General features: G+C 38.4%; 1 long non-coding RNA gene across 1 annotated transcript; it reads left to right on the top strand.

Moving 5' to 3' along the window:
• The first annotated feature begins 38011 nt into the window (after window positions 1–38011).
• Window positions 38012–62797, top strand: LOC129012492 (uncharacterized). Its single transcript, XR_008493618.2, has 5 exons — window positions 38012–38184; window positions 40670–40846; window positions 44428–44585; window positions 60515–60749; window positions 62626–62797. It is a non-coding gene; the product is annotated as an uncharacterized LOC129012492 (long non-coding RNA).
• Window positions 62798–72089: the final 9292 nt, after the last annotated feature.

Raw genomic sequence — 72089 nt, 5'->3', positions numbered from 1 at the left:
GCATTTCTATGTGTCCCTTGTTTCCTGAAGTTTTTTGGGGTTTTTTGTTTGTTTGTTTGTTTGTTTGAGACGGAGTCTCATTCTGTTGCCCAGGCTGGAGTGCAATGGCACGATTTCAGCTCACTGCAACCTCTGCCTTCTGGGTTCAAGTGATCTCCTGCCTCAGCCTCCCAAGTAGTTGGGACTGCAACTGCATGCCACCACACCTGGCTAATTTTTCGTGTTTTTAGTAGGATGGGGTTTCACTGTGTTAGCCAAGCTGGTCTCAATCTCCTGACCTCGTGATCCACCCATTCTGGCCTCCGAAAGTGCTGGGATTACAGGCATGAGCCACTGCGCCTGGCCTGTTTCCTGAAGATTTTATTGTTGTTTATTTATGCTGTGTATTTCCTTGAATATTTCTCTCTTCACTTCCTGTATCATTTTTTGGATTTTCTTAAATTGGGCTTCACCTTTCTCTGGTGCCTCCCTGATTAGCTTAATAACTAACCTCCTGAATTCCTTTTCAGGTAAACCTGGGATTTCTTCTTGGTTTGGGTCCATTGCTGGTGAGCTAGTGTGATTTTTTTGGGGGATGTTAAAGAACCTTGTTTCATCATATTACCAGAGTTGGTTTTCTGGTTCCTTCTCATTTGGGTAGGCTCTGTCTGAGGGAAGGTCTAGGGCTGAAGGTTGTTGTTTACATTCTTTTGTCCCATGAGCTGTTCCCTTGATGTAGTACTCTCCCCTTTTTTCCTATGGATGTGGCTTCCTGGGAGCCAAGCTGTCGTGATTGTTATCTCTCTTTTGGATCTAGCCACCCAGCAAGTCTACCAGGCTCCAGGCCAGTATTGGGGATTGTCTGCACAGAGTCTTGTGATGTGAACTGTCTTTGGGTCTCTCAGCCATGGATGCCAGCACCTGCTCCGGTGGAGATGGCAGGGAAGTGAAATGGACGCTGTGAGGGTTCTTAGCTTTGGTAGTTGAATGTACTATTTTTGTGCTGGTTGGCCTCCTGCCAGGAGGTGGTGCTTTCCAGAAAACATCGGCTGTGGTAAGGGGAAGAACAGGTGTTGGGCGGGGCCCAAGAACTCCCGAGAGTATATGCCCTTTGTATTCAGTTATCAGGGTGAGTAGAAAAGGACCATTGCGTGGGGGCAGGGTTAGGCACGTCTGAGCTCAGACTCTCCTTGGGTGGGTCTTGCTGTGGCTGCTGTGGGGGATGGGAGTGAGGTTCCCAGGTCAATGGAGTTATGTTCCTAGGTGGATTATGGTTGCCTCTGCTGTGTCATGCAGGTTTTCAGGGAAGTTGGGGAAAGCCAGCAGTCAAGGCCTCACCCAGCTCCCACACAATCTGAAGCGCTGGTCTCACTCCCACTGTGCCCCCACCAACCCAAAAGCACCAAGTCTGTTTCCAGGCAGTGGGTGAGAAGGGCTGAGAACTTGCTCCAGGCCACCCATCTCACAGCTACAAAAGCAAATATGGCTTTCCTTCTTCCCCAGCTTGTGGAGTCTGCACACTGGGTTCACAGCCTCCCTGGAGTTCTGGCCAGGAGGCTTCCCAATCAGTTTAAATTGTTACAAAATTCAGCTGGAGATTTCCTTCTCCCTGCGGCCTTTTGTCCAGCACGTCTGGCTGCCCTCCTGGAGGACCCCTGTGAGGCCAGACAGAAATGGGTTGCTAGGGGACCCAGCGAGGTCCCAAGGTTTTCCCGCTGCTTCCTCTACCCCTGTATTTTGCTCAGCTCTCTGAATTGACTCAGTTCCAAGTAAGGTTAAAATCTTCTCCCATAATCTATGCCCTCAGTTTCCCCAGTGGGAGTGTGTTTTTGAGGGTGGATGATCTCCCTTTCCTACTTCCACAGTTTGGGCACTCACAGTATTTGAGGTGTCTCCCGGGTCCTGCAGGAGCAATCTGCTTCCTTCATGGGGTCTGTGGGTCCTGTCAGGTTTCTTGATTTATTCCTGCCATTGTTCTGGAGCAAAAATTCATGATGCGAGCCTCCACACGCTGCTCTGTCCATCTGAGTCAGAGCTGCAATCTAGTTCTGCCTCCCATCTGCCATGATCCCTCCAATCCAATACAACTTCATGATGTCTTAGTTCCTTGACACTATCATCTCCAATGACCTTATTCACTGCTCCTCAGCCACCCTCTCCTAAGGTCATGCACTTGCTTACAAGAGTCTACTTGGATGAATTAGTTTTTGACTACCTCTTTGTATATGGCAGCTCTTTCCCCTTCATTGTCTTTGCTCCAGTCTTATTGAACACTTTTCACTTCCTATAAGCCATGTTATTCCCCAGCTCAAGGCAAGATTTGAGAGAACACATATGTTATCTTTGCTTCAAACAATTCCTCCTCCCAACACCAATATTCCAGCTATTTTTCTAGCTTCTGCTTACTCATTAAGTTTGAGCTTAAGCAGTGCTCTCTTAGGAAAGCCTTCACTGACTCAAATGACCAGGTGAGGTCTCTCTGTTTTATGTTATCAAAACATTGGACATTCATCTCACAACTTTGATGAATTACTTATAAAATTACCTAATTTTGTCCTGTCCCATCCATGCTACACTGTAAGCTCTAAAAGGGCTGGAACCGTACTCTCAACAAGTAGAACTTGTTCACTGTTGCACACTTAGCTCATGGCATAGTGGCTGGTATACAATATACTCAGCAAATATTTGTTAAGTAGACAAATGAATCAGTGAATGAATGGTGAGTCTGAAGTTACAGGAGAAAGAAGGAATTTATTATTAATTTTAACATGAATATGTTCTATCAGTTTTATTCACATTGTCACTAATTTTACATGTGCTTATTCTTGTGTGTGTTTGTGTGTTGTAGTTCTATGAAAATTTACCATATATATAGATTTGTGTGACCATTGCCACAGTCACGATACACAGTTCCATTGCAAGGATTCCTCATGCTGGCCTTTCATAGCCATAGTCATCTCTCTCCTTCCCTTCCTCTTCTCTAATCGTTGGTAATCACTAATCTGTTCTCCATCTCCATTTTTAAAAACCCAGCTTATTGAGGTATAATTGACATACAAATAACTGCACATATTTAATGTGTGTAATTTGACTGGTTTGGACATATGTGAACACCCATGGTAACATCACAATCAAGGTAACAGACATATCTAACACCTCCCAAAATTTCCTTGTGTCCCTCTGTTTTTTATTTTTATTTTTTGTGGTTAGAACACTTAACACAAAGAAGTGTACAATACTATATTGTTAACCACAGGCACTATGTTGCTCTCTAAAACTTATTAACACAGCATAACTGAAACTGTATACCCATTAAACAAGTCCCCGTTTTCTCCTCCCCTCAACTTCTGGCGACCGCTATCGTATTCTTTGCTTCTATGAGTTTGACTATTATCAAATAGTAAAACTATCAAATAATCCGTCATATAAGTGGAATCATGCAGTACTTGTCCTTCTGTGACTGTCTTATTTAATGTCTTCAAGTTTCATCCATATTGTCCCACATGACAGGATTTCCTTCTTTTTTTTAAGGCTAATATTCTATTATATATGTACCATATATTCTTAATCCATTCCTTTGTCAATGGACACTTGAGTTGTTTCCATATCTTGCCTATTGTGCATAATGCCACAATGAACATGAGAGTACAGATATCTGTTTGAAATTCTGATTTCAATTCTTTTGGATATATACCCAGAAGTATATTGCTGGATCATATGGTAATTTTGTTTGTAATCTTTTGTGAAACCTCTGTACTGTTTTTCATAGCTGTTACACCATTTCCACCAGTGATGCACAAAGTTTTCAATTTCTCTAATCTTTGCCAACATTTGTTATCTTTTTTTAATAGTAGCCATCTAACAGATGTGAGGTGATATTTCATTGTAGTTTTGATTTGCATTTCTTTGATAATGATGTTGATTATCATTTCATATACTTGTTGGCCATTTGTATGTCTTCGTTGGAGAAATGTCGGTTCAAATCTTTCATACATTTTAAAAATCAGGTTACTTATTTTATTTTTTGCTATTAAGTTGTAGAAGTTCCTTATGTATTTGGGAAATTAACTCCTTTATCAGACGATGGTTTGCAAATATTTTCTCCCGTTCTGTAAGTTTCCTTTTCATTCTGTTATTTCCTTTGCTATGTAAAATCTTTTTAGTTTGATGTCATTCCATTTATCTCTTTTTACTTTTGTTGCTTATGCTTTTGATATCATATCCAAAAAATCATTGCTAAGATTAACGTCAAGAAATTTCCCCCATGTTTTCTTCTACAAATTTTACAGTTTCAGACTTATATTTAAGTCTTTAATCCATTTTGAGTTGACTCTTAGGTATGGTTTAGGGAAGGGGTCCAATTCCTGTTTTTGTTTTTGTTTTTTTGTATGTAGATATCCAGTTTTCTTAATACCATTTGTTGAAGAGATCATCTTTTTCTCCCATTGTGCATTCTTGTCAAAGATCAGTTGGCTGTATATTCATGAGTTTATTCTATGCTCTCTAATCTGTTCCATTAGTCTACATGTCTGTCTTTATGCCAGTTCTAATCTGTTTTCATTATTGTCACTTTGTAATGTATCTTGAAATCACGAAGTGTAAGACGTCCAACTATGTCCTTTTTCAAGATTGTTTTGGCTATTCAGCATTCCTTGAGATATCATATTAATTTTAAGATGGATTTTTCTTTCACAAAAAAATGCCTTTGGGATTTTGACAGAGATTGCATTAAATCTGTGCATCACTTTGGGTCATATTGACATCTTAACAATATTAAACTTTCCAATCCATGAATACAGCGTGTATTTCCCTTTATTTATATCTTTAATTTATTTCAGCAACATTTTATGGTCTTCAATGTGTCACCCAGGCTGGAGTGCAATGGCATAATCTCTGCTCACTGCAACCTCCGCCTCCTGGGTCCAAGTGATTCTCTTGCCTCAGACTCCCGAGTAGCTGGGATTACAGGTGTCTGCCACCACACCTGGCTAATTTTTGTATTTTTAGTAGAGATGGGGTTTCACCGTGTTAGTCAGGCTAGTCTCAAACTCCTGACCTCAGGTGATCCACCCACCCCGGTCTCCCAAAGTGCTGAGGATTACAGGTGTGAGCCACCATGCCTAGCCAAAAGGTATCATTTAAAAAACATTTTTCCTTGATAAATACTGCAGATCACAGCATCTGATTTCAAATGAAGCTAGCAAAATATTCAAGCATTTCTTAAATCTTTATAGGAAGTACTTCTGGTTTCTTCTACTTTAGAGATGAGCAATAGTCTATTGTGAGAATGTGACACAAGAAGTATTAGAAGGAGCATGTGGCTAGGTTTTTCTCATCTGGATTTGGGTCTAGGCATTTGTTACTTTGGAAAAAAAGAGGAATAATTAAGAAGAACACTGTTCACTTAGTTACTTTTACTTGACAGAAAGCAGAGAAACTTCTATTACTAGTGCATATAAAATGTTCTATTAGTAATAACCAAAACATGTTAACCACAACATCAAATGGTCTTGAAGTCCTGGGACAGAGTCTTTCCCTCCCTCTTTTGTTCTCTGCTATTTTGTTATAATTTTCTTCATCTTAGTACTTTTATATTTTTACTTCGCTAAGATTTGGAAGGGACAGAAGGCGAAAGAAAGCTTGTGTCTAATTTGCCATCTTAAACCAGAAGTTTATCTTTTTTTGTCTTAAATAATGTATTTATGCCTTTATTTTTAGTCCCATTAGTTTAGTCAGTATTTCATTTCTTCTCTATATAAGATGGAATATCAGCTACCTGACCCTCTCTCAACCATTCCCCCTTAGTTCCCAGTCTTACCTTCTATTAATAATACCTTTATGTTTATAACATATAGCAGTGGTCCCCAACTATTTTGGCACCAGGGACTGGTTTTGTGAAAGACAGTTTTTCCACAGATGACAGTGGGGGTGTGGTTCAGGATGAAACTGTACCACCTCAGAGCATCAGGCATTAGTTAGATTCTCATAAGGAGTATGCAGCCTAGGTCCCTCACATGCACAGTTCATAACAGGGCTTGTGCTCCTATGAGAATCTAATGATGCACTGATCTGACAGGAGGCAGATCTCAGGTGGTAAAGCTTGCTCACCGGCCATTTACCTCCTGCTGTGTGGCCTGGTTCCTAACAGGTTACCGACTGGTACTGGCCCGTGGTCAGGTGATTGGGGACCCCTGATATGTAGGTCTTACAAATTTACATTCTAATTTTCCACAGATGTTTATATTATTTGGAAGGGAAAAAAATAAAGAGGCAAATGACTGGTGAAGGTGAAAAGGGATTAGATTGTCAGTGGCCTTGGGCTGTGTCACTTGCTGTTTCTTCTACTTGCTATTACTTGCTGGTTCTTTCTATTCACCTTTCACATCTGAGCTGAATGTATTTCTTCAGTATGGCCATTTCAAACACCAAATCTTAATTTCAATCCCTGTTATTGTCTCTCCTAGTAACCTCCTTTCCCATAGAGCATCTATCACACATTGCAATTACATGTCTGCCTGTGTTATCTTTGTCCCTTCCACTAAACTGTAAACTCCAAAAGAGCAGGGATCCTGTCTCTTTGGTTCACCATTGCAAACCTATTGCTTCACTTAGTGTCTGGCATCCAAGAAATATGTATTGAATCAACTAGTAATTTTAAAGTGTGATATGAAGAATTAATGGGACCTAACTTGGCAGAGGGTTGATGTTGAGAATATTATGCTGGAAGCATAATATTTTCAACATTTATTACAGCCCCTTAGCCATTGTGTCACAGCAATACAGTTTGGGGAGTTGGCCTCTGCTTTCGGGATACATGAATATTGGTCTAAGTCACATTAGTAATTCCATGCCTCTTATCACATATGGCATACTTCTGGTGACAGTTATTTGTTCAGCAACAGAGACCCCATGACTTAAATTGGCCCAAATTGAGGGGAAGAAATGTCGTTTCATGGTTGGGGAAAAGACACCAACTGTCTCTTCAACCAGACATGAACAAGGAAGCATGTTGCCACATCCTGCCAGCAGCCATCTCATGCCTGTGAGAAGAAACTAGTTTAGGATGAAACAGAGGCTGTGGATGGCACAACAGAGAACGTAAAGAGCCGGGTCTTGGATGATGTTTATGAGGCATTGCATCTGCAAGTTCTGATGCCTGACCTGTCTCAGAGAAGCAGAGAGAGGAAGAATGTTCCAGACAGAGAGAACTAGTGAGGAAGGGCCACATGTTTGAGGAACATGAGACTAGTGTGTCTGGATTATTAACTTGGGGAAGAGTTTCCTGAGATAAAGATGAAGAGGTGAGGAGAAACCAAATCATACAGGGGCTTACAGGTCATATTGAGTATCAATTATGAATTCAATCTCTGGAATCAAGCAAACCTGGGCTCAAGTCCCAGCTCTACTATTTCCAGCTGGGTGACTCTGGAATGCTACTTAATCTTCTGTCTAAAGCTCAGTTTCCTCTCATGTAAGAGGATGCTAGGTAGTATCTTTTTCATGGTATTGTTGGGAAGATTAAATGAAGTTTTGTAACTTAGCACCACAGGAACTCAACAAATGAACCAAATAAATGAAACAAAAAGCTATGACTATTACAGTTGCTACCATCATTATTTTGGAGCAGAATTAATGTGAGATGATGATATTAACTATAATGATTCTGGACTTTCTGAAAGGTTAAACAGAGAGGCATCATGGTCAGATTTCCATTTTACAAAGTTCCTTCAGGCTGCAAAGTGAATAATGCATTAGAGGGGGCAATTAAAGAGGCAGGGAGATTGGATAGAATGAGCTATTGAATATTTCAGGCAAAGATGTTGGAGGTTTGGACTAAGGTAGAGATGATAAAGATGCAGGGAAATAGATGGATTAGAGTTACTTAGGAGGTAGAATTGACAGAATTTGGTAATTGAATACGGGTGGGGGGGGTGAGATAGAGGGAAGAGACAAAGATGACTCTTAAATTTCAGTCTTGGTGCATTTATTAAGCCAGGGAACCTGGTAGGAGAATCAGGCTGTGTGTGAGTACCTGGGGAGATTGGTGGGGGGAGTAAATAACTTTCATTTTAAACATGATAATTTTGAGTTACCTGTGAGCCATCTAGGGCAGGGGTCCACAATCCCTGGGCCATGGACCAGTACCAGATTGTAGACTGTTAGGAACGAGGCTTCACAGCAGGAGGCGAACAGCAGGTGAGCGAGTGAAGCTTTATCTGTATTTAAGCTGCTCCCCATCACTTGCATTATCACCTGAGCTCCGCCTCCTGTCAGCTCAGTGGCAGCATTAGATTCTCACAGGAGCGCGAACCCTGTTGTGAACTGTGTATGCTAGGGATCTAGGTTGCATGCTCCTTATGAGAATCTCATGCCTGATGATCTGTCACTGTGTCCCATCACCTCCAGATAGATCCTCCTAGTTGCAGGAAAACAAACTGAGGGCTCCTGTGGATTCTATCTTATGGTGAGTTGTATAATTATTTCATTATATATTACAATGTAATAATAATAGAAATAAAGTGCACAATAAATGTGCTTGAATCATCCCCAAACCATCTCCCCCAGACCCAGTCTGTGGAAAAACTGTCTTCCACAAAACCAGTCCCTGGTGCCATAAAGGTGAGGACTGCTGATCTAGGGGAAATGCTGAGTCAGCAGTCGCATATATATGTCGAGACTTTAGAGGCGAGGTCTGGTCTAGAGATATAATTTTGGCTGTCAATACATAAATGATCAACACTGGAGACGGGGGAGTGGATGAAAAATGGGAGGAGAAAAATGGCCAGGACTGACCCTAGAAGAAGTATAAAGGCCAGTCAGTGAATCAGAAACAGTGAATTTGGATGCAGATAATCAGACTAATTCAGACTGGCTTGAATAGTAAAAGGTTATGTAATGAAGAAGCCCAGTGGCAACATGGGCTTCAGGGTTGATTCGATTCAGCAGTTTAATGATGCCATAAATTTTCCAATCTCTTCCCATTTCTGGGCTCTGCCTTATGTGGTATTAGCTTCCTCCTAAGGCTGATTCTTTTACCTAGTTGTGAGATGGCGGCTGTCTACAATTTCCAAGGCTAATATTCTCTTTTCCACCCTGAGAAAGGAGTCTGACTGTTGATGTCTCAGAGGAAGGAGAAGGCTTTTCTCTCTTGGAAGCCCCTAGTAAAGCCTTTGTTTTTGTTGACCAGAATTGGGTCACATGCTCCACCCTGAAACAAAATTTGCTAAGCCTCAGAATGGGATTATGCTGATGAATGTGAAGCACAGACAACTTTCACAAATATCAAGAACGGAGTCAAGTTCCCCACTGTTCGTTGACCATGACAGTGAAGCCCACGACCCCAATACCTGGACAATACTGGTGTGTGATTTTCTTCAGGCAACTTTAGCTGTCCATGTTAAGGAATGAGGAAGTTGAATAGTCAGATTTGTTAGGATCTAATGAAAGGAGAGAAGGTCAATAGGATTTGAGGAATAATTAAGAAGAATGACTTACATGAAAGGCCCTGCAATCTAGCCCTGCTTGGCTTCTGAAGAGGTAATCACAATGCCCACTAGAATCAAGCAGTAGAGCAGACTGGGAGATGGCTTGTGACTCAAGAAGAAAATGAGGACAGTGCAATGCTTTGTGTTTCAGGGTGGAAGGACTGGTCTGCTGGGACACACACTACTGAGAGACCAAGCAAGATGAAAAGAGAAAGGGAACATCAGCTGGTGAGCTTAGTAGGGTGAAAAGCCTCGTAGGGAGCAAAGCGAGGTAGCATAATGGAGTCAGAGAGTGTAACAACTTTTTGAGAAGCTACGGTAATAAGGAATAACGTGTGGTGGTGGGAGCCTTTTGTTTGCTTGTTTATATGCTTGTTTTGAAGATGGTATAAACTTTAGCATACCCAAAATCTTATTGAAATAATCTATTATAGAGGGAGAGGCTTTATATGAGTGGGACAACATGCTTTTGAATATTACAATGTACCACATTGCTGGATCAGTATCCCTTGACATTCTGTCTGACAGATTCCATCATGACAGTAAGTTTTTAGTTTTGAACATGGTAAGTTTGAGTTACCTGTCAGCCATCTAGGGGGAAATGCTTAGTCTGCAGTTGCATATATATGTCTAGACTTTAGAGACAAGGTCTGGTCTAAAAACATAATTTTGATGGTCAACACATAAAGGGTCAACACTGGAGACATGGGGATGGATAAATATTAGGAAGAGAAAAATAATCAGGACTGACCCTAGAGGAAGTCTAAAGATTCTGACGTAGAGGGAAGAGACAAATTGTCTTGACATTCTGTCTGACCGATTCCATTTTATCAGTGTCTTCCATCATAGCAAAGATATTTGTCTGAGAGATGTGTGAAGAGTTCAAGAATCTGATGTGTGCTGTGAGAGGGATGGGCTCCTGGACGTGGAGGAAGGGATTGCCTTTGGGTAGCAGGCCTGCCTCCTCCATTGTGATGAGACAAGAAGAGAATGAGTTTGACCATGCACAGTTGAGGAGCTCTCACCAGTGATTCATATTTTATCTAAACAAGGAGGTGTCTGCTGCTGAGTGATGAGAGAGAAAGGAATTCAGAGGTTTGACGAACATGGAGCAGTTTTGCCATTATCATGGCAGAGGATATGGGAATAAGATGGCAAGAGAAATACAATAGGATTCTTAGGCAGTGCTGCCATCACAGAAGAAGTTGAAGACCTTGAATTATAGAGGTATTGATTTGCCTGGCTGTGTAATTTTCTTCAGGCATATTTAGCTGCCCATTTTAAGGAATGAGGAAGTTGAATAGTCAGATTTGTTAGGATCTAATGAAAGGAGAGAAGGTTAATAGGATTTGAGGAATAACTAAGAAGAATGTCTTAAGTGAAAGGCCCTCCAATCTAAGCTTGATATTGAGAAAGGGTAAGTAGGATAGGGTAAAAGATTTGGAGAATATAGGGAGTCAATTGGTGGAGGTCTCAACATGGCTGGAAAACAGTTGTAGTGGTAGTGATTTAGTTAGCAAGCAGGAAGGATGGGCAGAAGGATCAGAAAACAAAAGGGATCTAAATTAGTGATTTTGGCTGTAGAGAAGTTTCGATTATTGACAATATTCTATGCGTGACTCTCAGAGACTGGCTTGAGTGAGGTGGTGGCAAAGTGTGTGGGAGATGAGGAAAGTCAGAACTGAGGCAATCTGGTTCCTAAAGGGGCAGCTTTGGATGTTGAAGTTCCCAAAGGTGATGACAGGAGACAGATACAAAGATTTCAAGAGCGTGTGACCAAGGCTGGCCCTGAGTAACATAACAATAATGCAAAGATCACTGAATCCAAGGTCCAGAGAGCTGAGTTTTTGTCCCATTTTGGTCACTAACTATCAGCATGACTTTGGGCAAGTTGCTAAATGCCCCCAGGTCTTAGGTTGCTCATAGACTATGAGGGAACTGCTCAGCTAAGCCTGCTTCTCAGTAGAGAGATGCTACTATTCCATGATTTTATTACATCCACCGGTTGGGGTTTGAGTGAAACATACACTCCTTCTCTGAAGTTTTTGGCCGATTGGCAAATAAACATAAGAATATGAAACCAAAATAATAGCTTCATTACTGGTAAAGCTGGAATGCAGAATGCAGCTTGGCCCAGGGTCCAAAAGATAATTCTTAGTCCTTGTGCCCTGAATTGCATTTACAAATCTTGTCTTGGCAAAGCAGCTGGACAAGCATTGGCTTTAACCCTGAAGGGGCAGGCCCTTCCCCAACAGGCTTACAGTGGGGAGGAGAGGTGGGCACGGGTAGCTGCAGGAGGACCATCTCTTTAGAGACAGGAGGCCAAAAATAATAAACGAGACCACACATGGGTATTGGTTGCTGACACATTGTCCCCTGCTTGATAGAGGAAGGGTCTGCTCATAGATTTAATTGCTTTTCCTCCTTAGGAAGAATGAATGAAAGGAGGAAAGAAGGATAAAAAGTTTCTTTCTATCGGGGCTGGGCGTGGTGACTCACGCCTGTAATCCCGGCACTTTGGGAGGCCGAGGCAGGTGGATCACGAGGTCAGGAGATCGAGACCATCCTGGCTAACACGATGAAACCCCATTTCTACTAAAAATAGAAAAACTTAGCTGGGCCTGGTGGCAGGCGCCTGTAGTCCCAGCTACTCCGGAGGCTGAGGCAGGAGAATGGCGTGAACCCAGGAGGCAGAGCTTGCAGTGAGCCGAGATCGTGCTACTGTACTCCAGCCTGGGCGACAGAGCGAGACTGTCTCAAAAAAAAAAAAAATTTCTTTCCATCAACACCAACTTAATGGAAGTATCTCTTTTATCTTCTGAGACAAGAACTTAGAGAAAAGAGAAAAATACTTCTTCCTTTATGATACACAGGCTAGCAACTCAAAATAAATGGTTTTAAATTAGATTTATGCAATTGTACATATGTGTGAGAGTATGCAGAATTAGCATGGAGAAAAAGTTCCTTAAATGATGACAGGGTTCCAAGAACACTTTTCCATAGTTTTCCAAATGTTCCATTTGTAACTTGGATTCAAGTCAGAATTATGAGGTTTCTAAGCAACGTAACTAGAGAAAGTAAACAAGGCTTTATTCATTTTAAAATAAATTAAAATAAACAGATTCCATGTTACTCTAACTCTGCCCAGATCAGCTGAGGCGTGGATTGCATTTCTGGTGACCTACTTTGGTGTTCCTAACAACTGCAGCAATCACAATGAAAAACAGGCTGCAAGTAAGTGAGAAACAAATGGAAGGTGAGTGGTTGTAGCTTTCTGGCCACCTCCTCTCTTAATGGTACTCTGTTAAGCTGACATCTTTGCTCCTCTGAGACTTTAATAGGAGGATTAAAGCAACAGCTAAATGGATGATAAATCCTACAACAACGACAGTTACCCCTGAATACTGGGGAAGGCTGCACAGGCCCTGCTTTGCTCATAGAAATAGGCTAGCACTTTCATGGTGACAACAGAGAGGTCAGGAAAGTCCTCATTTCCCTTTAAGTTTCTTTCTTATTGCGGCACGGTGGCTCATGCCTGTAATTCCAGTACTTTGGGAGGCCGAGGTGGGCTGATCACCTGAGGTCAGGAGTTGCAGACCAGCCTGGCCAAGATGGTGAAACCCCATCTCTACTAAAAATACAAAAATTAACCAGGTGTGGTGGTGCCCACCTGTAGTCCCAGCTACTTGGGAGGCTGAGGCAGGAGAATCACTTGAACCTTGGAGGCAGAGGTTGCAATGAGCCGAGATCGTGCCGCTGAACTCTAGCCTGGGAAACAGGGGAAGACTCCGTCTCAAAAATAAATAAATAAATAAAGTTAAAATATAAACTTCTTATTTCTTTTGAGATTTCTAAAAGTTCACCATCAGATGCTTAGATGGAAGAAGTTGAAGGAAGGTTAAAATACAGTTTGGGTTTATATTTGAATTTGTTATTTGGGAGAAGTTATATGTAAGTTGTTAAAAATCTCTAAAACCCTAGCACAAATTTGCTTTAGCAAATCACATCTCATAGATAACTAGTCGAGAGCAGGCTCTTAAGAGAAATGGGTAGAACAAGGTACATTTTGAATGGTGGGGGCATGGGAATGGCTGAGGGGATTGGGAGGCAGGGTTTGGGAATGACTGCCCCGAGGGAGGAACCATCCTAAAGAAACCAAGAGATGGGGCCCCTCCAGATGGAGGAAGCATTGCTTCCTGAGAAGACGGGAAGCCATCATTCATCACCTCCACTTTATCTCCACCTCTATGTAAGGTTGGCTTTGCAGCTTCAAAACACCCAGAAGAACACCACGCATTCATGCCTGCTCACTCCAGAGGCAGACAGTTGGCCACTCTGTTCTGTCTTCCAGCAGCAGCCTCCCACCCCCCCCCTACTGCTGACCTCAGGACTGTTCAAGATGCTCAGATTAGGCACACACACCCACACCCCCACACCCCCACACCCCAATAACTACGAGAACATAACATAGAAATACAAATGATTCCCATTTATATCTTAACATAGAGTAGAAGCTCCCTAGAATACCAAGTGGCAAATATGGTAACAGATGGTGATTGATTGATTTCAGAATCAAAGTATTAATAATTCTTCTTTACTAAAATTTATGCATGCGCCCCTCCTGGTACTTCCTTCTGGCTATAATTTGGAAAAGCTTCCCCTTTTATCTTCTTCTACAAAGTGCTGCCATATGGAGAGAACAGAAAAGCCTGGAAAAACCCCAATTAACTGGAGCTCAAGTAATTAGAGCTCTCACTAAAATAGATAATATTTTCTGTAGGTTCCTCCCAACCACCTCCCTCAAAAAAAAAAAAAAAAAAAACACACACACACACAACGACAAAAGAACCACTGATATATGGATTTGGGCATTAAATAAACATTTCCAAGGTAAGTAAAAAACTGGCTGGTATGATTAGTAGTTACCTGTGCTGTGCGACATCATTCCTGTGTGCTGGGTTGGAGACATGAATCCTCGTCATCAGCACTCTTCTCCAGGGAAGATTCTGGGCTTTGCTGGTGGAGAATGGAAGCAGGAGGACCAGATTAGTTACCTGTGCTCTCAAAAACAACCCAGAGACAGGGAAAGTTTTATAATTTTTTTATTTTTTAAAGGAATTTAATTCTATTCATCATTCTCAGCTTACTGAGGCAGAAAAGTGGGCTCACTGAGTCTAAACCATGTTATAAAGCATCCTGTAGCTAACCCTCAGGCAACCCAAAGACTATTCTCTGAGAGCTTCAGCTATCTGTGGTTTTATTTTATACCCAAAAACCAATACTAAGCAGGTTGCAGCACATGCACAATTTCTTCATTTCTAGGACATGGAAGCTCTCAAGAGACTAAACAGCAGGATGCAGAGAGAAAATTGGTGGTGTTGAAGTTCGATTTGTCACAATTTTGTGAGTTATTTAATTTCATCTCTCAAATCGGCAAATCGTCACGTTCTTGAGATGACTCATGCATGAAATCAAATCTCTTTGCTTCAGTTCAGTTTGTATTTTCCTCAATTTAATTATCTCAGTCACATGCAGCCCTACTTCCAGACCGGCCCCTGTGGTAATATTTAATTAACAAGGCAATTGACGAGAAAGGTCCTGGTTGTGCGGCAGGATTTTTGTTAGATTGTAAGTTCCCCAGAGGACACGCATCAGGCTTGATCTCCGGATTTGGGGTTGCTTTCTAACTCTTTTTATTTTCACAAATTCCACGTTATTAGTTTTACCTACTGTGCTCTAAGAAAGCAGAAAGAGGTCCTATAGCCACTGATAGAAATTTTAGAAACTTAATTTTTTTTAAATAGTCAGGTTTTTGTTTTCTCCCTATATTTTCCCCTATACTTTCTCCCTATATTTTTCCTGATATTTTCTCCCTGATTTGCTAAGATTTGCTGGCCCTACTGGAAGCCTATTGCAAGAATCCTTTTTTTTTTTTTTTTTTTTTTATCTCGGCTCACAGCAACTTCTGCCTCTCAGGTTCAAGTGATCCTCTCACCTCAGCCTCCTGAGTAGCTAGGACTACAGATACATGACACCACCACGCCCAGCTAATTTTTTGTATTTCTTGGTAGATACAGGGTTTTGCCATGTTGCCTAGGCTGGTCTCGAACTCCTGACCTCACGTGATCTGCCCATATCAGCCTCCCAAAGTGCTGGGATTATAGGCATGAGCCACGGCATCTAGCCCAAGAATCTGTGTTGTGGGGAAATCACAAGCACCAGAAGCTTTTTCTCTTCTTCCACAAAAGTTCAAGCCCATTAATAAGATGATGCTGTGCTTCCAGAGAGATAGAAAAGAAAAAGTTTTTGAGAGTAAGAGGGGAGACAGACAGGAGAGATTCTTGGGAAGTGCGAAGGGATGGAGGGTGAGGGGTGCTGCACATTCCTCTCTGCTCTATCTGTGGGACAGAGTTGCAAAGGAACTGATATCTGGCTTTCCAAGAAGTGATTCGGGGTAGTGGCTATAAGTGGGGGTGAGCACAGGTTGTGGAGAGGGTAAAAAGGGGAATCTCCGTGCAGATCACCTGGCCCTGGTCCAGTGGGGGACCTTGTTCCTATTCCCAAGCCTACTCCCATTCATGGAGAGCCCTCCACTTATTGAAATGTTACTCTCCCTTCCCTGGCTATCTCTGCTAAATGTCTGTTCCATGCACTCCAGTCTAAGCAATGCATTCTGCTCATTCTTAGAAGTACTCCCACATTTATATATCGCCCCTACAGAGAAGCATTTTGTGATGGATTGTCCTAAAGTCTTCTCTCATTTGTTCACTCAACAAATACTTATTGAACTCTTGCTGTAAATGCCAGGCTCTGTTCTAAGCACTGGGGAGAATACAGTCCACACACAGACAAGGACCTTGTTCTCACAGTGCTCATATTCTTGGGTGTGGAGGCGCATGGAATTATAGTTCCTGTTTTATAGTGTGTGCCAGGCTCTTGTCCCCAATCTAACTATAGATCACAGGACGGGAAGAGTCACAGAATACTTAGGCCGATGCAGCTCTCAAAACACCCCTCAAGGAGAAATGCTACTTCACAACTCCCCATAATATACCAGAATATCTGGGCACAGTAAGTAAAAGATGGTCCACAGATGTCAGGCAGGATCCTATAAAGCCCCAGTTGCAGGCCCAGTGAGATCTCGGATTTTTCCATCTTAAAATTTATATTTTATTATCATCATGGCTAAAGATACATGAATGCAAATATTGACTTTTGGTATATTTCTTTTCACCTTAGAAGAGTTGAAGTTCGAATCCCTGTATGACTTTGTACAAAGGCTGTTGGTGACTTCTGAGGTGCTCACGTAGCAGCTGACTCTTCATGCATAAGGAGTTTCTTCCCTGCTGCAGCTTGAGAGTTCCCAGCTGGTTAAAGAAACAAACATACCCAGGAGTCGGGAGTTGGCAGGTCCATTATGGCTAAATATATTCCCAGGCTTAAATAAGATGTTGCTTTGAACATCTGTCTTCCTTGCCAATAAAAGGATAACACGGAAGTAAGGCAACGTAAGAGTGGGTGGTCTTTTTCCAAATTATTGGCATTTTCAAAAAATTTTCCTCACAGTCTTGAAAGCCAAATATGTCCCTGGAGAGAGGAGTCTTGGGTCTACATGGACTAGTAAAGCTAGAACAATGGATTGATGGTTTCTGAGAAGAGCTATGATCTTACATTTGGTATTAGAATCACTTGGTTCAGATCATTACTTATGAACGATTCTTCCTGATGACGGTCATCATTTTGTGAGGCAAAGATCTCAACCATGGAATTAGAAATTGTCTTATTTATTTTTCTTACAATGATGTGTCAACAGTAAAGAGAAAAGTCTGAAAGAAGCAGGGTAGTGGGGAAGAGATATTTACGGTCATTAACGTAGTAAAGAAGTAATTATGGATCTCAGACTCTAGAGGAACACCAGATGTTACTAAGATTGAGAGAAAGCCTGACTGGGCATGTATGCAAAATAGAATTTATCCTTGCCAATGCCACCCGTGGCAAACGAGGCTTCAAAGAGGAAAATTAGGGCTTGCACAGCTTCACTTGCAAGCTGGCATGCAGTATTTTGTTTAAAAAAAGGGAGAGCAGGAACTATAGAATAAAAATACTTTTTCTTTGTGCCTGCATTGTATGTTACAGAAAGCTTCCTCTAGTGATATAAAGCTAGGATTAATTTTCCATCCAAAAAGAATCAATTGTCTGAGGCTATGTGCACAAAAATGAGGTTTTTTTTCCCTCCTCCTGGAAAGCTCACCCAGGATAAACTGCATCCTCCAGTCAGTTACACAGTAGATGAAAGGACTCTGCTATGCTGGAAGAATGACAAGGATAATTACTCTATGTCAATTTCATTCTGTCTTTTTAAAATAAGTGATACTTTCTGGCCACATTTGGGGTCTGTGAGCTTCCTTTGGTTATATGTAGAGAATGCCACATTAGAGAATTCACAGACTCCCCATTTTTCTAGAGTGTTATCCCATCAGGTGTTTTAAATTTTCCTCTATGAAGTGATCTTTGATCAGAAGGGGTTCACTTTCCAGAGTTTTGTTTTCTCAAGTTACCTATACACTTGAGATTTTGGGGGGACAAAAATGGAATTACAGTGTTCTGGGTGGCCCTTATGATAGGACTGAAGCAGTAGATAAATGCAGTAGAAATGCCAGACATCCTGGAATGTGCCATTTTTTTTTTCTGGCATAAAATAATGCTAGATTTTCTCTGGAGATCTTATTGCTCTTCTGTCTTCGCCCTGTGGCAGGATAATTTCATCATCTTTGTAGATTTCCCACAGATGCTGCTCTTACTTCAGCCAAAAGCAATCAATGACATTTGCTGTGCTAATAACTGAGAACTAATTTTTGAAAATTGAATTAGGCTAGGCATGGTGGCTCATACCTGTAATCCCAGTACTTTGGGAGGCTGAGGCAGGAGGATTGCTTGAGGCCAGGAGTTTGAGACCAGCCTGGGCAACATGGTGAGACTCCCACCCCCCACACCCATCTTTACAAAAAATTTTAAAAATAGCCAGGCATGGTGGCATAAGGATCACTTGAGCTCAATAGGTCAAGGCTGCAGTGAGCTATGATTACGCCACTGCACTCCAGCTTGGATGACAGAACGAGACACCCCTGTCTCAAAAAAAGAAAAAAATTGGACTAGATAATAATAAAAATAAAACAGAAGAACAGATAACATTAACTAAAAACAATGTGAGTTGCAGAGTACAGAAATAAATTAAATTTTGTGAATAGTATTTGGAGACCTGAAACACAAAACACACTTCATTTGCTCAGGGAAAAAGAAGAGTAATGACAGAAGATGTTACACTGCTATAATTATTTGTTACTATGAAACTTTTGATTTCAATCATCTTGAGGTTGTCAACATCCTACAAATGAGGTGGATTCCAGTAAAATCTGGTTAGGTGCAGACTTTGCTGTCTCCAAAACACGTTAGAAACCATTTATCTCTATATGCTGCCCGGTGCATGTTCAGAGCAGCACAGGATTTCGCTAATACAAGAACCAGCTGGGCAAAGAATCAAATACTTATGTGCTACAGAGTGTTCTAGGGACTTGTCTGAGGTTTGCTTTTACCTGACACTGCCTTCTAACAAGTCTCCCTGTATTGTGCTTTTGTGTGCCATGTTCGATTTCTATCTGCTAATTAACACTGAGTCTCACCATAGTCCATACTAAATTAAGAAAAAAATATATATTTTTAAAATTTGTCCTTTAAATCTAAGAAATAACGTGATTTTTTCTTAGTTTCCAATCTTGCCTGTAAGTATGTGGTTAAAGGTAAATCATATACATTTATTTAAAACTTCAAATGATTCTTCTCCCATTTATGCAGTCCTTTTTAAGGAAGTCTTGCTTTTATATAGATATCTAAAAACAAGCACAGGGAAGGCTATGTGAACTTGGTTCTACTGTTCATTATACACTGCAGAAAGGGCTAAAAAGCATGTCATTCATAAGTGAATGAATGAATGAATGAATGAATGAATGATGAACCATGCCTAAGCCAATTGGCTAGGCCTTGACTTACAGAAACTACAGGACAAGAAGTTTCACTATCCTTAAAACGATTAGGTGAGATCGTCTGTCTTCTGCACTGCCTGGTACCGTTTCTTGACTTTAAATCTTAAAAGCCCTTTCACTCTGTCTGCATGATCATGTTGCCAGACTGGACTGCAAGTGGGCCTGCCAGGGGATGTTGTGTCTGGCAAACTGGCCTCCCATTTCCATTGTTTCACAGTAAACATTCAGCAATGTGCTAGGGTTGTTTTGTATCAGTTCCTTGCACCTGGTGAGCAGGTAGTGTTCAGACCAGCTGGAAGTAGGCCGAAAAGTGTGCTAGGAGGTGGGGGTTAGCAGGGTCTTGCAGAACCTTCTATAAGAAAGGCAAGGGAAACCTCTCATGTCTGGTAGAATCCTCACTTAGTGCTGGTGATTACCCTGTGGGAATCTGGGAATCTGTGCCCTTGTTTGGGAGCAGGCTACCTTGTCTCCTGCAATGTGTAATGACACATTTTTGTATGTTTTGCCATTAGAAATACTTTACAAGATTATGTCCTTTGCAGGGACACGGATGGAGCTGGAGGCCATTATCTTTACAAACTAATGCAGAAAGAAAACCAAATACCACATGCTCTCACTTATAAATGGGAGCTAAATGATGAGAACACATGGACACATAGTGGGGAGCAACACACACTGGGGCGTTTTGGAGGATGGAGGGTGGGAAGAGGGAGAGGATCGGGAAAAATAACTACTGAGTGCTAGGTTTAGTACCTGGGTGATGAAATAATCTGTACGACAAACCCCCATGACACACATTTACCTGTGCAACAAACCTACACATGTACCCCTGAACTTAAAAGTTAAAAAAAAATAGTTTACATGCTCACTGGATCTGTTGAAATTACTCTGTTAATCAATCTTTCATCCTGTTGTGACAACTATATGTCTGCTGTCTGAGACAGCATAGGTTTGAATCGCATAGACTCGAGGGCTTCTATAGTCTTCATTTCTCGTACACACATTCAGTATGTATAAGAATTAGGAGATGATGGCTTCAGAATTCTCTGGCATAATCAGAAAGACCATGCAAATTAAAGAGAGGCTTTCTATCCTAACACCCAAGGAAAAATCCCAGAGCATTATAGTCTAATCTTAGTTTGTATATTAGACTATGCTTCCATATTTTGTGGTTTGGCTCTAAGTTCTAAAGTATAATTGAATTGACTTATAATGTATATTCTACGTTAATAACTATACAAACTATACAAATAACTTGAACAAACAAAAGAGCATAATGTATCACAGTACGATGCCTGAAAGTCACTGCGTGGTTAGGACAATATTAATGAACAGGAATGAATGATTCCAGGCCTGGGAGAACTTGCTGCATGTTTTTCTAGAAGTATAGAACAAAGTAGGTGACCCCATAAGCCATCGAGCACTTGGTAAATAATGTGTTATCTTTCAGTATAATCTATGTCTGTCTGAATTCCAGCCCACCACAACTTAAATATTTATTTAAAATAAATGTTTATTTCACCATTCCTGTGTATTCCAAGTAAAGTACGGTAGACTGACTGACTCATGCCAATGGAACAGGAGCAGAATTATTATCAGACACCCAGAACAACATAAGCTCTGCTAATTGGCACATAGAAAGGGCTTGATGAAACGAGTCTGTTGCAACATAACCACGCTGTCGGCTTCATCATGAGCTTCAGCTATAAAAATGGAAAAAATTGAACTTTTTTTTGAGATGGGGTCTCACTCTGTCACCCAAGCTGGAGTGCAGTAGCGCAATCTCGGTTCGCTGCAACCTGTGCCTCCTGGGCTCAAGCTATCCTCCCACCTAAGCCTCCTGAGTAGCTGGGACTGCAGGCATGTGTCACCACAGCTGGCTAATTTTTGTATTTTTAGTAGAGATGGGGTCGCGCCATATTGGCCAAGCTGGTCTCTAACTCCTGAGCTCAAGTGATCTGTCTGCCTTGGCCTCCCGAAATGCTGGGATTAAAGGCGTGAGCCACTGTGCCTGGTCAAATTGAACTTTTAAGACTTTTTTGTTTTTAAAATTAAGTTGCCTGGGAGTGCTTCACTACACACTTGGGTACTTTGATGGTTGCTCTCAGTTCCCTTTTCAGCAAACTGGATTTTGGTTTGGTATAGGCCTATGACTTTTAAGCTTAGGGGTTCTCTGAAAAGACTTGAGGGTCACTTGGCTTGGGAATAGGGATGAGTAAAGTTTTAGGGGAAAAAAATCCCTGCCTGGTTTCAACCAGAGTAGCTTTGATCTTTTTTACATATTGGAATTCCACATAAGGTTTTTCCTGGGGGTAGGGGACTTTGATCTTTGTCATATATTGAAATTCCATGTAAGGTTTTTCCTGGGGGCAAGGGGCAGTTTGCTGCTTAAACGTGTACTCAAAAACAGCTTGTAGAGTGCTAACAAATAAACAACAACAACAACAACAAACCTATTTGGTTAAAGTAAGTCATCATAAAATGAATTCTCAAAATGGGAGTTACACTTCTTTGTGGAAATTATTTTATTTTAGATATGGGGGTAGATGTGCAGGTTTGTAACATGGACATATTTTATGATGTGGTTTGGGCTTCTATTCATCAATCATTTCCCCCTTACTTCCCTCCTCCCCCTAGTAGTCCCCAGTGCCTATTGTTGCCATCTTTATGTCCATTTGTCCCAATGTTTAGCGCCCACTCATAAGTGAGAACATATGGTATTTGTTTTTCTGTTTCTGTGTTAATTAACTTAGCATAATGGCCTGCAGCTGCATCTACATTGCTGCAGAGGACATTAATTCATTTTTTTAATGGCTGCACAGTATTCCATAGTCCATGCTGTATATGTAGCACATTTTCTTAATCTGATCCACCAATCCAGCACTGATTCCATATCTTTGCTATTGTGAATAGTGCTGTGATAAACGTGTGAGCGCATGCGCCCTTTTGGTAGAACGATTTATCTTCCTTTGGGTATACACCCAGTAATGAGATTTCTGGGTCGATTGGTAGTTGTATTTTTAGTTCTTTGAGAAATCTCCAAACTGCTTTCCACACTGGCTGAACTTATTTACATTCCCACCAGCAGTGTATAAGCGTTCCCTCTTCTCTGCAGCCTTGCCAGCCTCTGTTGTTTTTTGGCTTTTAAATCATAGCCATTTGGACTGGTATGAGAGGGTATCTTATTGTGGTTTTGATTTGCATCTCTCTGATAATGGTGATGTTCAGCATTTTTAAAATGTTTGTTGGCTGCTTGTATGTTTTTTGAGAAGTGTTTCTTTATGTCCTTTGCCCACTTTGAAATGGGGTTTTTTTTGTTGTTTTTTTTTGTTTAAGTCACTTATACATCCTGGATATTAGTTCTTTGTTGGATGCACAGTTTGTAAATATTTTGTTTTCCAAAATGGGAGTTAATACTTCTTAAGACTCCGGAACATGCGCCAAAGTTGTCATGTGTAAAACTCAGGGGAACAAAGCTGAGTAGACCTGAGTGAGGAAGGCAGCAGTAATATTTGGGAAAGTAGTTCACAGGTGCGTGTGACATAATAAAAATATATACCTGGTCCCTGCCCCTGGTTCTGCACACAGAACTCTTTTAACTAATTTATTTATTTTGAAACAGGGTCTCACTCTGTTGCCTAGGCTGGAGTACAGTGGTGCAATCATAGTTCACTGCAAGCTCAAACTCCTGGGTTCAAGTGAGCCTCCCTCCTTAGCCCTCCCAGTAGCTGGGACTACAGGTGTGCCACCATGCCCCACTATTTACATGTTTTTTTGTTTTTTTGTTTTTTGGTAGCAATGAGGTCTCACCATGTTGCTCAGGCTAGTCTTGAACTCCTGGGCTAAAGCGAGACTTCTGTCTTGGCTTCCCAAAATGCTGGAATTATAGGCATGAGCCATTATGCTGGGTCCACAGAACTTGTAAATCTCTTGTAATTTCCTGAGCAGTAAGGACTCTAGGTGCATCTTTTGTTCTGTATTTGGTCTCTGAGCTCAGTTCCTGACACAGAACTCCTAATTCCTTGGAATTTCCTGGGTGATGAGATCATCTTTTGTTCTAATGAGGCAACTCTTGGTGGGCTTCTGGATGGGGCCTGGTCATCAGAAAGGCCAGCCCATGATTAGAAGCTTGAAACTTTCAGCCCCACTCTCTAACCTCTGGGAAGGAGCGAGAGGTTGGATATTGAGTTAATAACAGATCACGCCTATGTGATGAAGCCTCCATAAAAATCTCTGAGTTATGGGGTTCAGAGAGCTTCTGGCTTACTGAACATGGGGAAAATGGCTTACAACCTCTGCACCCCTTCCACATACCTTACCTTATGTACCTTTTCATCTGGCTGTGTGTCTGCATTATTTGTAATACCCTTCATAATAAACCAGTAAATGTAAGTGTTTTCCTGAGTTCTGTGAGCCATTCTAGCAAGTGATTGAACATGACGATGGGGTAGTGGGAAGCACTGATTTGCGGCCAAGTCAGACAGAAGTCGTGGGTAACCCAAGGACCCACCTCCTATGATTGGTGTCTAAAGTGAGAGGCAGTCTTGTGAGACTAAGCCCTTAACCTGTGGGATCTGCACTAACTCCACATAGTTAGTGTCATAATTAAATTGAATTATAGGACACCCACCTAGAGTGTGAGAGTTGGTTGGTATAGGAAAAGACCCACACAGCTGGTGTCAGAAGAGAAGCATTGAGAGTGATGCGAGTGTAGGAGGGAAAACAGTTTGGTTTTCCATATTATACAAGGAGAAACCTTTGCCCATCAGGCACTGGAAGTCTCCATGGAAGTCTTTGTTAAATCTCAGATCACATCTATACTGAGAACTGGCAATGAAGATCTTGTTTTAATGTCTTCTTTAAAGAGGTCACTGCTTCTGGATGGTGTTTCACTTGAAATCATCCAAAGCACGATGTGGAATCAGATGTAGGTTTATACCAGAAACTAATTTATTTGACCTTTAGATTACAACTCAAGGATTAAGCTTTTGGGGAGAGTTTGGTCTTAATGAAAGAAAATATCAATCTGAATGCTTTGTTCTCACATTAAAAGGAGTAAGTTTAGGATTGAAAAAGACACTTTAAAAATGGATTTCTACAAGGAATTGTTTTTCAATGGGTATAAAGTTTGTTATGCAAGATGAATACATTCTAGAGATCTGCTGTACAACATAGTAACTATTTAACAATAGGATATTGTGCACCTTAAAATATGTTAAGAAGTCAGGCATGGTGGTGCACATCTGCAGTCCTAGCTACTTGGGAGGCTGAGGTGGGAGGATCATTTGGGTCCAGGAGTTTGAGGCTGCAGTGAGCTGTGATCATGCCACTGCACTCCAGCCTGGGTAACAGAGTGAGACTATGTATCTAAAAAAGTTCAACCACAAAAACAACTAAAAGATACATCTCATGTTAAATGTTCTTACCAAAACAAACAAAAGAAAAACCCATGAAAGGACACAGGAAATTTTTGGGGGTGGTAGCTATGTTTAGTACTTTTATAGTGGTGATGATATCATAGGTGTATGGCATATGTCCAAACTCATCAGGGTATATACATTAGATGTGTGTGAATTTTGTACATCAATTATAACTCTGTAAAGCTAAAAAAATGGATTACTATCTATTAATAGTAGAGTATCCCCAGAGCAAACTGCTAGGCCATACATTTTTTAAAAGTCAACACTAAAGCAACATCTTTGTTCATTGGATGATAAAAAGGTACATTCCTCCACGATCTGTTCCCACAAAGGAGAATGTTTTACAAATAGACTTGACCAGTAAATTTCATTATGAGAACACATCCTAGGATATATTTGGAGATGAAAAAAGAAAGATTTATGTCCAATAATGTTTTAACTTTATTTATAATATAGAAAACTAGAAAACTACTTAAATATCCAGCAAAAAGAATTCAGTTAAATAAATTATGGTAGTTTCATTTACTGGACAGTTATGCCGGCATTAAAAATATTTTTGAAGACAATGTGAGAAAATTCTAATATAAATGTCAATGAATATATATTGAATATTCATATAAAGTAATTTCTTGCAAATGTTAAGTAAATGCACATTGGATTTAATCTCTATATGTTTAAAAATGTATAAATATATGCATAAAAGACAAAAGGAAATTCATCTAAATATTAGTAGCATTTATCTCTGTGTATTGAAATTCATAATAATTTAAATGTTGTTTCCCCTCTGGACATTCCTTTATTGCATACATTTTTAATTAAGAGAATGTATTATTTTTAGAATCAGAAGAAAAGCTAAATATATAACAAAGGACTTGTCCAGGCAGTTGACATGGTTTTTTCTGTGAGAAAATATACAGATGAAAGGGACTTGGAGTCACTCAGGGGGAGAGGGATAATTTGCCTGAGAATTCCCAGAGCATCTAGAGGAGGAAGAAGCCCAGATCCTAGTCCCTTCTTCCAGATATTCAAAGTAATTGATCTGGATGAGTGGTCCACGTAGCTGTCACCAGGACCCAATGACAGGAGAGAGCAATAAACCATTAATGCAAAATCATCACAAAGAAAGAAAGTGGGAGGAGAAAATGCTTGCCAAGGAGGATTGATGTGTTGAGTCTTGGTGGGGTTAAGGCAGGAATTGTTCCTGCCCCACTGAGTTTCCAGCTTCGATCTGATGCTTTAGACCATAAAAAGCATCTCAGGGACATATGGAGGTATCACCGAAGCAGTCTCTCTGAGAAGCAGAGACACTTTTTATGTCAGAAAGATGTACACTCAAACCATTTAATTGAAGCCCTAAACAGAGATGCTGACTTACTTTGTACTCTCAAGCTGGTAGAATGGAACCTAACAGTTGTTGGTCGTTCTTGACCCATATGGGGATAAAATAAGCTAAGAACACACAAATAAGATGAAACATTGAGGTCAAGTGCTATAAAATGAGATGAAATGATGTATAGGTCAAGAATGATTAAAATTAGAAAAAAACCTCAGTAATTATAAAAATAAAACCACCAGGTTAAAAATATTGAGATTATGTAAATAACAATAAAATTATTAGCTTAAAGAAAATCCCAGACAAATGTTGCTAATATGTTGGTGTATCCTGGGATCCTCCATAAATGGAATAACACTATAAAGAGTTGTTTGTAACTTGTTTACCTTTAAAATTTACCAGATGTATATTTGTATGCCAACAAATATCTACATCATGGCTTTCAATAGCTGTGTAGGTTTCCATTTTATAGTGTAGTGACAGTTTTTAATATTTTGTTGGTGCTACTCTAACTTGGGAGTTGGGATTATGATGCTGAACAAGATTCTGTCTTTAAGTGGAAACTTTCCTCCACAGATGTTTTTTCCTCTTCTCATAAAAATACAACAACATGGGCTGTAGTTATATTCAGTGTTAAGACTATGTATACATATGCAACTAACCTGCACGTTGCGCACATGTACCCTAAAACTTAAAGTATAATAAAAAAAAAAGAGACTTTGTGAGAGTCAGCAGGATGCAGGCTGAGGAATATTCTGATTTATTAGACTTGTCTTCCTATGCTAGATAAAACAGTTGAGCCAATGTTAGTTTGGCCTGCTCCTGTCTTCTAGGTCTTACAGTGAAATATACACCAGAGAGAGATATTGACCCTTTCCCTTCTGATGCAATAGCCTTGAATCAAAATACTGGTAGAGAAAAAGCTATCTATTCTAGTGGACAGAAATCTGGAGAAATATCACAAATGTTCTGAGCCCCGGACCTACTGAGACTTTTGCAGGCAGCATTACCTCTATCCTACCTGGCAGACAAAACACTGCCTATCCTTTTTTGCTAGATAATTCTAAGAGAGGAAGCCAGTGGACTTACTAAATGACCTATATGATCTGGGAGGAGTAAAACACAACCATTCTGAAGGGAAACATACCTGGACCCATAAGAGTCTTTCACTAGGACCAGGGTAAGATGGTTTGGGGGGAACTGTCAAATATTTATGACTTTTTGTTCTTACATAGAATAAGTAGAATTTTAAAAAAATGTCTGCTGGTGAAAAGAACTTAAAACAGTTGAAGTATTCGGGGTGTCCGCAGTAAATTAAAACAGGCTGGGTGCATCATAATTTAGCTAGCCAGTTCTTTATAGACAGACATTTAGTTTATTTCTAGCTCTTTTCTATTTTTTGGCATGCAAGCATCATTGTACATGTATCTCGTCACATTTATTTGATTATACTCTTATGATCATTGCCTTAAAATATAGTTACTAAGAGTTTGTAAAACTTCCAAACTTTTGATACACATTGTTAAGTTGCCCTCTAAAAATATAATAAAAGTTTCCATTTCCACCAGAAGTATATGAGAATAGTTGTTTTCTTAATACTGTCACCAATACTATGTATTACCATTTATTAAAAATATTTTTTAAAACTTGTCTAATCTGAAATGTGAAAAATGGTACATTGTTTTAAGATTACTTATGAGAACAATGATCATAATCATTATCATTTTTTGTGGGAGTATCTTACTTTCCTCTCAAAATAGTTCAATGAGTAGGTCCTATTAATTCATATATTCATTGGCTATTTCTGCTTTCTAAAAATTAATTTGTGTGTATGTCTTTTGCCTGTTTTTCTATTAGAATTTTTTTATTTTTATTTTTATTTTTATTTTTTTTTGAGACAGAGTCTCGCTCTGTCGCCCAGGCTGGAGTGCAGTGGCGCGATCTCGGCTCACTGCAAGCTCCGCCTCCCGGGTTCACACCATTCTCCTGCCTCAGCCTTCTGAGTAGCTGGGACTACAGGCACCTGCCACCACGCCCGGCTAATTTTTTGTATTTTTAGTAGAGACGGGGTTTCACTGTGTTAGCCAGGATGGTCTCGATCTCCTGACCTCGTGATCCGCCTGCCTTGGCCTCCCAAAGTGCTGGGATTACAGGCGTCAGCCACCGCGCCCGGACTCTATTAGTATTTTTTTTTAGTGTAGAAGTGCTCCTTAAAGATTAAGGAAATCAAGTTTCTCCTGATAATCTTTTTTTGAGATGTGTCTTTAGTGGTACTTCTGTTGATCGAAAGTAACTGATAACTCAGAAAGTATGGGGAAAGTCCTAAAATTGAACACAAATAAAAACAAACGAACCTTTCTGTTGATCAAAAGTAACTGATAATTCAGAAAGTATGGGGAAAGTCCTAAAATTGAACACAAATAAAAACAAATGAACCTCAATGTGTATAAAAATGTTAACATAACCACACAGAATAAAAAAAATTAATACAAGAGACTTTTGAATATATTACTTTGATGTACACTCTCAGGGAGATACATTCCAAGGACAAGAAGTACTACAAAGAAATATTAAACATTACTTAGTAGGTTTCTTGTTAGTAGAAGTATTGATAGAGTAATTTTGAAGTTATTTGCTCAATTTTAGAATGTTAGAATTGAGATAGATAGGTTGATTGATATTGTTGGGAAAAAGACTCTTACTGAGGCATAAAGGTGGTGCAAACATGAAATGGCACAAGGAAAGGAAGAACCCTCTGGTGTTTGATTGGCATTGGAAAGTACGAACTTATAATTTTATATATATTGGATTTGTTTCTCTTAGCAACGTCTGGATTTGTAAACATGCTCCAACAAGAAGCAGGCTGCACAAGCTTTGTAGATCCCAAGGAGCATTAACTCTCCCATGACCTTCAGATGTGGCCATAGGGGCTGATGGACAAAGAACTACCCCCTAGAGCTAGAAGCAATGGATACCAGGGAGTTTTCCATACAAAGCTGAACCAGAGACTTGCTCCATAACCAGGACAGGGATCTTCACAATCTCTGACCAGAAGGATTTGCTTACCACTGTGGAAACAATGACTGTCATATTTCTTCTCTTCTTTTTTTGGTGCCAAACCCATCGCCATTGGCGGAGAAAAAGAACCTTCTCTTAGACTGTAGGTGATCTGACCCCAGGAGCCACACTTGGAGAGAACTACCCATCACCAAGAGATCCTGGAATTTCAACTTGATGATATAACTCGATGGGACTTTGGGAGTATCTCCTGTGGGAAAAAGGAAAGAATTTCGTTTGGCAGGTCAAGTGTAGTTGGATATTTATGGGTGGCTAAAGGAGCAGTCTGTGGAAGAGACTTCTTATTATTTCTTCCCAACATCCATTCCTTTCTTCTCCTATTATGAGAGATATTTTGAATTTTTGACAAATCCCAGTCTCCCTTGCATCTAGATGTGGCCATGAGACTAAGTTTTGGCCAAAGGGGTATAAATGATAGTGTTGTACACAACTTTAGGCTTGTGCCCTTAAAGTGAAAGAGGTGTGCCCTACACTGCCCATTTTTTCTACTTTGTTTTAACTGTGGATGATGTGGATGAGGTGGTGAGCTACTATGGACCAAGAGAATCAGTGGAGCATACTAGAGATGGTACAACAATAAGAGAAGGAGCCTGGGTCCCTGAATGACCTCATGGAGTAGATGTCCTAAGCTAGTATCACACTATTTACTCCCAGACTGGTGCAGAAGAGAGGGATAATTTCTGGCGAATTCAAAACAGTTATTTTGGAGCCCTGTTACATGCACCTTACCCTATATTCCAAATTAGATAAGTAAGACAGGTAAGATATCTTAATGCACTTCGGCATGCTATCATTCCCAAATACATGGGAATTAATTTTTTTTGGTATAAATTTACACTGAGAAACAAAAGTATCTAAAACTAAAAGTATTATTTTAAAAGTTTAATTTATATTTGCCTTTGATTTGTTGGTATAAAAGTTTTTTAAAAAATTTAAGAGTTTAATTTATAATAATGTCTTAGATGAATCAATTAGGAACTTATTTTTAAAACTGAAAAACATTACATTTTTAAAAGTTTTTCATAAAAAAACATTTATACATATTCTCTCAAACAGAAGTTTGGAAAAAATATTTGTTTTCACTCCTTTTATAAATGGAAGCTTTATATTCTCAAGTATTTTAATTGATTGCTTGGAAGGTATCTTTTCCAAACAGTTTTTAAAGCATGGAGGACTTCAAATGCCATTTAAAAGCCCAAATGGTTTATATTAAATGTATAAATTTAGAGTTCTAAGTTTAGAGTTCTTTTAGAAAACTCAAAAGCTTATCTTTTTCAAACAAACAGCATTAACATACATGTTAAGTACAAACTATTAAAAATGATATAGGATACATATAACTAATGAAGACATGGAATTTTTCATGTCTTCATTAGTTATATGTATCCTATATCATTTTTCACTTTTCAATTTGGAAATTCACATTTTCACTTTTTAATTTTGAAATCTAAATATCAACCTTTTCTGTTGCATCTTGAACAAACCGACATTGTTCCAATTGTATGTATAAAGCAGCTGTTTGGCATTTGGTTGGATCAGCTTCACATTTTTGCTTAAGAACTTTGGCAAATCTTTTAGATTCAGGTGAGAGCCCCTACAACTTCTCAGCTAGATTTTTTTCTTGAGGGCTTTGTTGTTTTATCATACAGTTAAAATAAGAAATCTATTGAATTTTGATTAACCTTCTCCCTTGTATGTCAAGTTCACTCCTAAAAATGACCAACCAAAATCATGATTGGTTCACCAAATTTTATTTTGGAGGATCCACAATCTTTACAGGCACAGCAAATATGCTGAAGTATGGATGCGTACTTTCTTGAATCCTTGACCTCTCCATTCACAAAGGAATGAAAAGACACAGTCTGACAGATGATTCAAACTAGACTTGAGATTGCTTGGCCACAGATGGAGTACAATTGGGGAGGGGGTCACCAATTCAAACACAGAAAGAAGATAATCAAAATGAATCCTGTGTCAAGGATTCCACTGTGTATAGAACAAGCCCCTGAGTAATCATGTCTAGCCTCTAAGTCCACTTAAGATGGTAAATCAGGGTTGGCAGACAGATACACAGTTCTGGAGAATTTGGAAATTTTGCATCAGTTATTGTGAAAATGTGATCCTAATTCCTAGCCAACTTTACAAAACAGAAGAAGCTATATCTCATTTCATATGGTAAGATACACTCAACATTTTGCATTTATATTTAATCTTAGCTAGCATATTGATCTTTGCTTATCAAAAACTGTGTCTATCATATCTGGTTGCAAAAACAGGGTGGCATGATTCCAGACCTGAGTTAGACAAATGACAGGCAGCCTACTGGAAGCCTACATTAAGGTTTTAAAGGGCCTCTTACCTTGGAGATTGGCATTGGGAGATACGGTAGTGAGAATCCTGTCTTGTTATCACATTTTAGATGCAATCACTTTGAGTCAATAACAATGATAGACTGGATTAAGAAAATGTGGCACATATACACCACGGAATACTATGCAGCCATAAAAAATGATGAGTTCATGTCCTTTGTAGGGACATGGATGAAATTGGAAATCATCATTCTCAGTAAACTATCGCAAGGACAAAAAACCAAACACCGCATGTTCTCACTCATAGATGGGAATTGAACAATGAGAACGCATGGACACAGGAAGGGGAACAGCACACTCTGGGGACTGTTGTGGGGTGGGGGGAGGGGGGAGGGATAGCATTAGGAGATATACCTAATGCTAAATGGCGAGTTAATGGGTGTAGCACACCAGTATGGCACATGTATACATATGTAACTAACCTGCACATTGTGCACATGTACCCTAAAACTTAAAGTATAGTAATAAAAAAAAAACATACTGGCTGATCCATTTAAACACAAATGTAAACATAAAATCAGCACATTTTTATACTCTTCCTTTTCTGTTTTACATAGCCATATCTCTTTGCAAGTCATATATAGATTTACCACCTTTTACAAAGTTAGCTCGATATTTGTGAGATCTAAAAATCAAAACAATTGAACTCATTGACACAGAGAGTAGAAAGATGGTTTCCAGAGGCTGGGAAGGGTAGTGGAAGGCTGGAGATGACTAATGGGTACAAAAATAAAATAGAATGAATAAGACCCACTATTTGATAGCACAACACAGTGACTATAGTCAATAATAAATTAATTGTACATTTTAAAATAACTAAGAGTGTAATTGGTTTATTTGTAACACAAAAGATAAATGCTTGAGGTGATGGATACCCCATTCTCTGTGATGTGATTATTTCTCATTGCTTGCTTGTATCAAAACATCTCATGTACCCCATAAATATATATACCTACCATGTACCCACAAAAATAAAAAATTTTTTAAAAGTTTGCTAGAGATTCCATTTACTGACCAATACCTTACTGATGAACATGTAAGTCGTTCTAATTTCTTGTTATTATTAACAATGCTCCTGGTGAACTCCCTTCTCAAATGTTCATTTTTATATCACGATCTGAGGGCTAGCTACAGAGAGGGCCTCCATATATAGATGCAGATGGGGCACAGCACAACTCCAGGGGTTACCCTTCATCCAAGGGTCTCTGTAAATGGTAGGCTCTGGAGTTAGGTTATGGACAACCTCCCCAGGCTGTATATGATGGCTCTTGCTGCAGAATTCCACATGTTCCTTGGAAGATTACCCCTGCCCCAGCTCCAGGGAAAAATCTCCACTCCCACCTCTCCAACATTCTTCACTTGACTCTTCCAAGGTTCCTAATAGATTCCTAACATCCAAGAAGGACACCACAATTAAATCGATTATTTGCCTCCCCTAAGCTAAGGTAGAATGCCTTATTAAGACCTGGTTTTGACATCATTTAAGAGCAGTATCTGGGAGGCGGGTGCTGCCTAAGTATTGGGGCAGTGTTATAAACTTGAGTGCCAGCAATGTATTCTGGAGGTGAACCCAGGAAATACTGGTAAGAGAGTGGGGAAAGGAGATTGAGAAGTAAAGGAAGACAATAAAAATGTAATTTCAAGCATGTTGATACTGTGGGCAACTGGGGCTCAATCCCACAAAAGAAACTTGGTGGGACAGTGTAGGACAGGTTTCAGAGTCATTCCCTCTGAGAGGTGAAGAGCCTAGAGAAGTTATTCATCAACTCCCTGTATCATTGATTTATGGCTGCTTTCAGGGGCATTAACTCTCTGACACTTCTGCCCTGCCTTTCTTTGTGCCTGGGCCCGTCCCCAAAGCCAGACAAAAGCTCTCAGACAGACAGGTAGTTTTTTGGGCAAGTACCAACAGCATCTGCTTCAATGGTCATCCATGCCTAGATTTTAAAAATGTGTTGACTGGTAAATTGTCTGTTTTTGTTTAAGAAAATTTAAGATGGGTTTATATTACTTTTAACCAAATAAATTCTTACTAACATATATAGCAGACATATATTACCTACCTATATATAATATAAATAGTGATATATGATCACTGTATATCACTATAAAATTATTGTGGGAAATAAGATAAATAAGATGCAAGACATATGTTAAAAATAATGATTAATATGATTAATACTGGTTACTACTTATTAATAGTTCTTGTTTGAATTTAGTGGCCACCTACTATATAACAGACCCTATACTAATAATTTACGTGGTCCCAAAAACCAGTTACATTTATTAAGCCCCTAATTTGAGCCAAGATTTCTAATTGTATTGTTTTGTTTAATCTTCACAACCTATGAGTTAGTTATTATTATCCTTTTTGTTCTCTCTGCAAAGGAAACCAAAGCTTATAGAGGTTAAAAACTTGCAAGGTCACAAGTAAGTGGCAGAGCTGTGATTCAAACCATCACCACTACAGATGACAACTGAAGCAGGGAAAAATTAAGTGGTTTGCTTAAGATCACACAACCCTCCCTTCACCCCTCCCCTCCCCTTCCCTTCCTTTTCTTTTTTTCCTTTTTTGAGATGGAGTCTTGCTCTAGCACCCAGGCTGCAGTGCAGTGGCATGATCTCAGCCCACTGCAACCTCCGCCTCCTGGGTTCAAGTGATTCTCCTGCCTCAGCCTCCCGAGTAGCTGGGATTACAGGTGCGTGCCACCATGCCTAGCTAATTTTTTTATTTTTAGTAGAGACGGTATTTGCCATCTTGGCCAGGCTGGTCTTGAACTCCTGACCTCAGGTGATCTGCCTGCCTTGGCCTCCCAAAGTGCTGAGATTACAGGGGTGAGCCACCGTGCCCTGCCAAAGATGTTTATGTCTAATCCCAGGAACCCGTGGATTTGTCGTGTCACTTGGGAAGGGACAAAGTAAGATCAGCTGACTTGAGATGGGGAGGTTACTCTGTATTAGCAGGGTGGATGCAGTGTATGCACAAGGCTCCTTATAAGTGAAAGGGAGAGGCAGGGGAGTCAGCTTTTTTGAAGATTTGAAGATGCTACCCTACCAACTTTGCCAGCTCGGTAGATAGAGGAAGAGGCATGGGCCAAGGAATACAGATGGCTTCTATAAACCACAAAAGGCAAGGAAACATTTTTCCCCAGAGGCTCCTGAAAGAACATACTTTCTGACACCCTGACTTTGGATCACTGAGACCATTTTGAATTTATGACTTCCAGAAATGTAATTATAAATTTGTGTTGTTTCAAGACACTAAGGTTGTGATAATTTGTTACAGCACTAATAAGGAACTAATATATTGAAACTATTAAAAGAGGTCTGTCTGTAGAATTAGCCACTCTCAAGGTTCCAGAAAGAACTGTGAGGTTGACATGAGATCATTTAGAAGGGTTCTACATCACCACTCAGATGCTGACGGGCTATTGCCTAAATGTACCATGGCGGAGAAGGAAGATACAGGAACATTTCCAGTTAGAGGTAGGACTGCTTTAAGATGTCCTTCTATCTGGGTGAAAGCCTACCTCAATAAGCTCTGGTCTATTCTTGGGTGAGGACTTTTCTGGGGCTGTTTTCACTCCTAATAATATAAAGAAATGCTTCTTGACAAATCACTGGATACATTTTATTTTTTCACGTGCTTTTGGTGAATCTTAGAATTTTTTATTACTTTCCTTAGCCATAGAGTAAAATAAAAATGAAAATGAATCTCATATGTTCTATTAATACTTAACTTAGGTCCCTTTGCTTTTGGAAACTAATATTATTCTTTAGTTTAAGCATAGGCTAGTAAATAATTGTTCTACAAATCTGGAAGAAAATTAAAATGCTCTCTTTTATTGTTTTAACAAGTTGAACTATCTATGTATAGGGAAATTAAATTTATTTTTTCTTTGAAGAAAACACACATAGAAATTTATGTATGTAATCCATCTATATATTGGTATATTTAAAGTATTTCCTTTAATTGGAATATTGACTTATATATATACCTATTTGAGGAAGAGTTTTGAATTGTGATTATTTTGGCATTTCCAAAGTATAAGAATTATTTTTAGTTATAAGTCACACAATAACAAAATTTTCCCATAGTGCCGACAGCTTGTACTCTTGAGAGCTAATTCAGTTTCTTATGGAAGAGGTTGGTAGGCAGGTAGGTTTGATCTGACGGGACAGCTATATAAAAATCAAGGATATCTCCAAAGAATTTGTTCGAAAAAAAAGACAATTTTTATTTTAAGGTCCAGGGTATAGGTGAAGGATGTACAGGTTTGTTACATAGGTAAATGTGTGCCATGGTGGTTTGCTGCACCTATCAACCCATCACCTAGGTAGTAAGCCCAGCATACATTAGCTATTTTTCCTGATGGTCTCCCCCGACCCCACCCTCTCCTGACAGGCCCCAGTGTGTGTTGTTCCCCTCCTGTGTCCATGTGTTCTCATTGTTCAGCTCCCACTTACAAGTGAGAACATGTGGTGTTTGGTTTTCTGTTCCTGCATTAGTTTGAGAATAATGACTTCCAGCTTCATCCATGTCTTTGCAAAGGACATGCTCTCATTCCCTTTTATGGCTGCATAGTATTCCATGGTGTATATATACCACATTTTCTTTATCCAGTCTATCATTGATGGGCATTTGAGTTGATTCCATGTCTTTGCTATTGTGAATAGAGCTGCAATGAACATACGCGTGCATGCATGTATCTTTATAACAGAATTATTTCTATTCCTTTGGGTATATACCCAGTAATGGGATTGCTGGGTCAAATGGTATTCCCAGTTCTAAATCTTTGAGGAATTGCCACAGTGTCTTCTACAATGGTTGAACTAATTTACATCACACCAACAGTGTAAAAGTGTTCCTATTTCTCCACCACCTCACCAAAATCTGTTGTTTCTTTACTTTTTAATAATTGCCATTCTGACTGGCAGGAGATGGTATCTCATCAGAGAAATGCAGATTTCTCTGATGATTAGTGATGTTGAACTTTTTACGTTTTGGGCCACATAAATGTCTTCTTTTGAGAAGTGTCTATTCATGTCCTTTGCCCACTTTTTAATGTGGATATTTCTTGTAAATTTGCTTAAGTTCCTTGTAGATTCTGGATACTAGACCTTTGTCAGATGGATAGATTGCAAAATTTTTTTCCCATTCTGTAGATTGTCTGTTCACTCTGAGGATAGTTTCTTTTGCTGTGCAGAAGCTCTTTAGTTTAATTAGATCTCATTTGTCAATTTTTGCTTTTGTTGCAATTGCTTTTGGTGATTTCACAATAAAATCGTTGCCCATGCCTATGTCTGGAATGGTATTACCTAGATTTTCTTCTAGGGTTTTTATATTTTGGGGTTTTATATTTAAGTCTTTAATCTATCTTGAGTAAATTTTTGTGTAAGGTGTAAGGAAGTGGTTCAGTTTCAATTTTCTACATATGGTTAGCCAGTTCTCCCAGCCCTCAGTTTTGATTTTCTACATATGGCTAGCCAGTTTATCATTATTTAATAAATGGACCCATTTATTAAATAGGGTATCCTTTCCCCGGTGTTTTTGTCAGGTCTGTCAAAGATCACGTGGTTGGAGATGTGCAGTTTTATTTCTGAGTTCTCTATTCTGTTCTATTGGTCTATGTGTCTGTTTTTGTACCAGTACCGTGATGTTTTGGTTACTGTAGCCTTGAAAATCAAGACAATTATTTGGCTTCTTTGTCTTAATATTACAGCCAGGTCTCATCAAGATAATGCTTACTTTTTGACTAAGTAAAAAGTTTTTATTTTCTTATGCTGAGCAGCACAGAGAGTAATGGGAAGTGAGGATTGGAAAAAGAGACTTCAGGATAGATAATCCATCCAAATTCATCTTGATTGGGCAAACTAATTAATAATACACATTTTAAATCTACAGTAAACATTTCCCCGGGAATGAGCTGTCTTGGACTCACCTGCTTCTAAAAGGCCAGTATAAACAGTGGTACTTGACCACATTCCTCCTCTACTTATAAGTTAACTGTTAATAACATTCCCCAGAAACAGATTTTTCCTCCTGCATTTTCACATTCCAGGTTATTTCATGTCAGAACACAATTGAAGTTCAAATTTTATTTTGTCATGAATATTTTGAGATTTTTCCGGTATATATTTGTTAAATCACAAGACTGCTGTTTTCTTGATGGGCAGAAGACTATTTTTTCGTTTACTGTTTAGTTTGTTTTGGGGGTGGAGACATTTTAAATTAAAGCAATTTAGTTTCCTGTGCCTCTTATTCCACTGCTATTTCATTTTCTAATAGAATTGTTTATTTCTTAAGCCTCTAAATGCATACTGATGATGGCTTTTGTGAGCTATTACTTGATGGGGGCAAAAATATTTCAAATTTTGGAGACATTCATGAAGTGCTGAAAAATTCCATTTGAGAGGCCAAAGCAGCTTTAATGGCAAACTATGCTGACATAACTACAGAAGAAGTTGAAATCTTTACAGGTAAGAGATGAAGGGGCTTTGTTTTGGAGTTTTAAATTTGCTGTCTATGTTGAAAGAGTGCTGTAGATAAAAGATTGTATAGACTGGCTTCCCATGTATTTTCAAATGTATATAAATAATAGCACCAGTTTTTCTTTCACCTGATGAGAATAAATAAAAGATAAGTCCCGATACTGGCGGGAGACAGAAAGAATGCAAAGGAGTAAGATAGTTATAGGTGAAGGGAAAATTACAGAGCAGGGCATATATCTCTAAACAATTTTTTGAGGGCCAAGAGAGAAGTCTTATTTTTAGTATAGTTTTTTAAAAAAATGTTTTAAATGATGCCAATCATTTAATTTTTTTAAAGTAACATGAAACTTTATCTACATGAGCCATAACTCCTTCATCCTGGAAATCCAGACCCTGCTTGTATTTTTAAGATGGCATCTCAATAGTATATGCAGCTTCTCTCTTATTTTGAATTTTTGATCATTTGTCTCTCCACAACAAATTCTGTGCACCTTTTCCCTTTAGTAGGTAGTCTCGGCAGTGGTATTTCTACCTAGTTTCCCAACATACTGGGATAAGTGGCAAAGCCAGACTAGCCAGACTCCCCAGGACTCCTGATAGAACTGTAATGTCCACAAGTTTCTCTGGAATTTAGCTAGAACTTACCTAGAGAATTTTGTGATTCAAAAACAAAAAGTTACCATAGGTTTCTACTAAACTTCAGACAATTCTAGCATATTTTGTTATCAACTGAGAACCATTAGAGTTTACAAAAACAGTCAGCATAGTTTAAGGTAGTGGCTGTGGAAGACACTCAGGAGGTTCCTGGAAAACACCAGTTTAGACTGTTAGAGACCTCCGGCACTGCCACGGAATTTTCCTTCTCCAGGCAACATAGGAGTTTAATAAGTAATAACTGCTATTTCTGAGTATGGCATGCTCAGATCTATTTTCCCTTACTAAAAATAGCCTGCATGTTCTCGCTTATGGAGGTGAATGTGACGCCTACAAACTTCCCAAGAAAATGATCCTATTTGTTTAGAAATCATTCTCATTTGCTTATAATATTTTGGTTAAAGAATTGGGAGAACCTTGGATTCCAGGGGCCCACATAAGGTAAGAGTTTTGGGACTGGATATCTCCAAGACCTGTGGTTTCTGCCCTGAAGAAAGGAACATGGAGATCTGACTCCTATCTCCCTCGGTGCAAAGCCTGGTGGTGCTCATAGAGGCCTGGCTGAATGGTGGGCATGCATTTTGTCATCTGCTCCCCTGTTCCAGTGAGCCACTCCAGCTGTGAGCCAGGGCAGTTGAAGGATCCTAGCTTTAGGCAGTTAGGCAGCAGTCAAAGGTCTTGTTTAACAGAGAATTAAGGGAGGTGAAACCGTTTGACCACTGTCTTTGATGTTCTGCGATTTTTATCTCATAATAGAATTAAAATACCAGCTACCCTGAGGAATGGAGATAGCCCTTATTTTGCAGTCCCGAAAACAGTCAATAAGCCTATTTTTCTTTTATTCTTAAAACAAATTATTTTCTCTTAACCAAATGGGAGTTAAGGCAAACTGTGAATTTATATGATGAGTTTAGAAATGACTTCAAATGGCCATGAGCTTCTCATTTGTTGAAATGGCTTTGACATTGCCAGGCTGTCTAAAATATGACCACAGGCAGCCAAGGGAACTTTTGTGCAAATCTCATGAACAACTGTGAGACTTTGGCATAGCGTTCTTTTTTCTTTTTCTGTTTTGTGATGTTGCATTCTTTTTTCCTTTTTATATCATTGAAAATAAAAATTGAACTTAAGGGCCATAAGCACAGAAGAGATAGATTTCTTTACGTCATCATTATGTGTGTGTGTAATATGTTTAGACAAAAGCAATCCCAAATTCACAATTTAGAGAAACAAGACTTTGTTAAATTTTGTGCTTTGCCTAAGGCAGCAAATACCAATATGTGTAAATTAAAATTAGATGCAGTAATAGGGATGGGCTCATCCAACAGTAACAGAAAGGATTATTCAAGCTTGACTATGCGCTAAATAGCATTTTTTTCATTTTTCTTTTTCCCATAAATAGGTGTTATGAATGGTTATAGCTGAACACACAAAATAAGCCTTTTTAAAATTCAGCAATGTATGATTATTAATTTTACATATCATTGAATATACTTTCACACTGCAGTTCTTAAAGATTGGAAAGCATTTTATCATTTTATTTTACTCAGTAAATTCCTTGTAATGTTAGACACTTATGTTAGTTCCAATTTTTCACTCACAAATAATGCTTCAGTGATATACTTCCACCCTTCTCACTTTTCTGGTCATTTCCTTAGGAGAAATTCCTGGGTGTAAAGTGGCTGGATCGTACGTTTAAAATCATATGATCTTAAATGCTGTGTGTGCTGCTGGGGCTGTCATAACAAAATATTGTCAAGAACAATTTACGAAAAGCGCATGTTCCAAGGAGTACTCATATTGAGCATTTGTCTCCTAGCGTCCATCAGGTTACAAGTCAATTGCTCCCAGAATTCCTACTGGTCAGATACTCTGTATTTTCTATGCTTTATTGAGGATCCCTCAAATTATCATATTCCTGAATTTTGTGAGCAAGGCAGTGTCACCGCCATTTTCAGGACTTTGGAAATACTTTCAGAATATGGGAATGGAAGAGGTAATGTTTACTAAATAATTTTGTTTTCTTATATATACTTGAGTTCACAACCTTACTTCAAATATATATACAACACCTAATAAATTCTTGCTAAATACATAAGTGTGTATATATATATATATAATATATATATGTACATATATGTGTAGGTATATATGTGGCCCTCTCAATATATATTTGGTGTGCTGTTCGTTACTCCACTATATGTGTACCTCTCTGGTATCCAGGAGACAGGCCTGTATGTAAAACATATATAACAACTGATTTATTGGAACTTCATTACACAAATAGAAATTCTATATTAAAATGGTATGTGTTAAAATGCTATGTTAAAATGCTTGCCCTGTATTTTTGGAATTCCTAGCTCAAAAGGGTATTCAGACCAAAATATTATATGTAGTGCTTTATTTTTCTTCTTCAGGCAATAAGAATATTATTTCAAAGAATACTTATAGAATATTATATTATAAATACAGTTTCAAAACCATTTTATTGATTATTTGAACCATTCTATGAGGTATGGGCAAATCTCACATCTAGATATTCTAGGAGAAAGTTATCAACTTGAATTCACTTCTTCTGTTCCTAGGCTCTGAGCTCTGTTATCTCACAATATTCTGTCAACACTGCTAAGGGCAAGAAATTATTTAAGGTGATAGATTGTAGGCTGTTTCACTTTCTTAATACACGATTTCTTATACTGTAGTATATGATTAGTAGAGGCTGTTTGGAAATCTTACAGGAAAATATATGTTTATTTGGGGCAAAGTGAAATAAAGAGAAATGACTTGGACAGACAGTCCACTCCTGATATTCCAGGTATCCCACAAGGAGATACACAGAGGAGACAAGGCCAGGCAAAATGTTTGTGCTTGTCACCGTGAGGCTTTGTGTCTGTGTATTCCTGTGAACCAGGCTGCACTTTGGCAACAATCCCTTGTGCTTACATTAATCCAGTGTGAGTGGCCAACCGAGGCAGGACACTCCTTTCCCTTCCCCTCTGAGCTCATACTCTCTGGCTTAAGAGTGATATTAAAAGACCAGCTTGATGTCTAGACAGGCCTGGTCTAAGCAACTGCCCCAGGCCTTCTCAGGAAAGAGCATTGCTGAGTCAAAGCAGACTCTGGCTGGTGTTACTTGCTCAATCTAAGGAAGTAAAGTCCAGAGAAAGAAACTCATGAGAGAGTACAGGCATACCTCACTTTACTGCATGTTGCTTTATTGCACTTCACAGATAATTGTGTTTTTTACACATTGAAGGTTTGTGGCAACCCGTGGAGCAAGTCTGTAGGCAGCATTTTTCCAACAGCATGTGCTCAGTTACTGTTTCTGTGTTACATTTTAATTCTCACAATATTTCAAGTTTTTTCATTATCATTATATCTATTATGGTGATGTGTGATCAGTGATCTTTGATGTTACTGTTGTAATGGTTTTGGGGTGCCACCAACCACGACTAAATAAGACAATGACCTTAATTGATAATGTTGTATGTGTTCTAACTGTTCTACTGACCATCCATTTTCCTATCTCTCACTCTCTCCTCGGGCCTCTCTATTCCTTGAAACACAACAATATTGAAATTAGGCCAATTAATAATGTCACAAAGACCCCTAAGCATGCAAGTGAAACGAAGAGTTTCACGTCTCTCACTTTAAGTCAAAAGCTAGAAAGGATTTTAGTGAGGACGGCATGTTGAAAGCTGAGATAGGCTGAAAGCTAGGCCTCTTGCACCAAACAGCCAAGTCATGAATGCAAAGGATAAGTTCTTAAAGGAAATGAAAAGTGCTACTCCATTGAATACACAAATGATGAGAAAATGAAACAGCCTTATTGCTGATATGGAGAACATTTTAGTGGTCTGGATAGAAGATCCAACCAGCCACATCATTCCCTTAAGCCTGAGCAAGGCTCTAACTCTTTTCAATTCTGTGAAGGCTGAGAAAGGTAAAGAAGCTGCAAGAGAAAGTTTGATGCTAGCAGAGGATGCTTCATGAGGTTTAAGGAAAGAAGTTGTCTCCATAACATGAGTGCATGGTGAAGCAGTAAGTGCTGATCAAGAAGCCATAGCAAGTTATCCAGAAGATCAAGCTAAGGTCATTGATGAAGATGGTGACACAAAACAACAGGTTTTAATTGCAGGTGAAACAATCTTACATTGAAAGATGTCATCTAGGACTTTCATAGCAAGAGACGAGAAGTCAATGCCTGGCTTCAAAGCTACAAAAAACAGACTAACTCTCTTATTAGAGGCTAATGGAGCTGGTGACTTTAAGTTGAAGCCAATGTTTATTTACCATTCTGAAAATCCTAGGTTTTCTGACCCTCCCACAGAAAATGAAAGCATCAGTATCAATTGCCCCTTATTTCCAAGCTTCTTAAAAGGTCCATAATACATGCTAACAATCAGCTATCTATTTCTTTCACCTTCTTCTAATTCTGCTGTCTTCTGCTACAGGTATATCAATCAGTACTTGATTGGAATGCCTCTAAAGTTGATCATGAGTATCCATTTTCAAACTTCTAGACCAACAACAGAGCACATAGAATTTCGTAATATCAGCTCCATTTCCTACCAAATTTAGAAAGTAGTTCAAATTCCACAATCCAATATAATAATTACAATAAGCGCTAAAATTCAAGGAACTATTTACATGATGTCCCTTTATCATAATACATTTTAGAAGTATATAATGCTCTTAGCATAGTGTCTGTCCCATACGAGATATTCTACAAACAAAAGCTTAAAAGACATGTTATCTGTAATATTGGTTTCCCTGTCTGTCTCTCCTCCTTTCCTCCAGTAAAACTGTAATCTCTCTGTAGACAAACTAGTTTTTTTCTTTGTATCTTGAGTATCTCTCATGGAACTAATAGGAAAAGCTCAATAAATGCTTTTTGAGTAAATGAATGAATGAATGAAGAGATAGTATATTGCATTGTTAAGAATTTGAATTTCATCATGAAAAGCATTTAATCAGTTAATAGGATATAGAGTTGTAAATGAAATATTCAATTTTTAGATTGGAAAATACATTTATTTTCTCTCATAATTTGAGATTTTGAAATGTCTCTGAACAAAATACAATCAGTTTATAAATTGATGTCCAGAACTTCCAGATGACAATTGTTCATCCTACCCTTTTAGACTCAGCCAGTGGGACCCAGAACTTGAGGTGAGAGTGAGCAGGTCACAAAACAAAAGAACATTAAATCTGAGACATACAGAGGATGGGAAGGAAGGGCAGGTTTTAAATGTAAAGTGCAACAAAATGCATGAAGAGGGAGAAATGAAATAAAGGGTCAGCAATAGATATTCACAAGGAAGAAGATAATTCAGCAGGTGGAGCAAGGAAATACTCCCATATGCAAGGGTAAGTCTGCGTGTCAGAGTGTGGTAGGAGACACCAAGTAAGCTCTTAAACAGATCTGTAAAGGGCAAATGTTGTTTTAGTTAGATTAATATTAACATCTATCTTCCCCCTTTCCCTCCCTCCCTCCCCCCTCCCTTCCTTCTTCCCTTCCCCTCCTCCTGCCTTTCCTCCTTCCCTTCCCCCTTCCCTTCTCTTCCTTTTTTCCAGAGACAAGTAAAAATTTACAGACTCTTCTTCTTCCAGACTTCTCATTTTCATCCTGCTACCACCATTAACTTTTGTGCATACAGTGGGCTGGACTTATAAGAAAGGATTATATTTTGCATTCACCTTAAGCATCATTGGGTTTGGTGACTATGTATTAGGTAGGTCAACTGATATTAATCATAGAATTGTATTATTACCAGCCACAGAATCAACAGATTTTTTTTTTTTTTTGAGAGGGAGTCTTGCTCTGCCACCCAGACTGGAGTGCAGTGGTGCCATCTCGACTCACTGCAACCTCTGCCTTTCAGGTTCAAGCGATTCTCCTGCCTCAGCCTCCCAAGTAGCTGGAATTACAGGTGCCCACCAACACGCCCAGCTAATTTTTGCATTTTTAGTAGAGACCATATTTCACCATCTTGGCCAGCCTAGTCTCAAACTCCTGATCTTGGGTAACCCGCCCACCTCCACCTCCCAAAGTGCTGGGATTACAGGTGTGAGCCACCAAGCCCAGCCAGAATCAACAGAATTTTAGATAAAAGTATAACTAGAAATTTAGAAGTTATCTATTAAGAGTAGGATGGAGGCCAAAAACTATTTTTAAAACTCCAATCATCTGATAATAAAAAATTCAAAATGAGAATTATAACTATAAATTCAGAACTATAATTATATATTCTCATTGAATATGATATTCATTTTATAAGTGCTGCTTCTTAATTTCCAGTTAGTGTAAAATAATCTATAATAGTCAGTGATTAGACTCTACATGTAGGCTTTTTGTGGGTTTATACTAATGTGTTATAGATTATAAGGGGGAAAAGGGAATGAGAGGCAAAATTCAACTTCCGGTGATTTAAATGTGATTGGATTTTTGCCTATAGGTATAAATCCTTCTAAGAATTACTCACAAATTTACCCAATAATACTAATACTTTGGTGTACCTTTGGTCTTGCTTGAATTGCCAATGTCCAGGAGATTTTCCCCTATGTTTTATTCTGGAGGTTTTATAGTTTCTGGTCTTACATCTGGTCTTGAATTGCCAATATCCAGGAGATTTTCCCCTATGTCTTATTCTGGAGGCTTTATAGTTTCTGGTCTTACATTTAAGTCTTTTATCCAGTATAAGTTGATTTTTGTGGATGAAGTGTTTCTTTGTTTTCCTGCATGTGGAAATCCCATTTTCTCAGTACCATTTATTGAAGAGACTATCCTTTCCCAGTTGTGTCCTCTTGATGCCCTTTTCAAAAATTAGTTTACCATATATGGTTGGATTTATGTCTGAGATCTCTATTCTACGTGATGGCTTTTAGCTCAGTACCATACTGTTCTGACTACTATAGCTTTGTACTATAGTTTTAAATCAGGAAATGTGATGCCTCGAAATTTATTTTTTCTTTTCAGAATTATTTTAGCTATTTGGAGTCTTTTATGTTTCCATGTTAATTTTAGGATTAGTTTTTTCTATTCCTTTGAAGAATGTGATCAGGATTTTAATAGGAATTGTGTTTAATCTGTATATTGCTTGGAATAGTATGGAAATTTTAACAGTATTAATTTTTCTTTTTCTTTTCTTTTTTTCTTTTTTTTTTTGAGAAAGAATCTCACTCTGTTGCCCAGGCTGTGATCTCGGCACACTGCAACCTCTGGCACCCAGGTTCAAGTGATTCTCCTGCCTCAGCCTTCCGAGTAGCTGGGATTACAGGCACCTGCCACCATACCCAGAAAAGATGTTAGACTTTTGTATGTTTAGTAGAGATGGGTTTTCACCATCTTGGCCAGGCTGGTCTTGAACTCCTGACCTGGTGATCCACCCACCTTGGCCTCCCAAAGTGCTGGGATTACAGGCACAAGCCACCATGCCTGGCCCAATATTAATTTTTCTATTCTATGAACGCAGGATATCTTTCCATTTATTTGTATCTTCAATTTCTTTCATCAATGTTTTATAGTTTTAAGATTTTTCAACTCCTAAAGTATTTCTTGATGCAGTTGCAAATGGCATTTGCTTTTTTTTAAATTTATTTTTCAGTTAGGTAATTATATTTTAAAATGCTACTGATTTTTATATATTTATTTTGTATCCTGCAACTTTACTGAATTCAATTATTACTTTAAACAGTATTTTGAGGAATCTTTAAGATTGTTTAAGAATCATTAAGGTTGCTTACATATAGAAACACTTCATCTGCAAATAGAGATAATTTGACTTCTTCTTTTTCAGTTTAGATATACTTTATTTCTTTTTCTTTTCTGACTGCCCTCGCTAGTACTTCCAGAACTATGTTGAATAGAAGTGGCAAGAGTGAGCATCCTTGCTTTGTACTGGATCTTACTGGAAATGCTTTCAGTTTTCCCCCATTGATTATAATGTTAGCTGTGTGTTCTTCATAGATGACCTTCATTATGTCGAGGAGCTTTCCTTCTATACCTAAACTGTTGAGAGTTTTTATCAAGAAAAGATGTTGGATTCTGTCAAATGCTTTTTCTGCATCAATTAAGATGATCCCATGGTTTTTATCTCACATTCTGATAATATGATGTATTACACTGATTGATTTGCATGTGTTAAAACAGGCTTGCATGCCAGGGATAAATCCCACTTGGTCATGATGATGTACAGTCTTTTTGATGTATTGCTGGATTACATTTGCTAATATTTTATTGAGCATTTTTGCATCAATATTCATTACAGAAATTAGCCTGTTTTCTTCTCTTGAAATGTCTTTGGCTTTTATATCAAGGTGATACTGGCCTTATACGATGTGTTTGGAAGTATTATCTCTAGTTCTATTTTTTGGAAGAGTTTTAGGAGTACTGGTATTAATTATTTGGATGTTTGGTAGAATTTGGCTGTGAAGCTATCTGGTCCTGGGCTTTTATTTTTTGAAAGGTTTTTGACTACCTCTTCAATCTTTTGTTTGTTATATGTCTGTTCAGGATCTCTATTTCTTCCTGGCAGAATCTTGGTCATTATTTACAATCTACCAAATTTACAATCTTGGTGGTTTGTATTTTTCCAGGAATTTATCTGTTTCCTTTAGGTTATCTTGTTTGTTGGCATAACATTTTTCATGAGGGTTTCTTGTAATCCTTTGTATTTCTGAGGCATCTGTTGTAATTTTCTCACTTTCATTTTTGCATTTGTACCTCTTCCAAATTCTGATTTTGTTGAGCTCCCATGTGCTGAGGTGGTTACTCAGGACAACAAGACAAACTGAAAGTAATGACAAACTTTTTATTCACTTTCTGTGATAGAGTAAGCAAGAGACAGTATAGGTGCTGGCTCCTCAATGTTTCATTTCCCCCCATAGAACAGCACTGGGTGAGGTAAAGCAGTGTAGACAAGGCGACTGTCTCACTGCCAAGGAGCTGTGAACAAAAGGTTCCTGTCATTTGATGGATCCAGGAGGCTGTGGGGAGACAGAGTAGGTAAGGGCTAGGAGTGGAAAAGTATTAAGTCAGAGTGGAGAAACATGTCTTAGTCAAGGCCCCCCAGTGAGGTGGTCTTGGCAGAGTTGCTCAAAATGTGCCTCAGCTGAGGACCCCCATAAAGATGTCTTCAAATGGAGGCGCCTAGGCTAGACATGCAGAGAGGTAAATGAGCATTGTTGGCCCAGGGGCGCCTGAGTCCTTTCCTGCAACCTCCTCCAGAGACTGTAATGCACTGGCTGTGCACCAAGACGGGTGTGGAAGGCAAGCTTCCCCTCATGAGGCCTGCCAGGCAAAGCCTTGTAATTGCCTGTGGTCAGGCTTGAATGACCACACATAGAACTTTGGCCTGGAGCTAGACTCCTCAGATTAGTCCCACCAGCTCAGCTGAAGTTAAGGGCTCAGTTGTTTTCTCATCATCCCTTTAGCCTCTTCATCTCTGGCAGGCCCTGTCCTCTGCCAGACACATCTGCGTTTGTCCCAGGGATGAGTTGCCACAGAGCTCTGCTGACCTATGAAGGGCTCATTCTTCTTGTGAATTCATTCATCATGGCTTCCTGTGTCCACTGCTCAATAGCTCTACAGAAAACTAGGGTTTTTATTTTATCCCCTTTGTCTGTGTTATTGGTGCAAGAGCCAAGAATTTTTGCATCCTGAAGTAGTATTAAGTGCCTTACATGCACTGTGTTCTAGGGAGTGGCTGTCGGCCTTCCAGTTCCACTCTCCACCATTCTGCACTCTGCTCTGAGCCCCACACACTGAACTTGGTGGCTGCATCAATAGGCAGCCTTGCCCTTTGCTTCTATTTCAGTTTGACAAATGGGAATTACTGGCAGTAGATTAGATGAAGAGGAGACAGGGATTTTAGAGCATTTAATCCCTCAGCTAAAGCTGAGGTCATCAAAGCTGACCTCTATTGGGTCATCAAAGGACAGTTGCTTTCTTCTGTTGAAGCATTTGTCAGTGTCCTCTCCTACAACCACAACTTAAACTTTCTCTGGGTTCAGTTATCTATTCTCTTCTTTGCCTTTTTAGGCCTAAGGTGGTAATGCCTTTTATGTTTCCAACATTGGGGTAATTCACCATCTCTTATGACTACTCTCTTTCCAGTTTGTAAATAGTCCCTTTATTAAATGACCCTCAACTACCCATTTGAATGTGTGATTTCCTATTGCGATTCTGATATATTTTCATTCATTGCAATCATACTTTATGTGCTAAGTATGATCATCGTCCTCATTTTACTGATGTGGAAATTGAGGGTTAGTAAGTTGCCCAAGGTTGCCCAGTTAATAACAGGACTATAGTTCAAGCTTAGGTCTATTTAACATAAGAGAGGTCACCTTTAGCCAGTTCACTCTAACTGTAGTGTGAGCTGCAGTTTGAGGGTTGTGTTTTGGAGACGGGAAGACAATTACAGTTATCTAGGTGAAAAATAAGCACCTTAATATGCCAGTGACAGTGTGAATGGAGATCTTATAATGATTTGAGTGCTTTTATGAAGAATAAAGTGGCCAACTTTTATGTATCTACTTAAGTTGGCCACCCATTCATTTTTATGCTTCATAAAAGCGCTCAAATAATTTTATATGTGTATATAATATATATTAAATATATACATATAAAAAACTTGGTGGGAGAGGTTGGGTGGCTTGTGTGAAGGAATGCAAGAAGTCAAGGGTGACATAAGGTTGTCAGCTTACTACCACCTTATTACACTTGGTTCTCACGTAAATAGTAATAACAACGGCTGATGATATTGCCCCCAAAAAGGAGACAAAAAGTGCTTCGAAGTGAGCACCTTTAATTGGTTTACAGAACGGCCTGTAGTACAATAATAGAAACAGGCAATCTTAGTCCTAACAGATCTTTCTTTCTCTCCCAAGCTGGTAGACAGATACTGGCTCTTGCCAGACTGCTATCATCAACAGATTGAGTTGACAAGTTTGTAATGAAGGAAAACTTGGAGGGACGAAGTGTAAGAAGTACCCTCATCATTTATGATCTCTGGGCATATGGCTAGGAACAGGAGGAGAGAAAACATTGTGCCTACTGACATTTGCCAGTCCTACAATGAATTTTGATTGAAAAATACATTAACGTTCCCTTTTTTGAGATGTCTATTGTCACCACCTTAATATGAAAAATCATTTTTCCCTTTCTACAATAAGCATGCCCTCATTATTAGGAGTATTAAATTATCAAGAAATACTGAAGTCAGCTAAGTCCCTTTAGCCAAGTATAGGAACTACACTAGCCAAAATGCTCTGGGTGAAGTTCATTACTTAATCATCCACCTTCCAAAAGCAAAGTATCTTTTTCTAGTTTCTTACATATTATCTGTAACACGTAGCTTTTGAGTGGTTGGACTTATCAACAAAGGCCTGACGATACTTTAGTGGAACTACTTCCTAGAAGAGAAGGCTGAGTTTGAGAAGAGAGTCCTTAAAGCACAGATTAACACTTTCTGGCTAAGTGTTCCAAGCGCATTTGTGGAAGGTACAGAGCTGTCCACTTGGGCATTTAAAAGGGCTACAGAGACCTGGGCCCCTTCCATCTTTGGAGGCTCTTAGTTTACTAAAAAGTTTTTGAATGCCAAAATAGACGTATAATAGTTGAAATATAGCATGAATACACTTAACAAATTAATACTTAGAAAAAATATAGTGCAATATAACTATGCTATTTAAAAGATAATAACATGCATAAAAGTCATTGCTCCACATAATGGAGGTGGACAGTCAGTTAATGGAACATAAGCTTAAAACTATACGACATCTTTCAATGTCATCAGTATATCCCACTTGAAGAACTACATTTGAGCCCCTTCACGAATATGGGCCTTGGATCAATAGCCCTTCAGGTCTCCACTAGTATAGAGGTAGTCCCAACTCCTTTAGCCCAAGAAAGCACTTCAAAAATAGACGTTGGAGGCAGTGGATATCCTAAATACCTGGCTTACATGTTCCAGAAGTGTAACAAAATTTCACACATACCCCATTAATATATACAAATATTAGGTATCAAAAAAGCAGACCTTAGACTTTGTTTTAGGAAATGATGGTTTCTGAGACACTCCTGCCTCTTTCCACTAAGCCTCCTTTCTAGGTAATATTTTTGATGGTCTATTTTGAGTGTTTATGACTTAGGAAGTTATATACCTTGGCTCCTTGTAGGAATGACCCAGAATGCTTATTCTTCATAGGAATGTCCTTTGACAAAAATATAGTGCAACATAATTGCTATTTTATTTTCATTTTATTTATTTTGAGACAGGGCCTCACTCTGTCACCCAGGTTGGAGTGCCTGGTGGATCTTGGCTCACTGCAACCTCCGCCTCCTGGGCTCAAGTGATCCCCCTACCTCAGCCTCCCAAGTAACCGGGACCACAGGCACGCACCACCATGCCTGGCTAATTTTTGTGTTTTTTGGTAGAGATAGGGTTTCACCATGTTGCCTAGGCTGTTCTCCATCTCCTGGGCTCAAGCAATTTGCCCACCTTGGCCTCCCAAAGTGCTGCGATTACAGGCATGAGCCACCGTGCCTGGCCGGTAACTGCAACTTTAAAGATAACTATGCTTTTTAACACAATCCCTGTTGAAGAATCTTTGTAACAGTGTAAACTGGTCCATCTCCAAGAGTGCCAGACCTGGGGATTTGGTCACATGAATTTGGGTTCAAGTTCTGCCGCACCAAGACTAGTTAAGTGACACTAAGAAATTACTAATCCCTCTGAGCCTTGATTTCAACTGTAGAATGGAGATAACAATAGTCCTTATCTCATAGGGTGGTCTGAAGATTGAATGGGTTGCCACAATGAGAGCACTCCTGTGCTGCCTGGCATCTACCGGGCACTCAGATGTTCCTCATCATCACTGTTATTCTTTTCCCAAATTCATACTCAAATTTTCAGAAACAGAGCTATATGTAGAAGATAAAAAGTTCAAACCTCTTTTTTAACTACTTTTTGATATTTTTAGATGTTTCAGATTTTTATTTAAAGAAGTTTAGAGGCACTAATTACTCTGATGGGCTCTGAAATGGGTAATAGCCTTTATGTAGTGCCAAGGCTCGGCCTCCAGATGTCAGTATGAACTCAATTGATGGAGGTAGTTACTATGTGAACCAGTTGGATGGTTAAAGCTCTTCTCTACTTGTCTATTAAATAACATTGCAGATGCACAATCATTCTTTGATTTTAAAAAGGTAATAAATAGATACCTTTTAATCTATTACTTTGGAAGACACTGAACCATAAAGCTGGTATGGAAAATATGCAACAAGTATATGAATCTGGAAATACCACCTCAAGAAAGTTGGACACCATTACCACAAATAAAAATGTGGAAAGAGTGTTAAATTTAACAATTGCTCTTGGAATAAAATTATTATTTATGTAATTATGACATCTATCCTCTGAGTCCTCAAAAATTATTCAAGAGAATCAGAGGCCACATCTGACATTCCTTATATTCTACAGCTGTGCAGTACATATTTAGAGCCATTTCCATTAGAAAGTGGGATTAAAAATAGGTCCATGTCTATGAAGACCATGTGAAAGTAAATTGCTCCAGAAAGTGTCCCAGATTTATTATGGGTGTTGCTACAGAAACCTCAAGAAGAAGTTTGCTCTTAGAGGGCATCCTTTTTTATTCTATTTGTTCAATAAACATTTATAGAGCATCTACTACATTTCAGGTAGATTTTAAGTGTTGAGAATACAGCAGTAAACAAAGCAGACAAAATCTCTGCCCACATGGTTTATGGTTCAGGGAAAAGAGACAGAGAATAAACACAATAGATAAATGAATAAACTAAATTGTATAGAAGATACGTGCTACAGATCAAAAATGGAAAAGAAGGCAAACATTTGAAATACAGTGGTTAATCTAGGACAAATTGAACAAGTGACATTTAAGGAAACACTTGCAGCAAGTGAGGGAGCACACCAGAGGTATATTTGGGAGAAGAGCACTCCAGGTAGAGGGACCAGCAAAGGCAAACTCAAGGGACAGCAAAAATGCTAGTGTGGCTGAGGCAGACTAGATGGGACTCCTTCCAGGATTTCTGGTAGAGTCATGGCATGATTTGACTTTACTGAAACCCATCTGGTTGTTCTGGTAAGAATAGGTGGCAAGTGTGGAAAAGGGCCAAACAGGAAAACCAGTCAGGAGGCAACTGCAACACTCTAAGGTAAAGACTAGTGGTTTGGAAGAAGATTTCAGGTGGAGCATCTAAAGATGGTTGTTCAAATGAAGATATCTGGATGCCTCTGCAGCCTGGAAAGGTCTGTTAGTTTAAGGATGAAGCTGTTTTAAAGTCCATTCTAAAACAAACAAAAAATACCACCCATAATCCTTTTATACTAATGAATTACATCTTGAAACATATTATAGAAGTTAAAAGAAAAAAAAGTCTTAGTTTATAATAGTGCAAAAAGAAGAGTCAGAAAAAAGTCAGCATGACAAATACATAAAACTCAAATATATAGAGTACATGACAAATACATAAAACTAATATTTATGGGAGAGAAGATGCAAAGTTTCTTCTGATCTTGGCAAAAATAATGAAACCAGATTTCTATCTTAAAGAAAATTTCTATCTTAAAGAAAATTCCATTTTCTCTGGAATCCTAATCATTTTTTTCTTATACCAAACTTATCTCAGAAATACCAATTCAGTTTTTAAAAAGTCAATAGACTCTGTTTTAGAGCAGTTTTAGGTTTACAGAAAAAGGAGTTTAAAAGACAGCATTCCCATATACTCTTCCTCCCCCTGCCCCACCCTCAACTAATGCAGCCCTCACCCACGCTAAGGCAAGATTTTAATAAGTAATTGATACATTATGATCAATTAGAGTCCATAGTTTACATGAAGGCTCACTCTTCGTATTGTACATCTCTATGGGTTTTGACAAGGGCCTAACATTATGTATCTAACATTGCAATATCATACAGAATAGTTTCACTGCTCTAAAATTCTCCTATGCTCCACCCAGTCATCTTCTTCCTTGTCCAGAACCTCCGGCAACCAATGATTTTTTCTATCTCTATAGTTTTGCCTTTTCTAGAATGTCATATAGTTGGAATCATATAGTATGTAGCCTTTTTAAATTGGCTTCTTTTATTTAGCAGTGTACATTTAAGGCTCTTCCCTTTTTGTGGCTTGATGGCTTATTTTTTTAATTGATTGTTTTAGTTGGAAGCGTCTGTGTGTCCCTCCCTTTGTACTTGTATAAAGAAATATTTCATCTATCCTGTATTACCATCTTTGTATGCTAACTCTAAACTTCATTATGTACCCTTCCCACATGCCAGCAGGCATTGTTGATTATGGTGACAAATGATATCTTCATTAAAATGAGATCCATTTGTTCTGGTAAGGTGTTCCAATAAGGAGACTACAAAATATCATATAAAGACCCATTGTCACTGGCACCTGATCCAAGTCATCTCTGACTTGGGTCCCATTTTATGACCCACTCTTGACACTTCCTATTTGCTGTACTACAGGAAAAAGAATCCAGTTTTTCTCTCTATCTCACCTCCATTGTGTGTCAAAGAAAGTGCATAGATACCACATTAGAATAGTAAAATCAGTTACATTGTGTATCACTAGGATTATGTAATAGTTTTCATCTAAATTTTTTTGAGGAATTTAGGTTCAAAAAGCTTTCAGATATTGAAGTATTTATGGGTGAAATGAGATGATGTCTGGAATTTTTTCACTACTCTAGAAAAAAACTATGTGTGAGTGGAGGGAAAGAGAGATGAACCAAGATTAAAGTGTTGATAACTCTGGAAGCTGGGTGATAGGTCCAAGGGGGATTCATTACATTATTCTCCTTACTTTTATGTGTATTTTGAATATTTCAATACTAAAAAGTTTAATTTAAAAAAGACAGACTCTTAAAAAAACTAGCAGAAGCTTCCAGAGTATTAATAGTTTATTGTTGTTAGTATGCAAAACTTTCTTCACTTTTTTTGCCAAGAAAGAAGTGCCATTGGGAAGCATCTAAGAAAGTTAAGGCATAGGTTATTTTAATCAGAGTTTCAAGATGGAAACTAGGCTGGGTGCAGTGGCTCACATCTGTAATCCCAGCACTTTGGGAGGCCAAAGCGGGCAGATCACCTGGGGTCAGGAGTTCGAGACCAGCCTGGCCAACATGGTGAAACCCTGTCCCTACTAAAAACACAAAAATTAGCTGGTGTGGTGGCACACACCTGTAATCCCAGCTACTCGGGAGGCTGAGGGAGGAGAATCGCTTGAACTCAGGAAGCGGAGGTTGCAGTGAGCTGAGATTGTGCCACTGCACTCTACCCTGGGTGGAAACTAAAGAGGAAACTGAGATCAAACACACAGTAGTTAACTTTGTCAGTGACTGAAAGAGTTGCAAGGCAAAATCTCATCAGGATCCAGGATAATAACAAAAACAGTGTATTAATCCATTCTCACACTGCTGCAAAGACATGCCTGAGACTGGGTAATTCCTTTAAAAAAGTGTAATCAGCTCATGTTTCTGCAGGTTGTATAGGCTTCTGCTTCTGGGGAGGCTTCGGAAAACTTACAATCATGGTGGCAGGTGAAGGGAAACAGGCATATATTCACATGGCCAGCAGGAGAGAGAGAGAGAAAGAGGAAGGAGATGCTACACACTTTTAAACAAGCGGATCTCAGGAGAACTCTATCATAAGACAGCACTAGGAAGATGGTGCTAAACCATTATAAGCCATCCCTCTGATCCAATCACCTCCAACCAGGCCCCTCCTCCAACACTGGGGATTATAATTCGACATGAGATTTGGGTGGGGACACAGAGCTAAATCATATTAAACAGTAATTATAATAATAGAGATAATACTTTATGATTACTATGTGGCAGGAACTGTAATAAACACTTTGTATGTTACTTCACACCAATTCTCTGAGGTATTGTTATTTTACTTATTTTATAGGTGAGCAAACAGTGACCTGGAGAGGTTAAATACCTTGCCCAAGGTCACCCTCTCTAAGTAATAGAGCCATACCTGGAATCAAGACAATCAGCTTCCAGAGCCTGAATTAACTACTATACTGTGCTTTGTCTCAATCCATAGTCAAAGAAAGGTGAACTTGGTTAAGTGAGCTGGAAATGCCTGGGAGAATCTTATCTGTCTATAAATCTGGGTCAAGTTAAAGTACAGCACATGATTGTGTGCATTAGTGTTTTGTACACACTGGTGAGAGAGGAGGACCAGGACTAGGATGAGAGGATGAGGCACTCACCTTGGGTGCAAAATTTAAGAAGGCATGTATCAAATAGCTCAGTAATTAAGATACATACTATTTCAATGCAATATCTAATAAATTAATACAAACAAATTTATTATGAATAAAGTATCCAAATTTTAAATACAGGATTAGTAATAGTGCCATTCCAAGCCATACTGAAGTCTGAAACAACAGGAAAAATCTGTCATGTTGATCCTGTTTTTATATAAAATTTTGATATTTTGTTCATCCTGGATATTTTTGCATAGTTTTTTAAATTTTAAAAACATTTCACCAAAACATGATGTATCTTGATTACTGAGGCTTTTGATGCCCCCTTAAATTTTGTGCTAATGATGAGTAAGACACTAGTCTTAGCCTGTAAAAGAATTTATGATTACTAAGAAGTCCTTGGGGTTTCCCCCTTTTCTACCCCCAAATTATTCCAACGAATCCTAGGATTTGCTCAATCCAAAGGAACTAGTTCTGCTTTCAAATACCTTTCAAGGAGAGAAGTCACTGGAAGATCTGATCAGTACAACAGCAAGCCACTTTTTGGGTGGTTGCTATTTCAATTGCTCCATTAATATTGTTGAAATTTACAATCTAAAGACTTCTGCTACCACAATGGATAGGAAAATCAGTAATCCTCAACTGCTAATGTGCATACAAGACACCTGGGAATCCTAAGATTGAGTAAGTTTGGTGTCTGCCTGAGATTATGCATTTCTTACAAGCCCCCAGGTGATGCCAATGCTGCTAATGTGAAGACCACACTTGAGTCACAACATTCACCTGTGAAGTTTGTTAAACATCCGGATTCCTGGAAATGAGACTGCTAGAGATTTTGATACAGTGTATCTACTATAGGCTCCAGAAATCTGCATTTTTAAGAAGCACTCCAGGTAAATTTGGTGCAGGTGCTCTGTAGATCACACTTGATACACTTCATTTTAGCTCTCTGGTCCTCTCTGCAGTGCTTTCTATTCTGCTGATCTGGAGTCCTTGGCTCTCCTGTAACCTTTCTAATTTTCTGTCTCTAGTGCTCACAGTCACTATCAGAGTCTGTGGACAAGAACCACCAAGAACTGCTACTCATCTAGGTGAAGGCGAGGATGGAAAAAAGGATAAGGGAGAGGGGAAGAAGGGATGTAGGGAGGGAGGAACTTCTGACCTACATGATGAGACTGTAGATTAACAATTGTCCCTTTGAAGCTTGCCCCAGAGCATCTTCTTGCCTGATGTGTCTGTTGATTCTGGGCTTTAAAAATACTTTCTATCATTTAAGAATTCACTAAAATTGGGAATTTTTGATGACATTCATTCTTGGTTTTAAACTATTACTGAATTTATTCATAGTGATCAATTATGGGATGGCATATTCTTCTAACAAAAATGTCACAGAGCTGGTAAGATTTACAAGAGCTGGAAATTTTAACAAGCAAAGGGAACAACTTATATAAATAAATATTTGCAAAGTATAAGAAGAAACTTTAGCTGTGCAAGCCAGTTAAGAAATTAACTTCATGATATGATATGGTCCTGTGGATCTGTGTCCCCATCCAAGTCTCCTGGTGGGAGGTGATTGGATCATGGAAGTGGTTTCTCATGAATAATTTAGTACCATCCCCTTGGTACTGTCCTCATAGTAGTGAGTGAGTTCTTGTGAGATCTGGTCATTTAAAAGCATATAGTCCCTCCCCACACCTCTTGCTCCTGCTTTTGACATGTGACCATCCTGCTCCCGCTTTGCCTTCTGCCATGAATAAAAGCTCCCTGAAGCCTCCTCAGAAGCGGATGCTGCCATACTTCCTGTACAGCCTGCAGAACTGTAAGCCAATTAAACCTCTTTTCTTATAAATTACCCACTCTCAGGTATTTCCTTATAGCAATGCAAGAATGGCCTAACACACAATAATACAAAAGATTATCTGTCCTACATGATAGCATCAACTGTATAGACCAGGATGACACGACACAGCTCCCAGGCTTCTAGCTTATTGCTCTGACATTTCCTAAAATGTTTCCCTCATTCAAAAGGTTGACAGTGGTTTCCAATGCAAAGGTATGAATTTATCTAATTGCCTCCCTAGTAGTTGGGATTGAGGGTGGGAAAAGACAGAGAAATACACAGGTACAGTATCTGGAACATAACAGGAACTAAAATGATAAATGGATGGATACTTACGGTGTTCCTACCACTACCAACGGTGTATAAAAAAGACTCTCATTTATAAACATGGGCAGGAAATTAAAAATTACGATAAAGGCCAGGCGTGGTGGCTCACACCTGTAATCCCAGCACTTTGGGAGGCCGAAGTGTGTGGATCATGAGGTCAGGAGTTCAAGACCAGCCTGGCCAACATAGTGAAATGCCATCTCAACTAACAATACAAAAAATTAGCCAGCTGTGGTAGCACGCATCTGTAGTCCCAGCTTCTGGGGAGGCTGAGGCAGGAGAATCTCTTGAACCCAGGAGGCGGAGGTTGCAGCCAGCTGAGACCATGCCATTACACTCTAGCCTGGGCAACAGAGCAAGACTCCATCTCAAAAAAATAATATGAGATATATGACTGAAATTCTTATCTCAAAAACATCTTTTAAGCATACTGGTTAAGAATTACTGCCAGTTTTATAGAGAGAATAAATTGAATAATTTGAGTGTTTTCTTTTATTTAAATGTATAAAATGAGCTGAAACAAGAACAGTTATTCAAAATATTTAAAATTGAAAGGCTAGCAGTACTAAATACTTAATAAAGGTGATGAACAGTAGAATGGACACTGCTTAAAATGTAGCTTGAAGAATCTCTAGAATATTTCATCCAGAATTCAGAGAATAGAAATATGAAATTAAAATGGCAAATATAAATGACATAGAAGATACATTAAGAAAGAATCTCAATAGTCATTTTGAAAAATGATCCTCCACTAAATACTGTCTGTTAAAATTCAGCAACTATTTCTGAGAAAACACTTCATGAGCTGGTATTGGGATGCAGATCCCCTGAGCAGTGTCCTTTGGTAGCTCTTTTTCCCTCTCTTCTGATGTTCTGGTTTTCAAATATTTTCTTTTCCTACATCTACTCTGTCTCTTCTGTCCTTCAACATTTTTTTGTGGGTCCAGCCCTGGTATTTGCATTAAGCGTTTTATGTCTCTGACCCACAAAGGAACTGGTAGATACCAAGGAAATTTGGCCTGTTGCTGGGAATGAATTAATTTCCCAGACAACTCCTGTGTTCCAGATAGAGCAGGCTGTCTGCAGGTAGCTTCATTCTCACTATAGGTGTTTTAGTTTTGCTTCAGAGTCAAAAAGTCATATTTGCTCCTGTGCATGCAGTTCAAGAATGTGACAGGCAAGTCTGCAACCTTTGGATTAGTTAGTTGCAATAAATCCTACAATGGGGGGCCAACATTAACTGCTCCCCCACCATTGGCCTCCACTTAGTTTTATTCAGCTTCATGGATGTCACCATCATACAAATAATGAGAACCTCTAGTTATTCCTCAGATGTCTTAGTATCAACTTCTATGGGAGTAAAATTTTTTTCTTCCAAAGATCACTTTTGTTATCTATGAGATTTTCCCCCAAGTCTCAGCTGGGGTGGGGGTATCTAAGCTGTTGAAACTGTCAGTGGAGCTTTGTAGAAGGCCAACTCATTTTCTGGGATGCAGTCGGAAAGGGATCAGTTTTAGGTAAATTATACCTCACCTGGAGGGACCTTATCCACTTGGCAGGTTAATTACATTTTATCATAGAGAAAGCAGCAACTTACTAGCAAAGAAATAAATAACCTGAATTTCTATTTAATTTTCTACCCTTTTTCTGTTATGCCACTGTCAACACTTACTGAATACTCACTCCATGAAAAAAATCACACACCACCTCTGACAGGGAACCTACCTCCCAGTGAAAGAAGTAAGGCAATGGGCTGATTCCTATGGGAGGTGCTTATATTCTCATGTATCCTCCACCCAGAAGCAGCTGTTCTGTTAGAAGCATGTAACATTGACCGGGCGGGGTGGCTCATGCCTGTAATCCCAGCACTTTGGGAGGCTGAGGCAGGCAGATCACTTGAGGTCAGAAGATCGAGACCAGCATGGTGAAACCCCATCTCTGCTAAAAATACAAAAATTAGCCAGTGTGGTGGTGGGTGCCTGTAATCCCCAGCTACTCAGGAGGCTGAGGCAAGAGACTCACTTCGACCCAGAAGGTGGAGGTTTCAGTGAGCTGAGATCGCGCCACTGCACTCCAGCCTGGGCAACAAAGAAAAAAAGAAATACGTAACATCTATGGAAGGCTAAATTATGACACTAGCTGGCAACAAACACTGCAAAGTCAGCATGTTTTCCTGCCAATGTGGTGTATGTTCTTAACCCAAAACCTACTTGTTCTTTCTCTCACAGACTGAAGACTGAGATCTATGGAATGGTGGTGACATTTCTCAAAATGACATGGAAAGATCCACCCACGATTTTTTTTTTTTTACATTACATGCCCATATTCCTGCCTGTGCTGGGATACAGATTTTGTTATCCAGAGGAGGAATGCTCCCTCTAGAGGACAAGAATGGTTCCACTGAACTGGAAGTGGAGACAGTCGTCTGATGCTTTTGAGGTCCACATTTCACTGAGGTAAAAGGTAAAAAAGGAAGCCAAGCTGCTGTTTTATGTGATTGCTCATGACTGTCAGAGAAATGTAGTTAGTGCTAGATAATGGGAACATAAAGTATAGAGGAAATCTGGTGTGCCCAGCAGTGAACATGGAGCATAATTTGTGGTTGGTCTCTTGCCTTATATAATCTCTTCCAGCATGCCCACTTCCTTCAGCCTCTTCATTCCTTCTTGTACCACCCCCTACCGTCTGGTGGGCCAATTCGGGAATTCCCATTTCATTCAGTGCTTCCCATCACTTTTTCATGCTTCCAAGAACCACCCCAGCAGTGCATTTTCCCTTCCCCTAGGGTCCTTTTTCAGGGTGTTAAATCCTGTCTATAAGCAAGTGCCACCAAGCCAATGATTTCTTGCAAGACCAGTTTTATATTTTATACACCTTGATCAAGTACCCTCAAAATCCAATCCCAGTTACAGGCCAATGAATTCTTGCAATTCCTTGTTACGTAGTACCCTTTTTCCTTAATTCCACCCAGCATGTTTCTTGACAGTTTGTGTAGGGATTTAGCTCTAGTTATTGGTCTGGCAACCAGGAGAGGAGGTCGGGATGTAACATAGTCACACAACAGAAGCACATGCTCTTATTAGGGAAAGGTGGGCCACCTTTCCAAGGCCAGAGGGTCCAGAGGTGGAAGATGCAGAGTCAACATCCTTGGGAGTATACATCCAGATTTCTCCAATCTCATGTTTCAGGATGCCCACTAGGGCCCTGGATTTTGCATAAGAGATCTGCCTTGAGTATTCCAAGGTCACTAGAGCACTGTGGCTCTAAGAGCTAGGTTTTCAGCTTCTTGCTCAGCTATGCCTGTCTGCTGAAGGAAATAAGGCTCTTTTTATAAGATACATAGAGACTCTCTGGCTCTCACATTTATCCATTACTGTAGACATACACATCTATATCTATCTGTTGCTCTGTCCATATCTATAACTATATCCATGTTTGTATCTATGTATATATTTAGAGAATTCTTACTTTGAATTTTTTTTAAAACATCACATTGAATAAGATCAAAGGCTAAATTTCCTAATTTCTCCCAAAAAGATGCTACTATGATACAGGGAGCATAGTTACTGAAACAGCAAATCCCTCAGGCCATACTTTTTGAATTAATATGGCTTTTGTTTGAGAGAGCTAAAAAATGCATACAATTTTAAGAAAATTAGATTGAGGCCAGGCACAGTGGCTAACACCTGTAATCCCAGCATTTTGGGAGGCCAAGGCGGGTGGATCACAAGGTCAGGAAATCGAGACCATCCTGACTAACATGGTGAAACCCCATCTCTACTAAAAATACAAAAAAAATGTAGCTGGGCATGGTGGTGAACGCCTGTAGTCCCAGCTACTCAGGAGGCTGAGGTAGGAGAATGGCGTGAACCCAGGAGGCAGAGCTTGCAGTGAGCCGAGATCACACCACTGCACTCCAGCCTGGGTGACAGAGCAAGACTCCATCTCAAAAAAAAAAAAAAAAAAAAAAAAAAGAAAATTACATTGATCATCAGAAATAATGTGTATAAAAAACAGATCTCAATGAAAATAACTCCATAGATTTTTACACGTGTATTTCTACCTTTACTGAATTACACAGTGGGGGAAAAATGGAAACACAGCTTTCAGAATAAGCTATTGAATAAAAATGCCAGTCTGAATTCAAATACGGGGTGAGGCTGACGTGTAGAAGATTGATAAGTAAAATTGAGATTTGCATTATATTTTAAAATTATTTTTAAGTGAAAAAATTAACATAAATAAATTTAATGTGGAACTGTAACCCATATAAGAGGTTTGTGGAGAAACATCTGATTATTTTTCTTTTCCTCCTTTCTCTTCTGAAACATTTGAAAAGGCTTTGTGGAAACATTCTGCAGTCCTGATGAATGAAAACTATTACAAGTATTGTATTCCAAGCACTGGCTTCTTTTTTTCTTCTACACCCTCTGTTTCAGATGTGTTCTTACTTAGCTTTGTTTCCATTTTTTGCAAGAAGCTGGTTATTATATTAAATAGAAGAGCAATCCAGGAAAGACCATGGAGAATCCAAATTGATATTAAGAGTGAGTAAATGATATACTGATTCTCTTTCATAAGAATAAATTAAAGATAAGAAATAAAATGTAAATAATCATATGGTGAATTTTTCCCATAACATCTTCTTTTTATTAGTACCTAAAAACGTGCCTCCTTTGGTTGCAGTGAGCCAAGATCGTGCCACTGCACTCCAGCCTGGGAGACAGAGCAAGACTCCGGCTCAAAAACAACAACAACAACAAAAACCAAAACCAAAACACATGCCTCCTTTTAGAATCTGATCTTAAAACTAGAAAGTAAAATTAAACATTTCTAAAATTATCACTGCTTTCAAGGAAAAAATGTAATTTAAATTACAAACATTCAGATTATCTTCGATTTTTATAGCACATTTTGAGGGTGAAAAATTCACTTCCCCTTTGAAAATTGTTCTTTTGAATAAGGGTAAGACTTTCAAATGGTCATTTACTTATCATCATTACCTACAGGAAAGCTTTAAAATGAGGAAAGGAAAATATAAATATGTAAAACATCTTTTAAAATAATATTCATATTTTTAAAATAAAAATGCAATCCACTCTACTGTGCTGTTTATCTGCATTTCTGAGTTTAAAATTGTATAATTTATTGCTTTTGTTATAAAAAAACTTACGTGAACTGTTTGAAGGAAGAAAAAAAATCACTCATAATTCAATCATCCTAACATGGCAGCTACTATAACTTTTACATTCCCTTCAGGTCTTGTCATTTATTTTTCATGATTGAAATCTACATGTATGGGGAGATGTAATGGAAGCAACATGGACTTTGAAGTCAAAGAGAAGTGATAAGAAACAAATTATATAATAAATAAATGGTGACTGTGCTGTGCTAATTATGGCATAAAATAAAAAATTTAAATTATCAGACATTAAAGTTTTCAATATTATCTGCAAATTTACCTGGAACAAGAGACTATAGGCAGAGAAATACAGTATGACATATAAGTTCTTGAGAAAATGCAGGGGTGAAACTCATAGGGAAATTAAGACGTTTAAAAACAGCTGTGTATATAGGAAGGGATTAAGAAAAAAGCACATGCACAGGCTCAGGGAAGATACATGCCCAGAAAAGACCAGAGAAGACAAGAGAATAAAAAATAATTATAAATATCTGTTAATAGGTATACGATATATAAAATTGTAATTTGTAATATCAATAACAAAAGTGGAGTAGAGCTGTAAAAGAGTACAGCTTTTGTTTACAACCATTAAGTTGGTATCAGTTTAAAATAGATTGTTATGATGTCAGGATATTGTATATAATAATCCATGATTAAACATCAAAGAAAATATCTACAGAATATTCTCAAAAGTTGAGTACTCAAAAGAAAATGAGACGGGAGTCAAAATGTCTTAAATTTTCTGCTAATTAGAGCATAAAATAAAGGAAATATTTTAAATTATACATTAGATTATTTAATATTATCTACAGACTCACTTGGGGCAAGAGACTACAGGCAGAGATTTCTCAATAAAGCATAATGTGTTTATTGTATAATTTGTCTCTGGTCACTACAAAAAATCAACTAAACACAAAGGAAATCAATAAGGACGGAAATAAGGTGTAAAAATGTAAAATATACAGAAAATAACAAAATGACAACAGAAAGCTCTCTCCTATCAGTATTTTAAATGCAAATGGATTAACTTCTCAAAGATATTAGATTGGCAGAATGGATTGAAAAAACAGTCCAATTATTTGTTTTCTAAAAGAGACTCACTTTAGATTTGAGGACATGCATAGATTGAAAGTGAAAGGATAACAAGATATTTCATGCAAATAGTGACTAAAATAGAAGTGGATATACTACTATCAGACAAAATAGAATAAGTTAAAAACTGCGAAGAGGGACAGGAAAGGACAGTATATAATAAGAAAAGGGTCAGTTTACTAGAAGATTTAATGGTTATGAACATATATGCACCAAACATAAGAGCTCCTAACTGCATGAAGCAAACACTGACAGAATTAAAGAAACAGGTGTTCCTATAATTATAGTAGGAGATGTCAATGACCAATTTTCAATAATGAATAGAAGAACCAGAGAGAAAATCAATAAGGAAATTGAGGAATTGAAAAACACTAGACTAATTGGGCCTAAGAAATATATACAGAACACTCCACCCAACAGCCAAATACACGTTTTTCTCAAATACACATCTAACATTCTCCAGGACTGACTATATTTTGGGTCACAAATCAAGTCTTAATGAATTTTAAAATATTGAAATAATACAAAATATCTTTTCCAATCACAACGGGATAAAACTAAAAATTATAGCAAGAAGGAAAAATGGAAAACCTAAAAATATGTGGAAATTAATTAACACACTCTTAAGCAACCAACGTGTCAAGAAATCACAACAGAAATTAGAAAATATATTGAGACAAAAATGAAAACATAGCATAGTAAAACTTATGAGATGCAGCGAAAGTAGTGCTAAGAGGGAAATTTATAGCTATAAATGCTTGCATTAAAATATCTCAAATTGACAACCTAAATCTATACCTGAAGGAGCTAGAGAAAGAACAAACTAAACTCAAAACTGGCAAAAGGAAAAAATGATAAAGCTTAAGGCAAATGAACAAAACAGATAACAGAAAGATAGGTAAATCAACAAAACTAAAAGCTGGTTCTTCAAAAGACTGACAAAATTGACAAGTCTTTAGCTACACTGACTAACAAAAAAAGAAAGAGTCAAATAATGAAATTAGAAAAGAACAAGGGGACACTACAACCAACTTAACAAATAAGATAGATTATAAGAAAGTACTAAGAACATGGTATGCCAACAAACTTGATAACTTAGATAAAATGGATAAATTCTGAAAAAAACACTACCTACCAAGATTGAATCATTAAAGAAAATATGAACAAACCTATAACTAGTATGGAGATTAAATCAGTAATCAAACACCTCTCAACAAAGAAAACCCTAAATCCAGGTGGCTTCACTGGTTAATCTATCAAACACAGTGTAAAGAAAACTTAACACCAATGATCCTCAGACTCATCCAAAAAATTGAAGAGGACAGAACACTTCCAAATGTATTCTACGAGGCCAGCATTACCCTGATATAAAGACATTACAAGAAAAGGAAACAACAGACTAGTATCCCTGATGGATACTTGTGGGGAAAGGCAGTCATGCACAGATTCTTGCCCTCTGCATAGTCACGTAAGACTGGCTGTGAACCTCGAACATTTCCTTACAGGGAAATAAGGAGCCCTCACAGCTTGTGCTGGGCTTATCTGTTTGGGTGTTTGGGAATATCTTTCCCTGTTGCAGGATTGGTGTATAATCCTTTGTTCTGCTTAAACGTTTGTGTCAACGGAGCTCAGGCTCACCCCTCATTTTTTTATATTTCAGACCCCATGAGGAAGGGAGTCAAGGTTCTTCACTTGCAGTAGACAGTTTCCTTGCATCAGCTGTGAGGCAAAATTTGTTGGCCATGAAGTACCCTTGCTCACAATTTAAGCTGATGTTTTTCTGCCCCTTTTTTATGTAAGTAAAGCATTGTTCCATCTAATGCCTGTGTAAGTTGTGCCTTTCTTGGCAACTTTCTTGCAAGTTGGAAGATACATGCAAACCATCCAGGAGTTTGATGTTCTAGAACTGCTACTTATGGTGATAGGCAACAGATGTTACCTGCTTCACACTACTGGTGCAAAAGTCCTCAATAAAATACTAGCAAAGAGAATTCAACAGCATATCAAAAGAATTGTATGACTTGACCAATTGAGATTATTCCTGAAATGCAAGGATAATCAAATATCTGAAAATCAATCACTATAATATACCACATTAGCAAAATGAAGAAAAACCCATACGGTCATCTTGATTGATGCAGAAAAAGCATTTCACAAAATTCAACACCTTTTCATGATAAAAAAATACTAAACATTTAGAAAAAGAAGGAAACTACCATATAGAAAGGAAACTAATGTATAGAAAGAAACCAACTAAACATAAGAAGGCCATATATTAAAAAACAGCTAATATTATGCTCAATGGTAAAATACTGAAAACTTTTTCCTTAAGATTAACAAGACAAGGATGTAGTGTGAAAATCATAGACAGAGCAAAAAGGCACAAATAAATAAGTGACATCCAAATTGGAAAGCTTGAAGTAAAATTATCTGCGTTTATAGATGACATGACCATGTATGTAGAAAACCCTAAAGATTCCATTAAAAACCCTATTAGAACTAATAAATGAATTCAGCAAAGTTACAGGATAGAGTATCAACACACAAAATTCAGTTGATTTGTATACACAAACAATCCAAAAAGGCAATTAAGAAAACAATTCCATTTGTAATAGCATCAAAAAGAATACTTAGAATAAACTTAACCTAGGAAATCTACAAAATGTAGCTGAAAGAAACTAAAGAAAATGCAAGTGGGAAGATAGCCTTTGCTCATGAATTGGAGGGCGTAATATTTTTATGAGATCAATACTACCCTAAGTGATGTAGATTTTTTTATATTCTAATCAAAATCCCAATAGTTTTTTGTAAGAAATAGAAAAATTCTTTCCAATTTGGTATGGGATATCAAGAGATGCCAAATAGCCAAAACAATCTTGAAAAACAAAGCTGGAGGTCTCACATTTTTTAAAAGCTATAGGAGTCAAAACAATGCGGTACTGGCATAATGACAGACATGTAAACCAATGGAATAGAATAAACAGCCCAGAAATAAACCCTTGCATGTATGTTCAAATAATTTTTGACAAAGGTGCTAAGACCATTTAATGGGGAAAGAACAGTCTTTTCAACAATTAATGTTGGGAAACTGGATATCCACATGCAAAAGAATGAGAATGGGCACTACAGTCTTATGTAATCTAATCATATACGTTGAATCATGTACATGACCATTACTAATCATTAGAGATATGCAAATCAAAAACACCATGAGGAATCATCTCACACTTATTAGGATGGCTCTATAAAAGAAAACAAAGCAGAAAAAACAAAGGTTGGTGAGGACACAAATAAATATAAATGGCCAATAAGCCCATAAAACGATGCTCAACGTCACTAATCATTAGAGATATGCAAATCAAAAACACCACGAGAAACCATGGTAGAGACCATGCAGTCTCTGCCTTGCTGGCTTTGAAGAAGCAAGCTGCCACATTGTGAACTACCTACTGGTGATGCAACAGGGACCGGGAGATAACCTCTGGCTGACAGCCAGTGAGCAACTATGGTCACTGGTCTGGCCACTTGCAAGGAACTGAATGCTGCTAAAGGCCATGTGAGTTTGCAAGGAGATTTTTCCTCAGATGAAACCACACTCCTGTCTGACACCTTGATTGCTGTCTTGCAGAGGACCTAGCTAAGTTGTACTCAAACTTCTGACCCACAGAAACCGAGATAATAAATGTGTTTTGAGCTACTAAGTTTGTGGAAATATTGTTATGCTCTAACAGACAACTAATATATTGGGAAAGAATAATAACTGGGGCCTATATACTGAACTATTCCTAAAGCTCACGCAGGGTTGGAAATTGACCTTTTCAGCTAAAGAGACTATATTCTATGCTGAGGAAATTCAGCAGAGAATCAAGAAAGGCCAGGACTGAGAAGCGCAGCAAAATTAGCCCCAGAAAAATATTGGCTACTTTAAGCCTGAAATGAGCTTAAAAACAAATCTTGAAAAAAATGAAAGCAATATTTAAGTAACAAATTGCCTGCCAGAGAAAATCCAAGGAATCTAAAGAAACATCATAAACCCAAGCACTCTAAAATATAAAATTTACAATACTCATGATCCAATTAAAAAAATACTAGACATACAAAGAAGCAGGAAAATATAACCAACGATCAGGAGAAAAATCACTCAATAGAAACAGACCCATAAATAACAAAGTAATGAAACTAGCAGACAAGAATCGTAAAAGAGCTATTATAACTACCTAAAGGATATAAGAAGCATTAATATAACAAGGGGGGAAATAGAATAAAAAGCATAACCAAGTGGAAATTCTAAAGATGAAAAATACAATAGAAAAGAATATTTCACTAGATGGGATTGGAAGCAGAAGAAAAGATTCATAAATATAAACACATAGCGGTAGATTTTATCCAAATATATGCATATAGAGAAACAAAACACCCCTCAAAATCAGAGTCTCAGTCAAATATAGAATGTATTAAGTACGTGTATCAGGAGAGAAAGTAGGGTATAGAATAATGACCGAAAAATTTTAAATTTGATGAAACGAGAGCAGAGTAATGACTGAAATTTTTCCAATTTTATGAAAACTATAAACCTAGTTTCAAGAAACTCAATGAACCACAAGCAGGGTGAACAGACACACACATACATATGCACACACACACATACACCAACATCCTTCGACACAAAAAACACATCCACAGCATAATCAGATTGCTAAAAACCAGCTATCTAAAAATGTAGCCAGAGGAAAAAGACACAGTATGTAAAGAGCAAGAAATATATTAAAAAAAAAAAAACAGGCTTCCTGTCATAAGTAATGCAAACCAGAAGACAATGGAACAACATCTTTAAGGTGCCAGACCAGAATTAAATATGAAATGAAAATATCATTTTAAAAAAAGGCAAAAAGAAAACCTTTTTCAGACACATGAAACCTGGGAAAATTCATCATCAGCTGAGATTTTTGTGGTTCTTCATATGCTGAATACTTTGGGATTATATCCTGTAAATTTTGAACACTATGCAACCATAAAAAGATACAGTCTTTTAAAAACATGATTCTGAAACAAGAAACCACAGGATATTCATATTAAAAACAACAAGAACAATAAATTTTGATTACTCATACAATTCACGAAAACTAACTTGAACTATATCACATAAATAAACAAATAATAAACTATATAAAAAGGACAGGAAACAGCATTAAGAAGTCAAATTAAAAAAGGGAGATATTTGAATAAACAATTCACAAGAGATGATATAAGATGGCCAATAAATTCATAAAAATGCTTAACATAATTAGTCATCTGAGAAATGCAAATTAAAATCACAATGAGATATCATCATTAGATCAGTTAAAATGCAACACCTAACATAAAATTTCAGTGGAGACGCAGAGCAACTGGAACTCTGACATATTGTTGATGGGAGTGTGAAATTATACAACCACTCTGAAAAACCATTCTGGCTGTTTCTTATAGAGTTATACACACACTTAGTATTTTGCATACCAATTTCACTCCTAGGCATTACCAAAAAGAGTGTGTTTCCTGGCCGGGCACGGTGGCTCAGCCTGTAATCCCAGTACTTTGGGAGACCGAGGCGGGCGGATCACCAGGTCAGGAGAGCGAGACCATCCTGGCCAACATGGTGAAACCCTGTCTCTACTAAAAATACAAAAAATCAGCCGGGTATGGTGGTGCACACCTGTAGTCCCAGCTACTCCATAGGCTGAGGCAGGGGAATCGCTTGAACACGGGAGGCGGAAGTTGCAGTGAGCCGAGATCGCATCACTGCACTCCAGCCTGGGCGACAGAACGAGGCTCCGTCTCAAAATAAAAACGAAAGTGTGTTTCCTCACAAAAGACATTAAAAATATTTGTGATAGCCCGAATCTGGAAACAACTCAAAGTTCATCAATTTGTATAAACGGAATTTTGGTATAGATATGCAATAAAATACTACTCAGCAATAAAATATGACATATTGGTAAGTGAAATAATATGGGTAAATATAAAAAATATCATGCTAAAGGAAAGAAGTGAGCTGTAAAAGACTATAAATATATGATTCCTGCATAATAGATGACTCCATGTATAAGAAATTCTAGGAAACACAAAATTATAGCAAGTAAAAATGGATCGATCAGTGGTTGCCTGAGACTGGGGGCGGGGGAATTTGGAGAAACCTAAGGGCCGGGCGCAGTGGCTCGCGCCTGTGATCCCAGCACTTTGGGAGGCTGGGGCGGGCGGAGAACGAAGTCAGGAGACCGAGACCATCCTGACTAACACGGTGAAACCCCGCCTCTACTAAAAAAAAAAAAAAAAAAATAGTCGGGCGTGGTGGCAGGCACCTGTAGTCACAGCTACTCGTGAGGCTGAGGCAGAAGAATGGCGTGAACCCGGGAGGCGGAGCTTGCAGTGAGCCGAGATTGCGCCACTGCACTCCAGCCTGGGTGACAGAGCGAGACTCTGTCTCAAAAAAAAAAAAAAACAAAAAAGAAAAACCTAAGAAAGATTTTTGAGATAATGTGTATGTTCTATAGCTTGATTTTGCTGGTTTTTACGTTGATGTATACATTTGGAAAACTCATTAAACTGTATACTTTATATGAGTGGATTTTATTTTATAAAAATTATACCTCAAAGTTGATTTTTAAAAATTCAAAAATTAGAGATAGAATAAAGAGTAAAATAATAAATATCATTACCCCCATCAAACCTCCAATAAAATTAGAAAAGAAAAACAATTATTCACAGACAACATAATTGTTACTTAGAAAATATGAGAGACTACACAAACTTCAAATTGGTGGTAATGTGACAATTAGTAAGTCAATCAGAATATGTAATAATATTACATTAGTAATTATTATAATGATGGTGGTGATGTCATCCATAATAGCAGCAAAACTATATGTCACCTACAAATAAAGATAATGAAATATGTACAAACTTGTTAATGGAAAAAATTATAAATCTTTATTGAAAAACTTAGAAAAACATAGATGAAGCCCTAAATGGAGAAATACCTTATTTGTGTTTAAGAATACAATATTATCATATAATTCTCCTCAAATTCAAAGACATTTCTATCAAAACTTCAGCAGAGTATACCATGGAATTTGATTCATTTGTATGAATTTGATCATGAAATTCATACAAAAGAGTAAAAACATTTATTTCAGGATTTATTCCAAGGCTATTGTAATTCAAACAGAATAGAACAGAATCAAAAGTCCAGAAACAGATTTATATACATATGAGAACCTGAAATATGACATAGATAACATTAAAAATAAATGAGGAAATAATTATTCAATAAATTGTTCTGGAACAATTGGCTCTCCATATGAAACAATAAGTAAAATTAGATCCTGCTTTACATGCACGCACACATGCATGCACACACACACAATTTAGATGGATTCATGATTTAAATGTAAAAAATGCAAAATTGTAAAACTTTTATAAGAAATTTAAGGAAACGTCTCATGACATCAAAGTTGGCGAATGGCTGGCATAAGTTGTATAAACCCTAAAGG

Source organism: Pongo pygmaeus, chromosome 15, assembly GCF_028885625.2.
Source record: "Pongo pygmaeus isolate AG05252 chromosome 15, NHGRI_mPonPyg2-v2.0_pri, whole genome shotgun sequence".
In the NCBI taxonomy this organism is placed as follows: Eukaryota; Metazoa; Chordata; class Mammalia; order Primates; family Hominidae; genus Pongo; species Pongo pygmaeus.
The sequence above is the reverse complement of the archived record's forward strand: the minus strand, read 5'-3'. Positions and strand labels throughout refer to the sequence as shown.